Source organism: Lonchura striata, chromosome 3 (assembly GCF_046129695.1).
Source record: "Lonchura striata isolate bLonStr1 chromosome 3, bLonStr1.mat, whole genome shotgun sequence".
NCBI lineage: Eukaryota > Metazoa > Chordata > Aves > Passeriformes > Estrildidae > Lonchura > Lonchura striata.
The window spans coordinates 64,700,288-64,772,376 of NC_134605.1; positions in this window are offsets into that span (position 1 = coordinate 64,700,288).

The following is a 72,089-nucleotide window of genomic DNA, read 5'->3' on the forward strand; positions in this document are numbered from 1 at the left end:
AAAATTTTTTCATAATGTAACATTTTGAAAATAATTTGCAGCAGAATGTATGAACAACAAAAGTTTAGAAAGATTGAAGGAACACCTGAATATTAGTATAGACAACAGGAGTAGTCCAAGTAATGAGAACTGCTGGAAGGTATCTTTGCTTTTGCAAATCATATAGAGCTTAATATTTCTAGGTTTAAATCAATCCATCTAAAAGCACAGGCCAGTGGTGAACAGGATTACAAATTCTCCTATTCTGCCTCCAAGGAGTTGTGATGCCTTCCAAACCAGCTATTTGTGCTAGCTATTGTTGACAGAAGGACATGCAAGACAAACCTCAGCTCAATAAAATCTGTCAATTCCTACACTCACATAAAATTACAGATCTAGAGAACAACCTTTTCCCTGAATTCTCACATAATTATCGATATTTCTACATCTATAACCCCAAAAGGTTATATTGGTATATAAACTGCTAGAGCAAGAAGAGTAGCCAGCTTTCTGAATGCAACCAGGGATAATTCCTCACTGCAGATGTCATGCTTTTTGCTAGTTCAATGTCAGATACAAAAAGTTCTACTTTTTTTGTCATGGTCTCATCTCTACCCTGCATTTAAAAGTGCTGAATTTTTCTTTTATTTCTCCTGAACAGCATTCACCCAGCACAGCAATATAACATGAGATTGGATTAACTACAGCAAACCTGACTCTCTGGAAATAAAAAAGAAAATCCTGCATTAAAAAAAAAAAAAAAAATCACCTAGTCCTAATTGTCTTTTCCAAGGCAGAGACAGCTACACATTCAGCAAAGTTTTCTGGAAGGAAAGCAAAAAGAGACTAATGCATGAAACTTTAAATATTTTTAAATGCTTAAAATTGAATCAAGGGAGTTACTTTCCCCATCTCCCTCCCTGCAAAGAGATTATTAAAAAAAAAAAAAAAAAAAAAGATAGATATTTCTCTCTCTTGACAGATTATATTGAAAATACCATTCTTTTTCCTAATAGAATTTACAAAGCAAGACAAGGAAGAAGATCCATGTCTATTTATGTTTATATAATCAGTAAAAAAAAAACAGTGTAAGTACACATGTAACAAGGATAACTGGAAAAAAATATAATAACTGAGACTTCATTTGAACAAACCACTAACAGAGATATAAGGATCATGAAAAAGGGACAAAATCCAGGCCTTCACAGAAGGTACAGAGATACATACCCCCCCCCCCCCCCCCAAGTATAGTCATTTATGGTCAAGAGCTAGTGTGTTTTATATCATACCAACATATTTTTAAAGCTGCCTAGATTCAGAAGTAATCCAAAATTCCAATTAACAATTGCTGAACTGTAAGTGCCTAGTGAGAAGTGCACAGGCTGGAAACCAACCTATGATGGGGTTTGATCATTTCTATGTTGTAACTAGTCTGTGTTAATGCCTCCAGTGCTGTAACAGGGGTAATGCTGTAGAATGAAACACTTTCTTAATATTCCTGACTCATATAATTTAGCTTTGACTTTACATGCATGACTCTACATACAATTTAGCTTTATCTGATGACTTTTCCACAGTTTAACATTACAGATATGGTGCTCCACTTATTAAGGCACAAAAGAACACCCTGTGAGGAGCCACTAGTCTCAAAGTTTCAAGTAAACATCCTATAAAAGAGGCATGTTTTTCCAGTTTTCTCTGCTCTTCAGTGAGAGCCATTTTCCAGTCCATGCTGGAAAATTGCAATGAAGTAGCAAAATAAAAAAGTTATATAAATTAAAAGCAAAAAGAGTGAGGAAAAAAGGTTGATGAAAAACAATTCTGTCACATACACAGTCTGAGTATAGCTCAGTGTTTTTAGTTTTGTTTAAACAATGGGGTGACTTTCCCAGATTCATAGGGTTGGACTACTACTCAAGAAGTCACTTGTGTAGCTCCCTCCCAAAACTATTTATAGCAAACCTGACACCTTTTTTGCTCTTTAGATTGACTATAAAAGGTCTGCAGTAATAGAGACCACACAGCCACAAAGAGAGTGTAGATCAGTTACACTAGGGAAACAAATTTTCCAGTGATACCAAGTAAGGTCATTACTATTACAATGCATCAGGAGTACAGAAACAAATTTATTCTATTCCTCTTATAGGTCTGTGCCTTTAGTATCCTCTTCAAGTCATGTGGTGTCTCTTTCCCCAAAAATCCTGCTCCTTTGATCTCTGACCATTCTCCCATCTGTTTCACTCCACCTGGCCCACATTATTCCATATCTGAGTACATGTTGTAAGCTACCTAATGCCTTACACTTGCAGAACAGATTTTAAAGGACTATATAGCTCATTCTAAAGCTATATTCCCATATATATATATACATATATATAAACATAGCTTGTCCAAGTCTTGTAATGACAGGATGCTAATTCCTCTTTGGCTTATCATTCACAAATGATCTCTTTGTTACTACCTGATAAGAGGTGTTTACACTATTTTAAGCATCTAATTAAGGTATTTGATCTGGAAATGTTTGGTTCCTCATTTTAGTCCTTTGCATGGTCCCATACACACATCTAAAGTAACCTGAACTAAATAATAAGTATCACTTCTCAGCATTTTCCCTGTGATGTATAAATTTATATTATTGTCTTTTCCAAAGAAATATGATCACAGGTCTGATATATTCAAGTATTACACACAAGTATTTCAGAAGATATTAATTTCAGAGTGGATCTACTTCAGAAATTCAAGTAATGCAATAATAGTCAGAAGATTCCTTCATATACTCAAGGACCATAGCAACAAAGACAAGCAATTAACTGGATGATGAAATTGAACAGAAGGGTCTTACAAGAAGGCTTCTGAATAAAAGGCAAAGATAGGGTTTTTTTGCAATCAGGGGACACAGAATGAAACAATAAAGTAATTCAATTTATGGCTTGATATGTAGTTTACACTTTGCAGTAGTCTATTTTATCATTAGACATGCCAAGAAGCCCTCAACCTGCTGTTACTATCTGCAGTTATCAACTCTATGCTGATTAAGCTGAATTTGAAGAAAAAAAAAATTTTGGCAAGCATCTCTAACTTAATTGTCACAGACTTACAGAGGTTTCCAAATTTCACTACTCTGACAGCAATCACTTGCCCCATATTTTTTCAAAGGGGTCATCCAAAATTGGATCGGGGGCAAAAGCTCTGACCTAGCATATTGTATTTCATTACCTGTCAGTGGGCAAGAGAGAATATCTGAAAAAGGATCTGGAAAAAGCTATATATGCAGAGTGCTAGTGAAAATTACATGGGAAAATATTACATATGGAAAATACTTATGTGTGATTTGTAGGAACTTAACAACTGACTGTTGAGCATGGAGCTCCCTTTCTAAAATGTTTTAAGGTAGTATTCTTAAAGTAAAAACCAAAACTGATAAAAACACCACGCTGAAGTAGCCCTTATACTAGCCATATTAAAAAAAAAAAAAAAAAAAAAACAACCAACAGACAACAGAAAGGATTAAAAATCTAAGGTACTTTGGTATTTTAAGGAGTTTTGACCTCCCTTGAAACATTTATAATACCTTACTTCTCCCTGGTCACCTACTGTCACAAAATATGCAGGGTTAAAAAGGTCTTTGGTTCTACCATGGCAAGTGGGAATTATATTATCCAGTGGGTTGAAAAAATTTAAACAAATTAACAGACACATGTACAGACACAGATACTTGTATTTAAGTATATCCATATATAAAAATTTACAAAAATATAAAGAAGTTTTCTTTTCTTTGAAAACTAGGCAATGTTTCATATTTACCAGTTTCAGAAAGAGAAGCTTTTTACTGTACTGTACTTGGAAAGTGGTTTGGGGTGCAGGGGTACCAGGCTTTCAGGAGTGTATTTTCCAGACTCATGCAATTATTTCAGTTATTATATCTAGTTTTGTAAATTCCAGAGTATATAGCGAGCCTTTTCTTTCTGTCATCCCCATAACAGCATCAAGTGCAAATTACATAAGCTCCAAGTACAGCCTACAATCATATCTGAGGCTATTTTCATTTTCTAAAGTAAGCTAAAAAATTAAATTCAGCATTCTCTTATTTTAACTTCTGTTTATTTAGAATGATTAATTTATTTGCTTTGAAGACTTTAGAAAGCCCATAGGTAACTGAGGACTGTAATAAATACCTCTGTAATTCTCAGATTAGATCCTTTCTGAGGCTGTTGTTATTTCATGGTAACACTCTTCCAGCTTCCCAATAAATATTTTATTAAAAATGTCAGCTGATGCATACTAACTAGAGATATAAGCAAAAAGTCCATAACTTCTAACACATCATTTTTACTGTGCATAGTATTTGTATTTCAGTATATTGTAAACATAAATAAAATTTATGCATTAATAACAAAATTTGGGTTGCACTTGGCACAGATATTGTCTTATTATTATTTCCATCTACTTTTGACAGAAATATGATTATTTTCATTTGTTCTGAAGACACTACCTGATGCTATCAATGTTTACTTTAACAGAATGTTCCATAAATCATTCATAATAAAGATGAGGAAATTACAGAACTTTGAAGTATAAAATGCAAGTTTAGCAATAGTGTGTACTGAATGTTAAGATATCAGTCAAGTACATCTTCAGACCAGCTTGTAGGAAATATGCAAAGGAAATGAAATATTTTCTGGTACAGATGATCTGTGAGTATTGTACCAGCCACTCCAGAGTTTAGAACAGGTTTTTTCACCATCTACTCTATCTAGATCTGTTTCACTGAATCAACCTCTAAAGGAAAAACATGTCAATTAAAATCTAGTGAGGAAAATAAATATATTTCTGTGCTGTTTACACAGTGATATATGCACCTGGTTATTATAGGATGTTATGATTTAAAATAATGCTGTTGAGTGAGAGCAACAAAGAACTTCCAGCAGGCACCATGGAAACTCATAATCAAAAAGCGCTCTTAAACTAGGATAATAAAAATATACTTAAATATACTTTATTCCTTAGTGACACAGGATAAATAACAAAAAGAAAAATGGAAATAATGACTGCAAAACTACAGCACAGTCATTACATGTAGACAACACAGAGGAAATAGCAGTGAGATAGCCAAAGAGTCATATTGACAGCATTAGAAGTCATTTACACTTTCCATGATGACTGAATGTATTTTTGAAATGTCATATAAAAACTTCAAACAAATATATGGGAGTTAATTTTTCATTTCATATAGAATATTTCACAAGCAATATTTAAGTAACTTTGTAAATTATGACAGTATAATATTTCTAGGCCTGTATAATTAAAGGTATATTTCTCTACCTAATTACATCCCTGAAGCTCTTTGCCCCAGATAAAGACAGGGTGGATTTTCTGCTTTGTTCAGGAAAGCCACTGTAAAATATTCTCAGTTTGGGATTTATGGGTAGGGGCTAAGTAGCTAAAAGTGAAGAGAAGTCTAAAAATATTGGTTCATTTAGAAAATACAATAGCTTTTAAAATAGCCTATAACCTATTTACTGTCTTTTTTTAACAGTAACCATGTTAATTAGCTTTCTCTGAGCATATAAATAAAAGCTCCACACAAACACCTCACAAGTTTACTTCCTGTGGTCTGTTGCTGTTTTTATCTGTTCTTGATTGTTATCTAGAAACCCTCGAAATATGAACTGTGTCTTTCAAAACCATATTTTTCTCCTCCTTATATTTTTCTTTATAAATGCAGAAAGAGGGAAAAATATAGATAACAAAGCTGATAAAGCTATTATAAAAATAATTCACTACATATAAGATGCCTTATACTCCTCTTTCAAGAAATATTACTTTTTAGGCTTAAGGGAGCTAAAAATCACATTTCAAATTCTTGAGAGCAAGGGATATCATAGGATTAATCTTGAGCTTAAGATGGTACTAACACATATTTCTAATGGAGGGCAGAGGAGGAAGGGAAGGGAAGGGAAGGGAAGGGAAGGGAAGGGAAGGGAAGGGAAGGGAAGGGAAGGGAAGGGAAGGGAAGGGAAGGGAAGGGAAGGGAAGGGAAGGGAAGGGAAGGGAAGGGAAGGGAAGGGAAGGGAAGGGAAGGGAAGGGAAGGGAAGGGAAGGGAAGGGAAGGGAAGGGAAGGGAAGGGAAGGGAAGGGAAGGGAAGGGAAGGGAAGGGAAGGGAAGGGAAGGGAAGGGAAGGGAAGATCTTGAGCTGGAAAACAATCTAGCTCCAGCTTTCCTGCCATAGGCAGGGACACCTTCCCCTAAAGCAGGCTGCTCAAAGTATCATCTATCCTGGTCTCAAATATTTCCAAGGGTACCTGCTGATTCCCTGTGCAACATTTTCCAGAGCCTCACTACCCCCACAGTGAAAATTTTCTACTTAATATCTAATGTAAACCTGTCCTCTTTCAGTTTTAACCCATTTCCCCTTATCCTGTCTCTACATGACCCTGTCAAATGTCCCACCCCTGCTCTCTTGTGGGCCCATTTTATGTACTGGAAGGCTGCTCTAAGGTCTCCCTGCAGCCTTCTCTTCTCCAGGCTGAACAGCCCCAACTCTCTCAGCCTATTTCTGCAGAAGAGGCGCTCCAGCCCTCTGATCATCTTTGTGACTTTCTCTGGACTGTCTCCAACAGATCCACATCCTTCTTATGCTGTAGTTCCCAGAGCTAGGTGCAGCACTCCAGGTGGGGTATCATGAGTGGAGTAGAGGGGAAGAATCACCTCCCTTGACCTGCTAGCCACACTGCCTTTGATGTAGCCCACCAGGATATGGCAGGTTTTCCAAGGTTCTCTCCTGCCAAATATCTGCTAAAGGTTGTGAAGCTTCTGTCTGAAGCGCTATTGCTACCTATTACAAAATCTAATTTATTATCAAAACAACACTGGAAGACACTACATTTTGATACTTCCTGCCCAAGTAAAGGTAAATCGTGAGTCATTATTAAGGTTGGTGCTGTTTCTAGAGGTTCTTTTCAAATTTTTGAATTTTTTTTAATTTTTTGAATTTTTGAAAAGTTCAGATTGTGAAACTTTCTTTCTAGTCAGAGTTGAAATTAGCTTGGCAAAGTTTTAATAATCTGACAACCATCTTACTATATCTTTAATTTTATTATACATAGTAAGAAACAGTCAATAGGATCAAGGAGGCAAAATACATCCATACAGTATACAATGATACAATATTGCAGCAATTTCAGAATAAATATTTTGATGGTTTATGAACTAGAGAAAAATACAGCTTTGACAACATAGGAGGTCAAACTTTACCCAGGCTTACAACTGCTGCAAAATTCTGACTGAGTCATTGGAAAAAATATGCCAGTATCTCCCATCTCTGCTTTTGAATTTGGATTAATTCAAAAAGCACTGGTCAGCTTCCCTTTCCCTTCATCATCCTACATTTCTGATATTTCAAAGTGGGTTTAGCCAGATATAATCCTTTTGCTCTGATGAGCCAGGAATCAGAAATCCCCAGTCCAGCCCTGCTCAGTGACTAAGAGGTCCTGAATCACTGCTGGGAGGGCTGGCAGCAGCCAGCAGCCACACCAGAAAGCACAAATTGCTGCACTGGAAGAGTAAACTGCCTATTAATATAAATAACATTTGTTTTATTTCTCTTGTTACAGCTGCCACCTTATAAATCTAACTATATTGCACTCCCTTTTTTTCAACTAAATTAAGCCAGACAGGTGCCTCATACACTGTGGGAACCACAGAACAAACTAAGAAAAACAGCAGGAGAAGCTAGTCTTTGAAAAGGTACAATACAAAGAGACAACAAAAACAATTTTTAGAAAAGCATGCTGTAACAGTGAATTCTCTAGAGGAGCTTCCTATCCTGGTTGCACATCAGATGGTAGATTCAGTAACTATAGACTGATATTTTTTTTAGTCTTCATGTGTTTAGGTGACAACTCATGACACCTTTATCGTATAATATATAAGTAAAAAATGAATATTTTGTGGGTGGCAATGGTTGTACACAAGTTTCTCTAGACCTTTAGGATAAATTATTCCTCTCCATCTATCGTACAGCTCTGTCATTGACTTAGCTTTGTTAATAGAACCTTAAATTCTACTGTCCCAGAAATAAAAAATGCATCTAACTACTTCCAGCTCAGCAATAAATTTCAACCCATCTTGTAAACTATTATGAGTTAAGGTAATCTTAAAAACAGCAAGGTACATAGTTCAGAATGGTTCCAGATGCCTGCAACCAATTCCTCACCTGAAATGCAATCTGACAGCCAGTACACAAGAGAAGAGTGAACCTTGAAGGCCTTTCAGAAGATAGAAATCCTTTCAGAGAAGCAGCTTAGGATGTTTATGCCTCACCACCCATATCACAAGGTCCCAATCCTGCTGCCTCTGATTTTTCCCTGCTGCCTCACACCTCCCATTAGCCATCCACATCAGAGCAAAATGAATACAAACATCATTATGGTGATGACCTGCTACACCTACTGTTCAAGTACAAGCAGCTACTCAGAGAATTGAATCCTTTGGGGAAGATGCACTACATGCATCTCAAGCAGTGAAAGGGACCTGGACACAGAATTCCAATGGCTGTTTTCCAAACACAAGTATGTTTAAACCCCTGAGCATCATGAGTGACCTGGAGAAATTTATGAGAGTTCCAGCATATGAATGCACAAATTGAGTTGAAAATTCATAGGACAAGAAAAGCTATTTCAGTTTTGCTTGTATAATGTGTACACAGTTTACAGCTGTGTATCTTATTATTAATGCATTTTTTGCCCATACATAAACAGGTATGCTGACACTCTTAATCTTTACCCAAAGGTTGGCTGGCCTACTAAACATTACACTGCAGTTTTCATTAAAACAACACCTATGCTCCTACTGTGATCCATCCACAGCTTAAACCTACATTTCCTCATAGTCACTCTCTGCCAGGCAGATTCCTTGCCTCTAGAAAGCATATCTGAAGGTAAGAGAGACAGAGGTGCAAAGAAACCATCTTCATTTTAGGTGTTGAGCTGCAGAGTCTAACCCTCAGTGCCACTACATCCAAAGGAGGCAGGCTGGCACCTCTGCTCTGCATGGACTGCAGGGAGTCCTGTGTACAAACCTAACACCAGCACCTTCTTACAGGTTCTGAATTTTGGTAGCATGAATTCTCTTCCCTTTCTCCTCTATTAGGACACCTTTTTAAATTTTTTTTTTAATTTTTAATTTCTCAGAAATGCCTTTCCATATCTGAAAGAATAAAACCTCAACAAACAAGCTCTGCAACACAGCTGGGCCAGTCTAAGACCTGGGGTTTCCTATAAAAATTGTCAGTATTTGACCAACTTGATAAATCTCTCACAAAGCAGGCACCTGAGCACTGTTAGTTTAAAAGTACCCTACCTCATTTAAAATGATCAATTATTCAGGAGTAAGTAGACAGCAGTTGCAGTTTAAAGGTGAACTGCCTTTGCTTAATCTCCAAATTGCCTTTAGAACTTCAGAAAAGATGCAGAGTGGACCCTTGACACTTAGCTAATTACAGGGTTTTTACAGGTTTGTTCCCAGTTATTTTGAAGATAGGAAGGAAAGAAATGAAATAAAATTTTGACTTCCACTCAGCATTCAACAGATCTGCTGTGCTAAATCAGTTAATCCAGAAAAACAATTAGTTAATCATTGACAAACTTGCAACTCCACTGTGGAGACAGGAAGTAAGAGGCAAGCAGGCCTGGAGGAAGCAGGATCTGCTCTGAAAGGATGGACCCAAGAAGATGTCTAAAGAGACAGAACATGAAAAGGGATAAAGGAATTCATTTAAATTAGGTGCAGCAAGGCTCCAGGCAGCAGCAGCAATGATACCAGGACTTTTTCCAGCATCAGGTTATAAATCAATGCCTGGCAGACTACGAGCTAAAAAATATACCTCAAAGAGATGCTATCAACAGAGAACTAGGAGAGCTCCAAGAGAAAGGCAGTGCCTGGCATATAGGTAAATAGCCCTGTTTAAGAGATGGACTATTTATTCATACTCTCCCAACCCAGAGATTTGCAGGGATTTCATCCAGCTGGGAAAAGCTGGGTTTTACCTATTACTTGCATGGCCTGAAGGATGATGGAGCTGGGTTCTACTGAACTGTCTGGGAAATCCTCTTTACAGAGAAAGTCTTAGCTCGAACCAAGAGGGCTTGGGTTCAGAGGAAGATGAATTAAGCCCTTTCCACATATATTTTATCTGCTTCCTGCAGGTCAGCAGGGGGGCAGCCTGCCAGAAAGGTAGGTCACAAGCCACTCTCTCCTATACAGAGAAACCATTTTTCATACAAGCAAAAAAGGAAATAGCATGCTAGCAACCAGGAGCCTCACCTCATGGTCCTCACTCCTATATACAAGAAAAAATGGCTTCCACAAACCATAGTAAGTCATAAAAAATCTCAAATAGTGACTACCTGCTGAGCTTGTTTGAACCAGAATTATCCATTAGCTTGAACATTTCTTCAGCCTCTCTTACTTTACTTCCATGCCAAAGCAGATCTAGGAACTGTCACCATATGTTGATAGTATTCATTTACTTATGCATTACTTCTTTTTACTGAACAGATGCCACTGCAATTTGGAGAACTCAAAGAGTTTTTGCTTTCTTTCTTTTTCTAACATACATTAAACTAAAACTAATAGTCCAGAACTCAACCGCCTGGGTTTGGGTACTGCTCTGTAACAAGAAAAAGCCAGAATCTGAATTTCACATACAGAACTTTCCATGTGTTGAGAATAAATTCCTGTTGTCAACATTTTCTTGCACCCATGAAAGCAAATTGCTAAAAAGCCAGTTTTAATAAAAGATGATTGAAACTCTTGCTGCCTCTTTAACCACATATATGTATTGTGAGTATTTTGGCTCATATATTTGAAAATTATCAGCCCAAAAATTAAATTTTAAAGTGGGGTATTAACTATACAGAGGTATACAATGCAACAAAATTTTGTAAGTATCATTCTCCTTTACAAGGCCCCAGTAAAACCTTACCCTGAATACTGGGCACAGCCCTAATTTCCCAGGGGCAATACAAATTAATTCAAACTGGAACAGATACGGAGAAGGATTTCTAAGGTGATGAGGAAGATGATGTTAGTAAAGAAGACTAAAAGAAGGCTAGATCACACACCCAGAGAAAGGAAGTCTGAAAGTGAATCTTAAAGTTCTCTATGAATACATCAAAAGGTAAACAGAAGGGAGGGAAAAGGAACTGTTCAAACTTAGAGTCAATATCAATGGAAAAGCAAATGGTTATAAAGTGAACATAGAAGTAAAAGCAGAGAGGGAAACGCTTCAATTAAATCAAGATGGAGCTCAGTGGATTTGTTTGGTAATAGCAACAAATTGGATTAAATTAAACAGTCATCTCTGTTCTATATCCCTTTTTTTTCAAGATAGAAGCTGAGAATATTTGTAGACATCTGCACATGAGGTATACAAGGATTAAGATAAGATTCCACTGTGTACAACATTTTTTTCACTCATGAGAGCAGGAATTCACAGTGCCTTCAAAAGAAATCATGATGCAAACTACAAAGCCTAGACAACTATTTCCAGATTAAACTTTGGGTTAATTTCCAGATTAATGAAGCAAATTACATTTTTGAGGGACTATGCAGTTTTAGCTCTTGGAAGGCTTTTTCTGTCTAAAAAATCATGGCCAAACATTTCAAACTGAAAAGACAAATGGTCACTCTTGGATTTAGCCTTGCAAGATGAATGTGTAGCTGGTCAATAATCCCTTCTTTCATTTGATTTCATGTGTTTAATTTTCAATGCTACACTACTGATTTGGTTAAAACATGTTCCAACATCAGTGAATTGCTGATAATCCTCAGGTAACCAGGGGCTATTTTTATATCCAATTAGAAAGCCATATTTAAATAAATTTAAACAAAACAAAAGGATATAATTTCTTAGTGGAATGGTATATCTTTAACTTCAGTTTGAAAATGAGTATAAAGCAAGAAAATACAGTAAAAATATCCTTTCTGAAGTATTAAGAGGGTTGAGCCTGCTCTCAAAAAGGTAGCTTATAAATTTGTACTGTCATAATTTGGAAAAATAAAATGAGAGTAGTGATTTTTTAAATATTCACAGACTTGGGGGGGGGTGGGGAACTGTAAAGTGATCTGTCTGGATCTGAGCACAGGCATGCTTATTCCAAGGCATGAAGCAAATTTTCTTTCAGAGGCCTCAGCAGTAGTATTTAAAATATTTCAGTGTCTGAGTTTGGGCTTTTGCCTTGCTTTTAGGGAAGCACTGATGTTAGTTCTGTAGTTTCATCTTATTTTAAAGGATAAGTGGGGAATAGTGAAAACAAGACACCAGTGATGCAGCAAGATGTACATTAGTGCAATAGGAATACTGGTGGCTGCTACTTCTGCAAAAAGGCTCAGACCACTTAACTAAATTTCAAGAATGGATAGGCTTTCTCTTTTGGGAGATGGGGTCTCTAGAGGGCAAGAGGCAATGGAAATTGTTTAAAAAGTCCAGACCCTGGTTGCCTTAATCTTCCTTTGGAAACATAAGCAAAATACATTCTTTCTGGGAAAAGGGAGAGCCAATTTAGCATTAATGCTAAACCTGATTCCTGCAAACAGCTGGAAATCTCACCATCCAAATCTCTTGATATCAAAGCTTTCCTCAATATGACCTGGTATTCTGAATACAGCTTGGATTTCTTCCTTTGACATCTTTCTGAAACAGTGGGCATTTTATTACCAGTGCAAACTTCCAGTTAGGAGAAGAGAGTTATTTAGTGGAGGGAGATGGGCAGAGAATACATCTCAGATTTGATGTTTTGGGCCAAAGTTCTGTTCTCAAAGTGTCTGCAATTGAGAGCTCTAGGGTTTAGTGTCCTTAGAAGTCCTTTTTGAAGCCCCTGTTACTTATTAACCACTTTTTTGGTATCAGCAACTTGTGTAGAAAGCTGACTTTTGCAGTGTTTTGTTGATTCACACCATTTGTCCCAAAATAGGAAAAAAACTTACTTAGTAATTATATTGTTTGGAACTGTTTTAAGAGTAAATTCCATGGTTACCAACTCTTCCAGGCTTGAAGGAAATTAAGAAACAAAAGATAATAAAAAAGTAAATGGACCTTTATGTTCCAAGTCTTTAAACTCCAAGAATGGTAATACACAGCATTTGGTACCTAATTTCATGCCACAATTTTAGCATAATTTATGCAAGAATACTTGTGTTTATTATAAAGAAATTCTGAACACAAATTGAAAAGTCTGACTTTCAAAAAAGTCCTTGAATTTTCATATTATCTGATCACCTCTAAGGATCACATTCTCAGATAATTCTCCAGCCTTCACTCTATCTCACAATTGGGCTGAAAATCTGATCCCCTCCAGCTCCTGTGTCTAATGCAGCATTTTATAGTATTCTTCATCTAATGTTATTTTCAAATTTATTTTCTGCTTCGCATGCAATTTTAAATCCATTTATTTCCTGTTTTGCTGGGAGTTCTGCAAAGGCAGCACTTTTGTAACATTTTGTGACTCTGAATATGAAAACAGTGTCTTTCCAAATCTTTTGTTGATGTTGCTACATGTATTATAAACAAAATCTGTTCCAGGTGTTTGGCCTGCTGCACTTCTTGTGAAAGAAAATTCTTAAACAGTGATAACACATTTCTCATCAAGAGTTGGGAGATACCACATAAACTTTTCCTTGGTTAAAGGGTTTTGTCTTTCAGTTCTTCAGTTAACCAATTTATTATCTCTAGAGTGATGTGTGCTTCCTACTGTTCAAAATTCATTGTTTTGGGGGATATTTTGACATTATCAGTAGTTCCTTAAATAGCAAAAATTCACATTCCTCAAAGATGGTGGCTTTCTATATTATTTCCCACAGGCTTTTCACAAGATATCTCCCTTGTTTGCATCCCTGTTGAGCTCTGGCTGGTCTCGGGGTAGTGCAGACCAAGCAGTGCCAGTTCTCAGTGCCTGGCCCAGAGGACCCCAAGCCAGGACTGCGAAGCTCAGCACTGTTAAACTTGCAGCTTTCCAACTGAAGATGCTGAGTGAGAGCTCTGCCCCAGAGTGGTCTGGTCAATGGTGCTCTGCCAGGGCCAAAAGATGTGAGGGACCATCCATCACTTTTACAGGTAGATATGGTTCCCAGATCTATACCTTTTTCAATTCACAAAAAATATCCCATACTGCCAGTAAATCAGAGGACTTACAATATAGCTAAACAGAGATTTACCATTCATGTCTCAGCCAACAGGAAATTAACTCATTTTAAAGATTCTCAAACCATTGTGTGACCAGAGAATGGAGCTGAAACAAGTAAACAGGCGTTTTCAACAAGTTAAAAAAATTGTATAGAATGCATTTTCACAAGGGAGGGAGAGAACACAGGAGACAGGGATGAAGTTCCTCAAATGCTGTTTCTTTCTGTGGGGATGTCTACTTATTTTGCTTTCATTAACTATTTCCCCTGTGTTTTTTTAATCTCTCTTCCTGAAATATTTCAATAAAAGTTAAATTAAAATAGGATTTGAGAGAGTGCTATTAAGAATTGGAATTTTCATTGTCCCAGTGTAAGGATTTATTTGTTGTCTTGGCTCTCTTCTCACTTTTGTGGGTTACAGAAACTTTAAACACCCACCCAGTAAGACGTGTTACATTCTTAACTCCTGAGTGTGAAAAATGCAGTTTCACTCAAATAACACATGCCATCCAGCTGGTTCAAACCAGCAAAACAGCAGCCTCATCAGAAACTTACAAAGGGATTAGGAATTTAAGAGCAAGACTATGATCCAGCGAATAAAGGGACAGACAATAAATAATCAATCTAGACACCCTCTCAGTCTCTGCTTCTGATTCATTCTGAGATTTCAGGTGTCTCTTAACCTCTCCATCCCAGACTTCCTCTATCTGTAAGGAAAAAACAAGATGTTCATTGCAAAGTTATGCATAAACACATGTAAAAAGCTCAAATGCACAGTCACCATAGCAGTTACTGATTGAATATAATGCAAATAAAGCCTTGCCATACTGTAACATTGTAACATTTAGATACAGTCATGGATGCTACCAATAAAATCAAAGTTCACAAACTATTTTGAATAAGAAAATGGAAATAATGAAGAAATTTGCATACTGCTGTACTTCTTCCAGCACATAGAGATATAAGATGATAAATTTTCAGATGCAGTATTTCCAAACTGCCTTCTTTAAGCATCTTTCTCACCATGTGTTCTTTACAGTGGAATTGTAAAGCAGATGATATTTAGTGCATAGAACCATACAAATGAAACATCCTACCCTATTAATACCTAGGATACTTAGCTTACATTGCTCTGCAGCTTGCAGGCTTAACGCTATATATCACTCTGGACAGAAACAGCTGTTAAATTAAAATAGAATAAAATAATCTGCCATAGAGATATTTTTTAGAATTTAGAAATAAGACATTAACACATGAAAATAATACAGACAGATTGACAGTGAAGACATTCCCTTTACAGAATGGGGATTCCAACCCACCACTACCTCTCCTGTCAATTTTTTTTAAGTTTGAGAAGGAATTTGAATTTGGGTTACACATATTCCAGATCAGTGCTTGGACCATGAAGCACATGATGCTTTGGAGCCTGGTTAGTCACTGGTTTGAGTAGAAGTTCCAACCAGAATATAATGGTAGGCACTTGTAAATAAAAAACATTCTTAAATAATCAGTACTTTCTGTCCATAAAAATTAAAAACCCTTGCCTATCTCTAACTATTCAATGTGGTTAATCTTCACCGCACCAAAGGAACAATGTATACATTGACAACCTGTCCTGGCTTGTAAGATAAGCATGTATTCTATTTGCCATCTGTTGGAGGTTGGGCAGTTTTCTTATCTCTTCTCCTCTGGGGAGATATCTTCTGTTAATAGACTATTGAGTGACTCACTGCATGACCAGTAAAGTTAAATCCACCCAGAGGGAGGAGCCAAGCATCCCTACCTGCATAAAATCATCACTTTTTGGGACACCAATGCAGCCCTTTGCTGGATTCCCAGAGGAGCAGCTTCTTCTCTGCTGGATCCCCAGAGGAAGACCAGGTCCAACTACACCATCACCAGACCTTCAGTGAAAACTACACCCTTCTACAGATCACCGCTTCAGCAGCATTTCATCTGCCACTCCAGGAGGAGCAGCCACCATTTAACTGGACTACTACCAACACCCTGACTCCTCAGTAGTTTTGTTTGTACTAATTACATTTTTTTTCTTTATTTTTATTTAGTTTTTTCCTAGTAAAGAATTGTTATTCCCATTCCCATATCTTTTCCTGAGAGCCTTTTAATTGTGGTAATTTGGAGAGAGGGGGTTTACCTTTTCCATTTCACAGGAGGCTCTTGACTTCCTTCACAGACTCCTGTCTTTTCAAACTAAGACACCACCTGATACTTGTGTGAATCTTTTCATACATGTGCCTACTTGTAAAAAGAAACTATTCAGCTTATAGTACCACTACTAAGTTCCTGATGCCACAGCCTCAGTGTATTGTCTCGTAATATGACTCTGTTTCCCTTGATTTGCCTTCGATTAGAGCAAGGAAAAATAGTAATTTTGCACCACGGTTTTTTTTGGGTTTTTTTTTTTTATTTTTTTTTTTTTTTGCTATTATGTGGAAAATCAACATTATTTACTAAAATAATTTCACTATGAAACAGCTGGTTTTAACATTGAACTGCTTTCATTTGTAAATGTATTGCACTTTTGAGCTGTCAGAAATTTATCCAAAGGAAATATTATTTTGGATTACAAAGAACAAACACCAAATAAATTGCAAAAAGTGTGTATTTCACCAGCAAAACTGAAAACTCTTATTTTTGAACTCATGAGAAGTTACATTCCCCTACAATTCTTTCAGAGACCCCAAGATCATTTATTCATACAGGTTGTACCATATATTTTTATTTCCATTAGAAGATCTAATTTCTGTCCTTTCCAGATTCTGAGGGTTCTCACCCATATCCCCTTTTACCTTAGAATATTACTTATCTAATCTATAACCATAAATTAAAATATAATCTTCCTGCAGACTGTTCAAAGAACTACCTTAATTCTGTAGACCTATCTTACACAATTCTAAACATAATTGTGTCTATCTGATTGTTAGCTCTCAAAAAGGGGAGATTTTTGGGGTGGCTGAGTTGTGGTCACCTGAAGGGATCTGGCAAGAAAGGTGAAGTGAGACTATTTAGAAGAGTGTGGAGTGACAGGACAAAGGGTAATAGCTTTAAACTGACAGACATTACCTTTAGATTACATATTAGGAGGAAATTCTTTACTGTGAAGGTGGTGAAGCACTAGAGCATGTTGTCCACAGAAGATGTGGGTGTTCCATCCATTGAAGGCCAGGCTGGATGGGGCTCTGAGCAACCTGGTCTAGTGCAAGGTATCTGTGCCCACATCAGGGGGATTGGAACTAGAAGATTTCTCAAATTCTTTCCAACACAAGCCTATGATTCAACAACAATCTAAGATGCTATGATTCTATGGTCTAATAATTGATTTCATATCAAGCTTAACACAGGTGTAAAGAATTCATCAATTTTTTTCTGCAAACCTTCATCACTGCATTATATCTCAACAGCCATGAGAGCTGCCATCCTGCTCTGCCTGCTGGGTATAAACAGAGCATCATCTTCAAAGCAAACCTCTATAGTACTGATATCACCATCATTGTTACATATTGCAGTTTTTCTCTCTATAACTGGTCTATGAAGGAGCAACTCTTCCATCTCTGAGCTCCCACAAAAAAATACTACAGGCTTTCCCTGTGGCCTTTTTTCTGTACTTAGATAGTAATCACACCTGATGATCATTTCTCCTGATTGTCACATCTCTGAATCACTCTCACAGCTCTGCCATCTACTGCATTGTTCATCAGGTATTTACTCCCTCTCTATGGGCTCTTCACAACTTTGTTCTATGCTCACAATTATCTCATATTCAGTTCCAAGAAGTTACCCCCAATCAGCCTACTGGATAGCTTTCATTTTCAAACATACTTTTTCCATTATGCTTTTCCCTCTTAGGAAGAATTTAGCAAATCATCCAAGAAAACCCTGCTCCTAAAGTCTTTCTTTGATGTGTCACTAGGCTGTTGACTCATTAAAACCACAGTCTATCATGCTGAATAATACTCATGTATGGTGATTAATTTTAGCTTTGTTTGACATCCTCAGTATTCTGTAAAGACGATAGAGAGAGACAAAGATAAGCTAGGTTTATATTCACAATAAGTAGGTCAACAAATCCACACCCATCTTTATTTAGTGCTGTATAATCAGTGGCAGAACACACAGGAGGCAGAAATAATAGTCTTCTGCATCCAATTACAAAATTGCACACCAAATTTGACAGAGGATTATTTATAACTCTACAGGAACATTTGGTTGGCTTCTTTTTCAAACCTTGTAAAGCACCACCAGCATCACCAGGCTAAGTTTCAATTATCTGCATTCTCTCAGGACTCCCAGGATGAAAATGGTGTCACATTTGGTTCATCTCACCTTAACACTGTGCATATTCATTCTATCAGAGCAATGTCTTTAAGAAAATATTACAGCATGCAGCAAATTTTAAAGCTATTCAGTAAAAGTAGGTTTGTTTTCTATGTGCTTCCTTTATTTCAGAGACCCATAAGAGTGGCCAAAAGAGGCAGCAAGACTCAGCTCCAGCACATGAATGTGAATAAGGTGAGAAGTCAATTTTGTAATGCCTTCCTTTCCTGTGGGCATTTTATATTCCTTATTGCTCCCTTTTAGTCTATATCAGAGCTAGCCTTCAGCAACAGAGCAATGGGGACAACTATAAAATAAAAGAAATATAAAACAGCTGCAAAAACTCTTTCCTATTCACCTGAAAACCTGATGACAGAAAAGTGGTGTTGCTTCAGCAGGCAGGGCTTCCCAGAGGGTTACAGATAGCTGGCAAAAGCTGTGGATAAGGGAGCTGCCAAAAGAAAGAGAATAGCAGACAATAAATTTCAAAGTATCAACCAGATCATATAGGAATCAACAGAAATCAGAGAATGTATTAAGATAAATCAATCTAACTCAGAGCTGAATGGGTGACACTGCTTCCCTTCCCTCTGAGGATGAACAGGGAAACTGCTTTGCCACCTGTGTGGTAATCTTGAGATGGGAAATTAAAGCAATAAAAAATAAAAATAATTTGGATTTGGTTGATGCAACAAGTTACTTAAAAGGATTATTATAGCACTATTTGACAAAGCTTACAGTATCAGCAGCAAGGTTTATGCACATGTACATCAGTATATTAGATCCATCAATATAATTTCTTTTCCATTATAATTGTCCACATTTTTCAGAAATATCTCAAATTATTTCCATAGTTATTCATTTTAAAAAAATCTATTAAAAAGCAGGGGAAAATGGTATTTTCCCAAATATCTAGTAAAGCAACATATGGTAACAATACAATTAAATTGCTTTTAATCTTTTTTAAACCCTTTTGCAGAAATTTACTTTGGTAAAAGCCAGAAAAATACCACAGGAAAGCATAAAGGCAACAAACTTTTGCTGTAGGAAATGCAAAGACATATTCCTTCCAAATAATAGTAATCCAGAAACCTGCCCTAAAATCCTTCATTACTTTGTCTAGGGAAGTAAATATATTTTAATATTCTCATAGATACACAATGTTTTCATACCTAAATTCACAGCATTCATTTGCCTGCTCAACCTTATCCTAGTTACAGCTAATGTAAACCTTTAACTGACATCAAAACAGTTATCATCTTGAATTTGGAAAGTCAAGAGCAGGTATTGTGAGAAATCCACAATTAATACCTCAAAAGAAGACTAAAGCAAGGCAGTTTAAATAAATTAGAAGCCAAGGAGAAATGGAATGCTGCTGCAGTAGCAGAGATTTCTAATCGCTCATGCCACAGCTCCTACTTGTGCAAACCACAACATGCATCTGCACTTACTTGAAACACAATCAACTCACATAAAGTCCACAAATCCATGACAATAGGTACTTGGGCCCATTTACAGCTGAAGAAAAAAAATTACATTTGTCAGTCCCAGGCAGCAAGAAAATTGCTACCCTGTACAATTCTCAAGTAAAACAAGTCCCATAGCAAGAATAATTTCTTTCCAGTTTCATACTCTACAGGTAGTGTTAAAATATTCCACAAGAAAAGGAAGAAAAAGGGATGATTTCTCCCATAGAAGAGGAAGGATCTCCCACATAACTGAAAAAATATTTAATTATTTTCTACAGGTTTTTTTATGAGAACTGGAGTACATTTAGAAGATTTCCACACCAAAAATTTAGCTCAGCTACCTGAAACAAATATTGATATTGACATTGCATGGTATGAAGATATTAAACAATGCAATTTCCAACAGCACTGGCCACTTCTGTTAGTGTTACTCATGAGAGCAGGAAGAAAACATCTAAAGAACAGATAGTTTTTTGTGGTTCAGATAGGTTTTGTGGGAAAAATATTTTCTTGTTTTGACTTGTCCAAAAGTGCCTGTGTGTTTTGTTGACTGAAGATTTTACTGCCGATGTTCAACTGCCACTGAAGGGTCAGTTCACTTCTTGCTTACATTTTGTCCTCCTGGAAAGCAGTCACTGAAGACAGCTTCATTTATCTTCCACAGAGCCATCCACTGTGTGGGGCTCAGTGTATAGCTCTGAAGTGGAGGTGAGAGCTTCTCCTGAGACAACTGTTCTGGAAAGAAACCTGAAAATGGTGAGGTGAAAAAAACTGCAGAGGAAACTGTGAAAAGCAGTCAAGAAAATATCATTTCAGTAAGATGTGGCACAGTTAACAGAAGTGATGGAGAAGAAATGTATTTTTAATTTTCTAAAAGCATAATGTAGTGTCTGTCCATCTCCAGGAAGCATAAAGGGAGATATACAACTACAGTTCATTTGAGGAAAGTGAGAACCCAAATATATTTGTACCGGAGTTTCTACACTGTAAATAATATATCCTGTATTTTTGATCATGTTTATATGGTAATATATTATAATTTCTAACCCTTAAATTTGATTGGTGTTTTTTCTAAATTGTAAGAAGTTTGTTGAGCATCAGTGGGTGAAAATGTTTGTCACTGTGCCTAGACAACCCACCACATACCAAGCCTATGGCTTGGCCTCTTTTATGCTGATTCCCCATGCTCTTTAGTGGAAAAAAAAGTGCTAGAGAATATCCAGCATGCTGTACTCCATGCATGTGGACAAAACACTTTTATTTAGTCATTTATTAAATTAAAAGAACAAATTATACTAGACTCTGCAATACAATTACATATATACTATAACAGATAGTGCTTCTGTCCCAAAGCTAAGATCTTCTCTTACATAGAAGGTCCTTTTCACCATCTTTAGGTGGAAAAAGCCCTCCTCCTTCTCTCTCTTTATTGAATAATATCCAAATGACCCAAGGTCTGTATGATGACTCAGAGAGCTCCAAGTTATATCTCTGCCTTGAGATTCTTTCCCTCTGCAAGAAAAGACTTAGGACAATCAAGGAGCTGGCCACAATATCTCTATGCAGCTGCACTTCCTTCACATTTTCATTGTCCAGATTTTGGTTTATAACCCAGAATGTGATCATTTTCAGATTTCTGAAGAAAAGGTTCACTGTGTTTGAAGAGTCTCTACCTTGAGGGAAAGACTAGATTTGTTAGATTAGAAGAAATTCTATTTTACAAATAATGGGTCAGCTTTATTTGGACTTGACTGTTAAGACAGGGGAGCTTGAGAGTGAAAAATACTGCAAGTATATTCTATCAAAACAAAATATCAAGATCTAGATTTAAAAAGTTGGAAAAAGAATGGCAAAAAGTAAAAACCAATACAGTTCTTGGGTTATACTTGACCATTGCAAATCCTCCTTAGCTAGACAGGCAGCCTCTTCATCCTAAAGTTATACTTAAGACCTCATTCCTGTCAACAGCTTACTCATAAGGGGAAGTAAGGGGGCAGGGATTTTTTCTTTTCTTATCTCTGGTTACCAAGTGAACAGAACTCAAGAACCTAAGTGAACAGAATGAAGCTGTTTCAGGGGAGACTTAGGCTGGATATTAGAAAAGGTTCTTTACCCAGAGCATAGATGAGCACTTGAAGAGGCTCCCCAGGGAGGTGATCAGATCAGAGCACTAAGCCAGACAGATTTCAAGAATCATTTGGGCATCAGGCACATGATATGACTCTTGGGAACAGTGCTGTGCAGAGCCAGGAGCTGGATTCAGTGACCATTGTGGGTCCCTTCCAGCTCCAGATATTCTGTGATTCTGTGATACCCCATGAGGCAATCTGAGATGTATTTCCATCACTTACTGACATTCTGTCTTTCAAGTGCAACTACACACAGCATAACCTCGTTCAGACCCAAAATAAATGCATATTCAATATTTACTCTTTAAAGTTTTGAAACTGTTCTTGGAAGACTGGATGCTTTCCCCATCTAGCCTTCCATAGGACAAAAGCTTGAACCTATGGACACCAAAACAACTTGCAGTCTAGGTCTGCCCAGGGAAATTATCATCTTTTGCATGATCACAGGGCTGGCAATTTCCCTTTTTTTTCACTGTGTTATGACTAGAAAGTGGACTAAATAACTGGCTAGTTGAAGCAATTCCTTAAAATAAAACTCATTCTTTGCAACAGGAAAAAATTACATAAAAGGTATAAACTGCCAGCTGTTATGCTCCATTGGCTCCTTGGAGAAAGCAAGTGCAATACACAGTAATACAGAGTCTACTCTGCATTGGCAAGGATGTGTAAGACAGCAGTGTGTACTCCACCCTCCGAGGTGTTGTCAGCCTTGTCAGAATTCATCAGCTCAGCTGAGTAGGTTGTTTAGTCTCCACTGTGGAAATTGGGGAACCTTTGAGATCTGCAGAGCTCTCCATTCCCACTATCTGCAGGGGTAAAAAGTCAGGAGTCAGTCCATCCCCACAGTAAAGATGAAGGTTGTTGGTTCCAGATGGAGGCACTTAGGCACAAGTGCCAGACCTAACATTCTTGCACCTATAGCCATTTTGCTGATATAGAAAAGAACCTGCTGCCTATTCAGCTCTTCCTTCTTCCTTGTCTGCCTAAAGCTGGGGAGGCAATGAAGCAGCTGTCCAAAAGCAGACCAGCAGGGACCATGACACATTCCCACTCAGAAGTGCACACTTTCCCTGACCTGTCTTCTAGCGCAGGGCAGGGAGAAAAAATCTCCATGTTGTGCCAGGCTCTTACATCAAAACCATATTTGAATATTTCAAATACAGGCTCCTACTGTTGTCTTTTGACTGTGACTCCTTTCTAGTTGAAGCTCATCTATCAGGCTGTAAAGTCCATATACCATAAGAGTGGGAAGAGTCAGGCTGCTAACTCTGCTTACCCTGGCAAAACTTCACCTGGGCTCCTGGAAGCTGCTGACAATCAGTAAATAGGGCTTATAGTCACTCATTGCTCAGTAACAGAACAGATCATTTAAAGGAGTATATTTTATCAGTGGAAAATACAGCATGGAAAATACAGTGACCAAGGTGTGAAGGAGAAAAAAAGCACCGAAATAGAATTGTGCACAGCATGAACACCCAAATGGTTTGACCTAGACTTGTAATTTTACTTCTGGCACTCATGGATTTTTCAGTGGTTGGCCTTTCAACCCTAAGTCTTTCTTTTATATTGCTATTTTGTATGGGAAAAATGTAGCAACAAAGAACGCCTAGAAAATATCAAAATTCAGAGAGATTGCAATTACAGTCTGCACACACTGATGCAGGATTGCAGATGCCATAAGGATATGCCTTGAGAAGTAATTTCACAAAATATGTACAGTCCCACAATGTGATTCTGTGCCATTTTCCCTGTTGGAGATGGTATCAATCTTGCAGATTAACTGCTACTCCTTCAGCTACATCCTCCAAGGGACTGTGGTTCTCTTCATAAATGATTCAGGCAGCAACAGTATGAAAACTTAACTCCTTGATGAGGAAGGAGCAGCTCCTTGATCTTTTACTTTAGATTAATGCATTTTACTCCCTGTTACTCTGTAGGGCTGGCAGGTAGGAGATGGGTCTCCCAAGTGAGTGGTGGAGCTCATCTCATTGTTTTGATCACTTCCACAGACTGAGAATCAAGCTTTAACATGGACAAAGGACTGACCTCATCAGAAGAAAAACCATAGCAGTCAGTAATAAAACAAAAATAAAGTATATTTGGACAGTTTTGCCTCACCTACCTTTAAAATTTGAGACTACAGAGAAAGCTGGATCTGTTTTTATCCCCTTAGGTGACAAATTCACATCGAATACCTGAGAAAGAGAAACTGAGACATGATGCATAGGACAGCAGGACAGGAAAACTGAAGTGACAAGGAAAAGAGCAGCAGGAAGCCTAAGTCAGTAAAGGACTATAACCAAATAGTGATGGAGAATGACTTGCTGCTAGGCTCTGAAGGAGAACAGAATGATCTGCTGACAGCAGAATGAAAACCTAAGACTTACACCAAAGCTAGGAAAAGGTACAGACTATTGGACTTCCTTGTAAGAATTGACAAGTCTGTCACTCAGACTGTTGCAGACAAGGAAGATGTACAATATCTGCCATAAGCAAAAGGCATGAGATATGTGTCTGTGGCAAGAGCAAATGCTGATAGGAAATGGGGGCAAAGAAAGCACAAAAAAATCTCCCCTAGCTGTCCTTCACATTGGAGCAAGTGATCCTGCCAGAACAGCTCTGCCCACCAGGCTCAAAGCAAGATGATCTGTATGGTAACTATCTCTGTTCCTAATGCAAAGAATGCACGGGATCAACAAGAAAGTGAGGATTGGCAGATGAATTAATGGAATAGGTTATTTTGCATCTGAGGAAGATTTCTGATGTGCAACTCTTGGGAGGAATTAAAGGGAAACAGTCTTTTGACACAGGGATTTCCTTGCTGCTGTCATCCTAAAGATATAATTAGCACAAATGTCATGTTAGGGTTGATGATATATTTTTATATGCTTTTTAGTGTTTGATAGTTTGATAGTAGGCACTCAGAAAACTCCTAACAAGAGCAGAAGTCTTTACTTATTTGACCAGCAGATAAATCCAAGCTCAAAATACAGCAGAGCCCTTTTGACCATCATAGGATCTGAGTCAGAACCCAGGCTGATATAGAGAAAAAAAATTCCTATTCTATGCTTGTGCTTAGCTTGAGATTGTTTAACTATCTTTCTTAGATTGGTGAAATTTTCTAGCTCCAAAGCCTAGGATAAAGTCATTCCGGTTTTGAAAATTTTACTGGTATTACTCTTAAAATTAAATCTTAAGTTGAAGCTTTTTATGAGGAAAGTATATCAGCAAACAGTAAACACATTCCACATTCTTGTGAGTTCCTAGCTATATCTATTAAAAAAAAAAAAAAAAAAAAAGAGAGAGAGAGACATGAAAACTAATGAAATCCTGCATCAGAACTTACTAGAGCAGCTGAACAAAGAATAAATCACAGTATCCAAAAAGCAGCACAATAAAGTGTTATATCAAACAGAAATATGACAAAGAAGAGGATGTGAATACTCATTAAATTGGAAGTGTGAAAAGCCTAATCTGATCTGCTAGTATTATAATCCAGATATGTTACACCTAGCATTTTATATTACAAGTAAAATGCTCATTATGTTTTAAACATTTTAGTGCCTTATATTGACTTTAAGCCTGCAGAATAGACAATTCAACACTTGCCAAGATCATATTTTACAGTTTAATCATCCTTATTCTTAATGATTCACACTTTATTTTCAGCTGGCATATTTCTAGTTTTGTCTTCCAGCTGCTGGTCCTTGTTATGCAGCTCCCTGTTAGACTAAAGAGCTCTGTGATACACAGTAACTTCTTCCCATGAAAACACTTATCCACATTGATCACATTTCATGTAAATCATCTTTTAGATAAAACAAACCATACTGAGCTCTCTCTTTCAATCTGAAATTACCCTCAGCCCTCATACTGTTTCTGTTGATTTCCTCTGTGTTCTCAATTTTTCAGCTTCCTTCTTTAAATACTAGTTCTTCTCATTTTAGCTGTTTACAAGCTAGACCCTTAGTCTAAACAAGTCTCCAAGATCCCTCTAGATTCTACAGAGGACAGAAGGCAGCTCCAGAGAGCAAACATTCCTTCTCTCTCAGACACCTCTCTCAGGATCAGGAAATGATGATTCAGATGTTACTTGTTCTCCACAGACCGCAGCAGGAATTCAGGCCGCCCATCTGTGCTGCACACCCCACTTCCAGAAGGCTGAATTTCAATTCATTCAAACTCTGGTATCAGTTGCTTTCCTCATGTCTGTCCCTCTGTGCTACATAGTAACAGAGAAGTTCATTTTGATTTCTTTCATAGTCCATGACCCCTCTACCCTTGCTAGCAGTGCTCTTCCAGATTGCATTTTCTCATTTTGTGATCTGGTTTTGGACCTACCATGTCCTGGGAAAACAAAGATCACTATGCAAGCTGTGTTAGTATTCCCGTTGTTATCATCATGCAAATAGTTTCACGTCTCAGCTGGAACTTTTGAAACTTCTTGTTTAGGAGTTTTAATTAAAAAACACTAAACTGTACAGATTAATGGCAACTTTGATGCAAGCTGAAAACTTTTAAAGATAGAATAACTCAACATATTCCTTCATAAACAAGACCTAAAAACTCAGATTTCAGCTTTCAAAACAACCATAAATTTTGGAAAACCTAACTTTATTTGGTAATAACACCTTTTAGTGATACAACAGGAGCTTGTCTCAATAGGAAATGGTTGAAAATATCGCAGTTCTGAAATGTATGAGATTATAGAGAGAGAAATAACAGTTATTGAAGAAACACTTTTCCTGAAATCTCTGAATCTCCAAGATCCTAGCATAAATAGGCAACAAGATGTTAGGAAAAAACCTCTGCTGTGATACGAATCAAGGAAAACCTTACCACAAGAGCTTAGAGATGTTCCAAAGGCACTATCTATGAAATAACCAGCTAACCTAGACCTTTCAATTAGTGACCTTACAAACAGCCAACCCTGAGCCACCTTCAATATCTTGCAACCATTCTAAAGCTGCAAATGATCTTTGCTTCAACTGTTTTTATATATTACATTGGAAAGCATAAAGAATTGATTTGAAATCAGGAAAAATGTGCAAAATCTAAGATCTCTATGTATTACATAACATGAATGAAATAAAGCAAAATAAAATCCTCATATTTACCATATGTATAAGACTGTATAAGAAAACTGAAGGATAAAAAAGGAGTGAATTAAAGAAAAAAAGAGAGAAAAATCCAGATTTTAGAAGAGAATTAACAATCTACAGTGAAGCCAAAAAGGCAAAAGAAATGCTGAAGAAAGCTACAAGTTGCATTATCAGGCAGAAGTCATTTCACAGTAATGAGCTATGCTAGTCCTCAGTTACACAGGGCATTTCTTTGAGAAGATACCACACAGGAACATTTAGAGGAGGGGACTGATGTTCATCCTCTGGAACAGCTACTGAGAGACATTCCAGAGACATGGGAGGTGGCACAGGGACAAAATCTCAGCTTGTGCAAAATAGGAGCAAGGAGGAGCTGGGAACAGACAGGCAGGCTACCCTGTGTGCTGCAACCAAAATTTGCTGAGATAGTTGAAGCCAGATAGAGAAACAGTCACTTGCAAAAAGAAAGTAGGCAGGGGAAGAGCTGTATATAAGTTCTGCTTCTTCCTGTTCCACTTTCTCCTAGCCAATTTGCATTTTATGTAATTAAAAAATAGTTATGTTTGTAGCTTTTCAATCAGTTTATATGGGAGTGGGGGAAGCTGTGTTTTAAACCAGCTGGTCTTTGGGCAGACGAGCACTGACCTTCACATAGCAAAATGCAAAAATGAAACAGGTAAGATGCCCAAATAACATGAGTTCCTTCTTGTGAGGAAAAAAAAAGAAAAAACAGCAGCATGCAAATCTGAAAGAACAGCAGGTTTTAAAAGATACATTATTTAATCTGAAATTATAAATGCAAATTTCTTTATCATAAGCAAGTTACTGAGCTCTGCAACAACTCAGTCACACAGTGAATATTCATATTATTTTTGATAAGTCAGCAACCCATTAGCCTCTCATGGTCATCCTCCAGCATTAGAAAAAAGACATCTATTTTCATATGCCTTTTCAGCAAAACAGCAGTCTAAAAGTATTCTTCAATATCCATACTGCAAGATATTTAAGTTCAGTAAGGAATTTCAAATCTTGCAATTTCTTTTCTTTTATTTGAATGGCCAGTTTGAAATGAATCAACAGATTTAAAATTATTTCAAGCATTTCAATTAATATATCACTTGCAAGACAGAAAAACGCTTTCGTAGTGCAAATTAATTATGTTATAATCCATTTTTCCTGTTTTTTAAAGAAAAGTAGTATTTTCAAGTTAAAAACTTAAATTTGCCTAAAATTCAAATACAAAAAAAATTAGAACAAATGAGTATTAGCTAGGTATTTCTTCCTCTCTGGGTCATCAATCAGTGATAGACTTCTTAGGGCACTGCAGTAATTCTGAGTGATGTGGGCAATGTGGAAACGGTCTCCCAAAGAAATCAGAACAATGCAGACTAGGGAATCAGAAGAGAGCAGGGGCTCTCACTAGGGAGCACTAAAGATGGATGAGGTGAATATTCCAAAGGGACAGAGTACAGGTTTACTGTTCTAACATGAAAACAAAGTAAGCTGAAATGTGTTTACTACACTGTGGCAATGCAGCACCTGGCAAGGTGCTTTTCTGGGACAGAGGATCTTGAACCACCTGGCTCAATAAAATGAGAACAAGTCTTTTATTTGGCAAAAATTATGTTAATCCCCTTCAGAAAACGCTTTTTTCTTCCCCTTTTTCATCTCTAAAGCCTTACTGAAAAATGAATTGAGAATGCCAGGCTTAAAACTGTTTAAAGGGTATTGTCCACTACACTAATTTTTATCAAGTTAGTAAAACAAACAAAAAGGTGCTGTATTTCTACTGGAGTTGTAATGAGACACTAAGTGTTATGGGATGCACCACCACATTAAGAGAAACCCTCCAACCCCCTTGCGATGCAGAAGTATTTGTCAAAGGAATCATCAACAAAGCTGTACTTTGGAGCTACGCCTGTGCTTTAGCAGCAATCTCCCTCTTGCCCATAACCACCTTTCTCAAGCTAAGATAATGATGTTCCAGGAGCACTGAATAAAGATTTGCTAACGTTTCTTTTGTCTTCTTTTTAAGTTGCAACCTTTGCTTTCTGCTTTGCATTTCATTGTGGGTTATTATGGCATGGGAGTGAAACTTGTCAGTTGTCAAGCTCCCAGTGTCAGCAGCCTGGAAATGCTCATGCTGCTAACTAGCAATTACTCACACAGCAGTGTGAGATCTGAGCAAGCATGGGCGTCTTTGCAAAGCCTTCAGAACTTCAGTTTCAGCTCCCAGTACGCGCTATTAATGACAAACTACAAATCAGGGAAAGAAATGCTTTTTCAAATGAGGCATTCAGCTTGGGAGATTTCCATTCACTTTGCTACAGCTCCAATCAAGGAACTTGGGAATGTGCTGATTTACATGGGTCCCTGCTGGCATTGCCGAGATGACAGATGGTACTTGGCCAATCAAATCAAATCAAAATGTGGTTCTTTAAAGAAATATGGCACGTTGTTCCAGTGTGCATACATGATCTTTATTTGTAAATGTATCAGAGATTTCCACCACTAATGACTAATTTTCAAGTTACTCAGCTGTAACTCAGATTGTCATCTTTTCCTTCCAAGTTGGGGATATTATTTCTCACAAGTGAGGTGGGGTTCCAAGTGTACTGACAAAAAGCCATACTAGCCTATCTTCTGTTGACAAGAAACTTGCAGGAGATTTGCTACCATGTATAACATTCCTACATTTTCCTCACAAAGTAGTTTTAGATTTTGTAAAATAATCTTGTTATATTGGTCTCATTTTACATCTTTATGTTGTTGTTGTTGTTCAGCTGAACAATAGAAACAATGATTGACAATAGCACTACTATTGCTAATTTTATTGAAAATACTGGAGTTATAACACTGGAGTTATCAAAACACCTTCATGTAGATTTATCTTGTTGTCTTAAGTTACTATGGCAGCAGGCAAAATTACTAGAAGTTAAATAAACTTTCTTTTTAAAGGAACATAAATTATTTTGATTCATGTAACTTTAAAAGTAGATTAATATCTGTTATTTAGCTAAGCCATATTATTTCTCCTTTAGGAGTTGAGTTTTTCCTCCAACTTGTAACTCCTTGTTAGTTACTCTTCATTCAATGCCTTAGAGATTACAGTGACTATCTCCAAGAAGAATTATTTAATAAAGCAAAATTAAATAATTAGGTACCATATAATTTGCAAATATTTTTTCTTCTTCTTTTTTCCTTTGATAGCTGATCATACAGTCAAACATGTTAAATTTTTTCACACATAATTGGGCTTTAGTTAGCCCTCTAAGCATTCAAGGCCAGGTTGGATGGAGCTGTGTGCAACCTGGTCTAGTGGAAGGTGTCCCTGGCCATGGCAGGAGGGCTGGAAATAGATGTTCTTTAGTGTTCCTTGCACCTCAGATCATTCTATGACTGTGAATATAAATACCTAATGTCTTCAAGTACTCAAACATCTACGTTGACTTAATTGCTTATATCAACTACTTAGATTGCTTATTTTAATCTGTGTTTTGTTGTGACCAGTAGGGGATCATGTAACAGAAAACAAACCTTGAAATATTTCTTGGCCTAGCTTCATATCCTAACACACAAATCCTCTCTTCTCTGGAAAAAAAAAATGAGTGAAGACAGATGTTTGTACTTGTCACAAGCAAAGATAGACTTGGAGATGTTATGGAAATTCACAACAATCTCTAAGCAAGATTCAAGTCTAAGCACATCCAGTGTTCAGCCAGGATAAAAGGTTGTCCAGCAATTCACTCTACAATGAACTGCTGCAAAAGTCAACTCAAAGGAGTAAGCTTCACTTGGCAGTGCCAGCTCTTCTTAATGACAATCACGTAAGACTTGGAAAGTCATCTGCACATTCTTGGCTAAGAATCCCCTCCTCAACATTCACAATTTAGGAACATATGGGCTCCCTTGTCAGCTTACACTCATGCCCATCTGTTCAGATGGCATGGAGTCTGCCCACAAGTTGCTCAAGGGTACACGTGGCATGCAATTATGGGTTTAGATGAGCAGCTTGAACAATAGTGAAAACACTTTTTCTGCTACAGGATGTCTCTTATCTGTACCAGCAGTCAAGCATTGGCACCACTTGCCTCCTTGCACTTGAACAAAGACGTTTGAATGTATTTGACAGAAAATAAAATTTTGGAAGCTGTCAGCTGACCATTCTCATTGATCATTGGAAATAGGACTGCCTGGTAACAGAAAGCACAAAAAGGAACTCTTTCTGAAGACACACAGTCTTGGCTAATCATGCAAACTTAAGAGGCTTACAAAGTAGTCCAGAGGAATATACAGAATCTACAGAACTACAAGTAAATATTTCAGTGAAGTTAAAGGCATAGACCGCGGTACCTAGAATATACCTAGAAGCATCATTTCACTTTTACTTTCATCTTGCACTGTCACTGTGAAAACATGAGGACCAGGTGAGAGGAAAAAGATCATCTAACAGCCATCTTCTAGATGATTATATGACCCTCATGGCACAGCAGCATTCATAATGTAGGAACTCACATTTCCTATAAAATTTGGGTGCTGGTTTTAGATTTTGCTCCCTAGAAATACCCCTCAGGCAGATTAATTGACAGGGTTACACTAAGTTTAACCTGGATGTCCCAGGGCATCTAGGAATAAGCTTTATGTCTGCCCAGATATTGAACAAAAATTTAGTTTTCAATATCTTCAATGGCAGCATCCCATTGAAGCACAGTCCTCTTACCTTCAGTGAAAAGAGTTAGCAAGTGAGTAGGTAAAATAGGTGAAGACAGTTGAAGGACTTTTCTTTTATATGGCAATGCAGCATCCTGGCAGATTGACCCAGAAAACTTTTAGAGAACACAGTACCACTTACCTACATCAGCACTGTACGTCTGGAATAGAAACTGTACTTTTGCATCCAAGCAGGGGGTGGTCCTAGCATAAACTGGAGAAACTTTTAAACATTTACTCTAGTGGTTTCTTTTTCATTTACATCACATGAAAGAGCATTCAGCTGCTACTTTTCTGAACCACTTTTTTTTTTTTTTTCTACAAATAGACACAAATTCATGACAAAAGTTTGATGTCCCATAGACTGGCATATTTGAGCATGTGTAGGCATACAGGACAAAGTTTGAGCTGTAGATTAAAAACTCCAAAATTATCCTTGTTCTGAATATTGTTTATCCAACCAACTTTAGGGAATAACTTCTAGCAATTAGTATACTCAAAAAAACAAATGTAAAAAAAAATAGCTTCCACCATTCAGAGACCAGAAAAGGATTAAACTGGTAGCTAATATTGTTTGAAATGTCTAATCAGAAATTCTGTAAAATGCTGTCTTTCAGTTCTATTTCAGTAGAGATTAAATTAGGAAACAGCTGAACCACGTAATGAACACAAATCCACAAATGAAAATAAATCCAAAGAAAAGAATTCTTCAGTAAGCAGTGGAGATTTATACAGGTCTAATACAATTAATTCTACTCAAAAAACATAAAAAATTTCGCTCAAATATTTGTTTCAATTCTTTAGATAATTCACAGTACCACTTCTATTTCCTTTCTATAAACTTTTGAGTAGCAAAGCTTTTTTCCGACAAGTTCAGTGGAAAACAAATAGGAAAGTGTGTTCTACATCATAAATAAAACACAGATTTAAAATCTGCTCATTAAGTAGTACAAATAAAGAATACCTTCAAGGAATTTTTTAATGTATTGTAGATAAAAAGTAACTGTGCACAACATAGTATTTATTAATATTTCTGTTTCTATGTTTTTCCAAGCTAATTTTCCTGTGTGTTCACTGTTTTTTTCCTTAGCAAATAAGGCACTAAGAGACTCTGCCAGAGTACTTGCAACTAGAACTAGAGGTCAGCATGATCTTTTCTTAGCAGCAAACTTGAATAAATTCTATTGATTTATGTTGGTTTGATTCTCAGGTTTAGAAAGTTTTATCATATTAAAGTGTAAGGAGAATGCTTCACTGAAAAGGTGTTCATTTTACCTTGCACCTTTTTCTTTTCAAGTATTCCACTTCAAGAGCAGAAGAAATTATAGCACTTTAAAAGGCACAAAAGACAAAGAGCGGTAAATGTGGCCTTGGATCTAAGGCAGCTGTAGAACAATGACAAATGAATTTGCTAATATCATTTATATTCTGGAAAAGGAAGAGGGGAGAAAATTCACCAAAAAACCCCTTACTTTTCATGAATAGACACAATATCAAATGTAGTGATTCTCCAGCTACTGAGTCTTACCTTCTAGAGTTTATCATTACCAAACCTAATGGACTGTCATAAAATTGACTATGATTCAGTACATACACCATAACAAAAGCCATAATTTAATAAAAAGATACAGGACCATACATAAGGAAAACTGACCCAAATAAAGTCAAACTTCTCCAAACAATAGACAAAACCACAATGACAGATGGTCTACTGAATGCCCAATATTAATAAATTTTCAGTGCACTTTTTCACATAACAATGTTAGGAAAAAAAATATACCAATAGTACTTTCACTTGCTAAAGAAATGCTATTGGGTGAACTACTTGTTTGGACATTTAAGAATGAATGCCACAGATATAGCAGGGACATATTCTGAAATACTTTTTTCCTTCTGCTTGTAAAATTAATTATTTTATGAAAATCTTAGTCTTTCCTCTTGAAAACAATCCAGTAAATCCAGTAAAAAAGAGGATTAGCTCGACTCTGTCCTACCATTAAAAATTGCAGTTTTGAACTAAATCTAAAAGTTTCAGGACCATTCAACAATACTATTGGCTTTTGATTTCCCAATGTCAGGGATCCTATTAAGCAAGGAGAGCTAAAAAATTCAAACACACAGAAAAGGAACTAAATACAGAACTAAAAAGAGAATAGGAGAATTTTAGTAAAATTACAATGACAGAAACTCAACAAAAATATTTTAGTCACTGCTCTGGATCCAAAACTCCGATCATTTTAAGATGTTGGTTCTCCCAGATGCAATCTCTGAGAAAAACAAATGGGCAACAGACACATAATAATCTTTTTAACTGAATTCAGATCAGTAGTGCTTACCCAATCTGAAAAGCAAAACAGACCAATTCCCTCCTCTATTTATACAGAGGAAAAGCAATGCATGAAGAAATGCTATTTTTGGATGGCACTTGCATTGGCTTATATCTAACAGTTCAATCTGAATACGTATGACACAAGAAATGCAGAGATTAATATTGGGATGCAGTACAGGGACTGAGAATTTGGGCATGCAAGTGTGTTTCCTGAGGAAAACTATGACTAAGTTTTGAAATAGACTTTGATTTTGAAAAAAAAAAAGAAAACTCAGGAAGTCAAGTCACTTGGAATTGGACAGCCAAGGCCTATAGATATGCACTAAGGATCAAGTCTACATTCATGGGAACAGAAACTAGAACAAATGACTTTGCAAAATCACAATAAAATAAACTTCCTTCCAATTAGTATATGAGTACAATTCTGTATACCAAGAACTGACACTCACTGTGAGACCACAGTCTTATTTGAATGTCTTTATTTGAAACATGAGAAGGACAAGAAATTTCAAAACAACATTACTGATTGCACAATACCAACCTACAGATGATAATGACTTCTGAGATACCCATCTTGTGAGAGCATCCACCAAAAATACAAAACTTGTCCTCCAGCATTCTTTGGGTAATGGAGTCTGTCCCATCACTAAATAGAAGCCTGAAGTGAGGCGACAGGGCTGGGAACATCAATGCACCCAGAGCCTGTGCAGCAGACACTGAAAAGCTGAAACACTTCAGTAATGGAGGGGCATTCTGGAACCACTGCATAATGAGTCCTGACAGAACAAAAGAAATCTCTCAGTTTCCATACAATTAGATTGCTGCAGACTTGATCAGCAATGTTACTCAGCCTGGAAACTGTGCAATCCACAGAATAACATTTTATAAATACAGTCTTGTGTCAAGGCTTGTTATTAATGTTCTGTTTGGGACTGACTTGATTATTCCAATTATAAGAATTAACTAACATTGGACTTTCAAATAATGTAACTGTGTGGGAAATCCCTTGCAGGGCCACAGTAACTCTCATTTTTAACACATTCAATATATGACACTAGTGTATTTAAAACTGGATTATTTATGCTCAGGTACATTAGAAAAGAAGAGGCATTCTGCAAAAGCAGTGATGATAGACCAGGGAAAGTCTTTCTATGACACACAAAGTTTAAAAGCATTTGTCTTTGAATGCAACAGGGGATGGTGATGCTGTAAGTTGAATGGATATGTGTGTGTGAATGCCCACATCAATAAAAAAGGTTTGTACACTGTTAAATACAGTCCTTGGAGATAAGCTAATTAGCAAACTACAGAGTTTTAAGACTCTCAAGTGAAATCTTTGAACTGTAAGAAAAAGTTATCTACTAATGAAGTCCCCTGTGGGTTACAGTCTAGATTTGGCAGCATACGAACTCCTATAGCTGAATTTCAACTAGGCTGATACACAGAATTTCAGAACAGAAGTTACATTTAAAGCCAGAAAAAAATTGTAGGTACATATATAAAATACCCAGTGACAAATATCTCTTCACAATTATTAGTGTTTAGTCTGTAAGATGAAGAAGAGCAATCAAAATGTCTTCTATCTGAAAGGGAAGTGGCAAGCAAGATACACATCTGTGGATGATTGGTTTCAAGCAATGTCTGAGAAGTCTCTCACCCATACAAAATGTAACGGAATTATTATGAAAGTCATATAAGTATATATTTTAAGTATATTGCACAGAAACAGATGTGGCCTCTCCTTTTTTGGGCTTAATGGTTTCTGTAAAAAGGTTTATTTTTCTGTGTTGTTTAGCATAAAGTATTCAGTTTTACAACTATGCCTGAATTACAATTATGCTTAAATCTTGAATCAGATAAAAAACAAGCAGACTATCCAGTGTGGAGCTCCATATAGATTTAATAATGGTACTAATCTTGACAATAAGAGAAGAATTGTATTTGAATCAGTGTTACTTATTCCTTATTAAGGACACATGATTTATCACACTGAAACCAAGAAGCTGGCCAGATGAGCCTCATTATTTAATAAACCTGATATTTTCATATGTTTTATGATTCTTTCTCTCTCTTTGACTACAAATTCTGGGAATTACACAAAAGTGGTTTTGCAAAACAGTCAAAACAGATCAAGCTCTGAAGTTATCAGTTTCCTAAAACTGTCACAAGTTCGAAACACAGAGACATAGAAAACAGAGATCTGCATTAAAAACAGGAGAAGTTGTTTCTTATTCTCCAGGAATAGCACTGGGGCTTTAAAAACTGCCATCAAAAAGGCCAGGGCAGTCAGGGTAAAGGGAAAAGGTATGAAGAAACCAACCTCCAAAAAGTGGCTCTGATAAACAGAAGCATTATTACATCCAGACATACATATGAGGAGAGAATTACTTTTTTCTTACCTACAGAGTTTTCCAAGCACACATGATTTTCTCTTCCAGGTTGAAGACTGACACCTCTTTGACCTGTGGCTTAGTAGTAGAAGAGGGAAGAAAGCATTCCCAGGCTACCTTGGAGAGAGCACTGCAGAGCTGTAACAGAAAAGTTAACAGAGCAAGGAAAACCTGGATATCACATTCTGTAATTTTATTCATTTCATTAAATTTCATTATTTGTATGGGATCTGCTGCTCCAGCTGGATCCCTGTAAGTCTATGGAATCTGATGGGTTTAATCTGAGAATACTCAAAGAGCTGGCTAATGCCAGTTTGAGGCCTCCCTCAGTGACCTTGGGATGGCCTTGGATGTCTGGAGATGCTCCAGTTGACTGGAATCTGGCAAATGTTGTCCTGATTTTCAAGAAGGATGAAAACTACAGGTCCAAGAATCTTACTTCAGTGCATGGTTAAATTTTGGAGAAAATTTTTCTGGGAGTAATTGAGAAACACCTGAAGGACAACACAGTCACCAGTCACAACCAGTGTGGTGTCGTGAGCCAAAAGTTCTCCTTGTCAAGCTTAATTTCCTTAATTTCGCCATTTGTCCTCTCAGAAACTTGCTTTGGGAGTTAGGGCAAAAGTTCTTAATTCTGTCTCTTCTTCTGGACAAAATGTCCACCATTCAGCTGAATAAACACCTTGTGTGATAGGTGAGCATCACCCCTGTCTTGTGGGTCATATACAAAGGGTTATAGGGAATGGGGTGATGTCAGACTGCTGACCAGTCACTAATAGGGTTCCACAGGGCTCCATCATAGGGCAAATACTTTTCAATGTCTTCATAAATGACTTGGACACAGGACTCAAAGGAATACTAAGTTTGCCCACAACACTAAATTGGGAGGAGCTATTAACTCCCTTGAAGATAGAGACGCCCTGCAGGGAGACTTCGACAAATCAGGGACATGGACAATCACAAAATTCAACAAGGGAAAGTGTGAAATTCAGCAAGGGAAAGTTGAAGCCACATTCTGCACCTGGGATGGGGCAACCCTGGATGTATGGACAGACTTGGGAACAAGAGGCTGGAGATCAGCCCCGTGGAACAGGACCTGGGGGTCCTGGTCAGTGACAAGTAGAACATGAGTCAGCAGTGTCCTGGCAGCGAGGAAGCCCAACCATGCGCTGGGGTGCATCAGGCACAGCATCACCAGCCAAGCAAGGGAGGGGATTGTCCCACTCTGCTCTGCACTGCAAGTGAGAATCCTTTCAACTCAGTATATTCTGTGATTCTATTCCTCATTTAAATCAAGCTTGAAGTTTCTGGTTTAGCCTTGGTTCTGGTAGCAACACACTTTTTTTTCTTTTTGAAGTAAGCTAAACTTACCTTGCTGACATGTCTATTCTTTTATTTTCCAGATGGAACAAGCTTCAAAGGTACACTTCTATTTATTCAACACCCATCTTTCAGCAGTGTTACTGATATTTAGTGACTATAAGGGATTCAGAAAGAACATTCTCACTTGTGTTAAAGTTATCTGGGAGGAGAGGACAGTGGCTGACATTAACATTCCCACAAAACAAAAGTAATATAAAATTTGGGATGTCACAGGGACACTATACATGTCCTCACCCATGGAGAAAAGTGCAAGTTAAAGGTGAACACTTTGAACCTCCTGTTGTTTGATTAATTGTTCTTGTGATGTTTTTGGAGACCATAAAGTTCATTCTTATCCATATTTTCTGTGAGCCAATCATGCTTAATACTTCTTAGAAAGCTCTAGATTATTGATTTATTGATATTCACTAGACACCTGCTTGGACCAGGCACTTTTTCTAGGTGGTTTCTGAATTATTTGCTGCCTATAGTTGTAATTTGTGTTTCCTTCCAGGACATTTGAATAAAACCACTGCTTTGAAGCTGCAAAAATGTTAACCTGTATTCAGCAAATGTATTGTGGCATTGGAGAGCTACCTATGGATCACTTGTTTGTGTTAATGCAATCAAGAAAAAAAAATGGGGAAACTGACTTTTGTGTATGCAAAAAAAGACTGTGAAACTTATCTGCTGTGCTGTGCTAGAGAGAAAAGCTTGGCCCCTAAGTAGATAAACATTATTCCTCATGGATTTCTTTTAAATTATTTCAGCACTGTTACTTCCCGTATAAAGCAATATAAAGAAACAACTGTCAGGTTGCAAATGCCTGAAGGCAGGGAAAGAAGAGGTCAGGCAGGCAGACATCTTTTATGTTCCTTCTCTGCATTAAAAAAAAAAAAAAGTAAGAGCACATTTCTCAGAACAAAGTCAGCTTCACGCAGCATCCTGTCTGCTAGTAGACAGTAACAGATGTGTCAGAAACAAGAGGGCAATAAACATGGTACTCTCAGCTTCCAGAAATCTATGGCTTAAGGTCTCACTAAGACAGTGTTTACATCTTTGAGTTTAATAACTTGTGATGGATTTTTTATTATTATTCCATGAATTTATTCATTACTTTTAACCTGTTTTAGTAAGAGTTTTCTTTGGTCGTTGTAAAGCTGCTGCCATTTTTTTCTTTTACAGGCAAAAAGAAGAGTAAATACAAATTCTCAAGAGCCATAAGTGCATCCTGGATCCATTCAGCTCCATGTTGATGACTTTTATACCATCTCCACTCTTTTTCCATGGGTTGCCTGCCATTCCACAACTGGATACCAAGATGACTGTCAATGGACCTACCCATCGTGATATCAGGATTGATTTTCTGATGAGTAAGAGATATTTTTGAAACAATACTAATTCTTCTAAGTAAGTTTATTTCTCTCTCAAGCTTACTAATAGTGATATGTTGTGGCCTATGAACAGTACCACGAGCAAAGAAATATTAAAAAGAAAATTATCATTGCAAGTCTAATTTTTTAGGAAAGACCATAAAACATATTGATGAGTGGCTGGAAATATACACCTATTGTATTTTCATGCATTTAAACTGTATCTTGCATAGCTTACACTCCTGAAAAAAAGATCAGGTGTTTCAAAAGCAATCATGTGTTAACAAAGCTGTTCATAAAGCCGGCTGAAAACCCTAGGAAAAGGGCACAGGAATCTGACATGCAAGAGTTCCTGAACTAGAAAGGAAGTGAAGTGAGACAGTGAAGGGGACACAAAAGCCTTTCTAGATCACTTATGTGTTCAGGATTTGAGGGCCAAATAAACTGATGAATTAATGTAGAGAACTCAGGCACAGTGTCTCCAGTGATTAGCAAACAAACAACACATGTGTTCCTTCCTGGTCTCTGGCACCTTATACCCATCCCCAAATGGATGTTTTTATGAAGTTCAGTGTCTGTTTTAAAAAACATAAGGGCTTATTTTTTCAAAACATTCACAGATTAGGAATGTCAAAAGCAAACATCTACAGAATGTCCAGGCCTCATTTTATTTTGAACTTTTGCACAGCACTTAATGAGATTACATCTAGACTAAAGAGAACTCTGGACTATGCTGTTGTGTTTTTCATCTCCTGCCAAAGTCTTCTTCAAAATTCACAGCTCACTTGAACCTTTTAACTACTTAATAAACAAAGCTTGTTATTATCACTATTATCTCCTAATTAAAATATATCTCATTTCAGAGTTTTATTGCATAACATAAGGTTTCAGCTGCAAGTGTCTACAGAAGTTATTGTGCAGACTTGAGCTAATTGCACCTCTGAAACCATAGTTCTGCTATAAACTGACAGAAGACAGGCTGCATATAAAAGATATCAATTACTCCTTTTTTTAAAAATGCTAGAGAAAGATCTTATATGTTTTAAGGTCAGATTTACAGAAAACATGCTTCACCCTACAACTTTACATCTATAAAAAAGTATTATTTTTGCTTTTAACACCTTGCGATACCAGAAATGTTTTCCTGTGCAACTGGAGCTAGTTTTTCTTCATTTGAGATTGCTTTATTATTATTTGTGTCAGAGGAATTTGACATCTGTTACAATTTAAAAACAACCCGATTGAAAACTTTTCTAAACTGTATTGCCACAAAATTGATGGGCGCAATGCAAACTTTGTTTTCTGTAGGCATATCTACCCACAATCTGCTTATGCTGGGAGGGCAGAAGAATAAATTTTTGTGGTATGTTGAACATGCTTATAAATTACAGTGGGTGTGTTACGAGAGACAGCGTAACAAAGACAAATTATACCTAGCAATACTCCTCACACATAATATATATGCCTGCCTTTCTGTTGGAATCTCTGGGGAGGAAAGATGTAAGGGAGCCACCAACTAAAGAGTGAGGTGGAAGGTGGGTGGGTACCTGTTAATTGTGTGGGAAGATACAAAAAGAGTGGTAAAAGCAGCAAGCTCTTCCTTATCATCAGTGAAGCACAAACTACCTTGAGAGGAGGGAACCTGGCGGAAGATAGGAACACTTAACCTATGCTTGCTTCATCTAACCACTGATTTTCACTTTTGTGCAACTCACTAAGGCTAAGAGTGTTTCCATCAATGTCACAAGGATAAGTGCACAGCTATGAAATGTTGCAGCATAAGTGTCTCTTTAAAAAAGAAGTGGAGTTGGGTGCCACAGCACAATGTCAATCCAGTGTTCATGGTCACACACTGGAACGACAGGACAGCCCTATGCTAAACCAAAACCACTGTAATTGAGATGGATCTTCACCACGAAGGATGGAGATCATGGCAGCTACATGCCAGAGAGGAGCAGGGAACAGATCTACAAACTTAGTCACAGCAATTCTCAGTAGTAAATGTTTACAATTCCAGGTAGCCCTGCTTCCACTGGTACCTCCTCCCATTGCAACTGAGGTGTCCATGGGCCTTCAGGAGGGAACCAAGCTTTTGATAATGGGACAGAATCCTTTTGTTTTTGAAAGAATGGCAGAATCCCAACACAGTCACAGCTTAGAGAGAGACACCTTCCTCTATGTCAGCCAAGATCACTAAAATAAAATACTTAATCTGAATGAAAATTAACATAATAAAGGAAAAAATGAAAAAGCAGCATCGGGAGACAGAACAGAAGTATGAGCAGTTTATATGCAATGCCCCCCCTACCCACTATTCCTCTGTGGACAAGTCCTTCTCTTCATACAATTTTAGGATTGTCTGAGTTGCAGGCAGCTCTGTCCACTCCACCTGCTCCCCCCTCTGCCCTCTCTAGAAGACCTGAGCATGTCCTCTGACCCTCACTCTCCCCCAGGTGAGGTGCTCAGGCAAGGGCAGCCACCCTCCCACTCCAGACACTCTTCCAAAGCAGCCCCCCAAAGGGTCAGCTGTGCACAGCAGCAAAACCCCAACACTGCCCATCATAAAAAGTGACAGAAGAATGTAACAGAATCAGAAGAGGAGCAACCAGGATCATCTGAGAGGTACCATGAACCAGGAGAAATCTGATGGATGTGTATAAACAATGAGTGCAATAGAGAAAGGTTGTCCATCTACTTTGATAAGAATTAAAGGACAGTGAAAGGCAATACTAAATGATGAATTCACAACAGACAGAGATGGTTCCTCAGATGTGTAGTTCAGCTGTGTTGTGGATACAATAAGGATTACATGGATTCAAAGAGGCACAGACAAAAATTCTTGGCTAAAAAATTACTTAGCAGTAATGAATATAAGGCAATACCTCTGACTCAGGAGCTTCAAAAATCGCTGATCAGTGGTTTCTTGGAGAATATTTGAATAAAATATCATGCTTTAGTGTGTCTTGTGCTTTTCCTTACATTCCACTAGCAGCATAATTGGTGACCATCAGGGACAGGAAACTAAAGTAGCCTGACTAAAGCCTTAGTTTTTTTTTAATTCATTAAAAATGAATTTTTGTTTATCTAACATAAATTGCATTTTAAATTGTTATATAAGAAACCCCAGACCCACTGGGCAATTGCAAATAGGAGGGTATTATATATTCCTGTTCAGAGAGCAGCAGCTTAGTTCTCTCTTAAAATTAAGAATTTACACTTAATATCTTCTTATTTTAAAAATAGAGATCTATTCTTTTCCATCAGAAGCACTCATGGTGGTTCAGAATGAGCCTTCTTGTATTTTGTTAAATAACCATAGAGAAATATGGAGGATGTAAAAAATTCTTGATTCTAAGGTGACTGTCAGAGTGGAAAAAGAGGAAAGCATCATATGACTATTTAATTAATAATATCTATTGAATAATATATAATAACTTAATAATATGAAAGGGGAAGGAAGGAAGCAGGACAATATAGCACTTTGATGGTGTTTGGAAACTTAAACTGAAGACCCTGTACCATGACATTCAGCAAAGAGACAACTTAAGAGACCAAGACTAGAAAAGTAGAGGAAATAAGAAAACATTGGTCTTGAGAATGTCTTAGTCTTTCTGTTAGGAGATTAGAACTGATTGCAACACAAACCTTTATGTGTTTATGAATTTAATTTTCTTTGTAATAAAATGTACAAAGATGAAGAAATCTTTACATCAAAGAAGCAAGGACAACAATATCTGCACACATCAGTATCAACAGTGCCAGCAGAACAACTCTCTTCATACACAGGGGAACTTTTGATCTCAAGAGTCATTTCAAATTTTGACAATATCAGGGTTTTTCTGTTGTGTTTACATCCATCTTTGTTAAAATATAATCCTTATTGGGTTATTCCCTTCCTCTTTTCTTATTGGACTAAAACTATTGCCTTCTTCTTTTCCTTAGACTTTCTATTGATGATGATTTTCTTTCTACACCTCTCTCAGATTATTTCTTAATCAGTAAGGAATGTCTTGACAAAGAGGTTCAGGTTGTTAAATTTCTCCTTCCAATCACTTCAGGAATTTCATTCCTAGATTATAATCTGTTCTATTTGCAAGTTCTTTACAGACCAGAAAAAGGGCCATAATTATTTCTCAGAGGAAGATATATAGCAGCTGGTCCCACTGTTTTCTAAGTGAGAAATTTGAAGATAAAGATGTAGCACCTGAAATACTGAAGTACTTGAACAAATTCTTCTGGAATTTCACAAGCACAATTCATTTTATTCCAAGATCACCTATGTCAATTCACAAGAGGGAGTTTGTTGGGCTTTTTGGATTTTTTTTTTTTGTTATTTTGGGGTTTTTTAGGTTGTTTTTAGGTTGCTTTTATATTATTTAATGATTTGGCATTATAGGGGACCCAAATTTTTTGATATTTAACTAGGAAACATGTCTTTATGATGTTTCTATGAAGGCCACCTATTTGTTTAGCAGTGGGGATGTATTTTTATTTCCTCATGTATACACTTTGAGTCTTTATGATTTCAGATGCTATACTGCCTCTGAAAGTTTTGTTCTTTAAACATGTTCGTGCTGATGATTTGTATATTTATTTTCCAATTTATCTTTTTTATTAGTTTTGGTGGGTTTTTTTTGTTTCCCTTCTGGAGTTTTCTGTAGTTAATTATTAGTATTTATAAAGGCTTAACACTGGAAAATATGCATGATTACTGGATTTTGCAAACAGAAAAGCAAACAGTGCACTCAGATTCCTTGCCTAATTGCTACTAGGAAGGAACCAGACAAAGTTTTCAAGTGCTGCTCACCACTTCCTCACCTTGACAATTGTTGTGCTAGCTTCAGTAAAGAGTGGAAAAATCAAAAATATTAAAAGTTATGGGAGCACTTTGAAAAAAAATGGGCAGGTTTAGCTGCTGTTGCACGTATAAGGGATGCCACTGATGTATTACTACAGCATCCTGCAACACCAGCACTATCTCAGAAGCAACAGCCCATAGCCCCTTCCCTCAACCAATATAAACTTGCAGACTAAAGCCTTTTAGATGCTTCATTATAGGGAACAGTAAACAAAGCTAATTAAAGGAAATGTCTTGTTCACATTACCCAGTCTTTTAGGAACAAAAAGGCCTAAAAATATATGTCACGAATTTTACAGATCTTAATTTTAAAAGTACATGTGGTGTTCCTGTCAAAACATGTCCCTCTACAACTTAAATTATTGTTGTGAGCAGAAAAACATGATGTTAAACTCATATAAAGAAACTAAATGGAAAATTGAGATTTCCTTTTAGCAGTAAATAACATTAGAAAGAGTGTCAAAGAGTGCATTTCAACAATCAGCCACAGGCTAAATATGCAAGAAACAAAGTGCAATGAAACAATCCAGTGGATTGATTCATGAGGTTTGCATACCAGCAAAGGTTGGTCTCAACCCTGACTGGAGTTAGAAGTAAAAACAAAAGTAACTACCTCATCTTTAGCCTTCCTACAATACAAAAAAACAAAACGTTTTGTTCCCATATGGAGAAAGCAGCAAAGATTATAGGCAACTATATTAAGATGACAGCAGGAAACTGAGGTAACAAGATTTCCCTGTGCAAAAGTGACAACGAGAGTTTAAAGCAGAAATTTTCATGGAAACAGGGATGCACAGAGCTGGAAACTACAGGAAAAGGCAATCCCTCTCTCTGTGGCATTGAGACAATGCTTCCACCATTTGCTAACACCTCCAAGAACAAGAGGTACCTTCTGCAGGAGACTGCTCTACCCAGAGGAGCCAAACTGGGTACATCATACATTTTTTTTCCTCACCACTGCCTGGAGGCAGCAGTGTATTTAATCAAATATACACTTTAACCAATACAGTATTTACAATAAAAGCATTTTTAAATCTGCTGAATCACAGTTTTGCTAAGTCTGACTGAAGATGCAAATCCATCTCATACACAAAAACAGAGGTTTTAGTCATGTAGAACAGGAGAAAGTTGTCTCTCCCCAATTGAGTGTTCTGGATTCCATCCTTCCTTTTCCTAATACAGCATCAGAGGACAGGAAATACAGCCTATCTATGATTTTATTATGTAACTACATTAGCAACATATTTTTCATTACTTCTCTGCTTCAATCAAGTATTTTTGTTCTGCGTGGTACTCAGAGAAATCTCTGTTAAAAGCAGTACATAATTAAAGATTCTTGTCTCAGCTATCTTCACAGTCTTCTGATCGTTTCACAAGTTCAATTGACTTTTAATTAATAATTTGATAGGAATTGATAATCATTTGCTTAAATTATAAGCAAACACCATTCATGTGCAAAATTCACTGAACAGCATGAACTAAAGCAGTTACCACCAACACACTGAGCACTCAGAGAGCTGGTTTCTGTTCAGAACCTGCTCTTCAGCAATTTCCCAATGTTTCTAAAGTTTTCTCACAGTGAATTCAACAGAAATTTCAACTGACACAAATCATAGAATTATTTATGTTCAAAGAACTTCTAAGTTCATCAGGTCCAGCTATTAACACTGTTACCATTAAACAGAGTTCCTAAGTGCCACAACTACATCCAACTGTACTGCAAAAAACAAGCAGTCTTGTCCTCTCAAGTTCTTGTTTTTCTTTCTCCCCCAGATCAGATATTAACTCAATCACTCAAATAGTCAAATCTAACCTGTTGGGGTAAATTAAAACCAGAATATTCTGGATTAAATTGCTTGAGAAGCAATGTAATAATCCATAATCTAGGCATGAAAGAAAGTTTGTGTCTCTTCTGACACTTTCAGTGAACAGCAAGAATCCAAAACCCTGGGGAGAAACAGAGAGTTATTTGAAGAAAAAATCTAGGACCGTGGCCAGTGGCAGTCACTTTTGAGGGCACTGATAGTTTCCAGAACCAACTTTGGCTGTACAAGTTTTTTTTCCTAATTTGTTAAAGCCCTAGAAATAGTGAAACCTAAGACTGCTGTGCACAAAGGTCAATATGTAGTGGTTTTCAATATTGTTGTGTTTGGTTGCCAAAGCTTCTCATGCAAATCAGCTACCTCTGGAAAGTGATGCTTTCCTGCAAGAGTGCCTGAAAATTGCCCAATCTATAGACAAAAATAGAGACAATTACAGAATTCAGTAGAGGAATAACTGTGCTTCCAGCAATCAGCATTGTTGCATCAGTTATTGGTTTTTCCCTAGCCAAGGATTTCCTTTACATTTTCTGCTTTATTTCCTAAATCTCTAACAGCAAATGCCCATTTCCTCTGCACTACTTCTCTAATTTTGGTTCTTATATGTAACAGGACTTGCAAAAATTTATGGGAGAAGTAGGAATAGCAGAGCCTGATTACAATTAAGAAATAATTGACAACATTTCAGAAAGTTTGACTCCGTGGTTCTACTTCAATGGACAAATTAGGCATGATGATCCAATCATATCCCATCAGAGTCTAAGTGGCATTCAGATCTTTTTTAAAAGGAAGCTTTTTGGCCCTAATAAGGGCAGCAATGAATGCTTCTTTATATTACTAGAGTTAAACATTTTCACTTCAAGCCAATAAAAAAAGATGCATTTGAGAGCTTTAGGCCTCCTGAAGCACCACATCTCATAGCCCTTTCAGCTACTGGACTTCAACAGGGAGTACTTACCACCTCACAGAAACTGGAAACATCCAGGATGTAAGCAATATTGGTTTGGACTGAAAGAGTTAAATAAGAAATCCATTTCCCAAAGAGATGGAGGAATGTACCTTCATTGTACAGTTTTTTTCACCCTAGGAAGAAAATGTTTGAATGAGACAGAGCTGGAAATAGAAACAAACATTTTTATTTTAAAATGCTTGCAGCACTGTAAAAGAATACTGTATCTAAATCCCTGCTGCCTGTAGCAAGAATCAAGTGAAAAGCCTGCTTGTTCCTGACAATTAAGATTTGTGGTTTTCTTCTGTAACCCTAACAAAGTAACTCCCACAGATGTTTTATGGTGTTTTGCTGTCTCTGGGTCTCAAAGGAAAAGGAAGCTAAACACCTCTTATTCACTTGGTACAACATTTATTACAACTATTCTGCATGTTTAAATTTGTCTAAGTTCCTTAGGAGCATTTTAAAAGGGGAGAGACAAAATTATGAAACAGGACAAAATCCCAAGAAAACAATTTGAAAAGGTGCATTAAATGCACCTGAAATAATTTCTGGGATGTATTGCCTAAAAATTGCCTGACCCTTCCTCCAGGAGGTTCCCGAGACCTTGTATGAGAACAAATACATGCTCCTTTGGTGTCTTTTTATACAATGTCAGTAATATTGCATGATCAGCAGTATCCTAGGATTTTTCTACATATGGAGGGAATGAGAATACCAGGAATCTTCCTTATTTTGCTTCTGAGATTCCTTTGCTAATGTGTTTCTATGAATAGTCTCCCCAGCTTAAAAAGAAAACAGAAAAGGAGTACGGCACCACTGAACAACCCAAGTTGTAAGACTCATACTACTGCAATGTGTTTTAACTATTTTGAGGCATCTTGAAAATGTATAACTCAAGAAAAAGTCAGTTAGAAGAAAAGCAGCATCCTGGGAAACCAGACAGCCAAGAATAGCCAGTTGAACCACTATGTCGTGACACTTTTTGCAAAGAGAATTAGGGAGCAGCAATATGGTTTTTACAAATGTTGGTAATGTATTCAATAATTCGAGTTAGAGTTGTAGAAGACACAAATATCAACCTTTTATGTATTAGGAAAAATATTCAGAACAGAACCTCACCTCTATTTAGCTCTAAGTGATTAAAAGTAGGACCTTAGTATATGCATAAGAATCAATGCATTATTTAAATAGAGTTTTTTTCTATAAAGGTTTTGAAAGTATACTCATACTACATCACCAGCATAAATTTCACTTTCACTACATCTATCTTAAAATGTGACAAAATACTGTTTGTGGGCAAATTAATAATGTATATGGCCAGACCAAAAATATTTATTCATTTATAGTACAAATTACAATCTGTCCAGGTCTCTCTCCTCCATATTGGCTGAGTTCTGTGGATAGCCTTGCAGCATAGTAAAGAAACATGCTCAATTTTTCACTTATGGATAATTAAAAAACTTGTTAATGGATAAAATGAAGTATAACCATTAATGGAAACACTGAGGAAATTCAACATTTTCATTGATACTAAATTCACAAATTTTTCCACCCACAGAATTCCTGCAAAAGACTCTCTCTTTGAGATCAGTGGTCTCTGGGTTTGTGCCAGCATGCAATCAAAATTCTCATTTACTTCTAGCAATTAATTTAAAAATAAAGGTAGGAATTCTAGCATTTAATAATTTTCTTCTGATTACTCATAAGTCTTTATATTATTTACTCTTAATCAGGTTCAGGAATTGGAACGTTTTCTGCACAATTGTCTCGTACTTCAATAAAAAAGAATCAATATGCATTTCCATTCTCTTTCTCCTGTTTGCTGCTCCAATTAGTCTGCCTCATCATCTGTTTTTATTAAGCTTTGCTTCTGAGACTGAATTCACAAGCTTAGCAAATGATAAGGCTGCCTCTTGTTTCAGCTCCTTAATTTCCCTCCTAAATTACCTGGCAGACTGCTGGAGTGCTTAGAGTGGTCCACTGTCTCTTTCTCCTGGGTGATCTTTTGGTGTTCATTCTTGCTTTTCTTCGAGTTAAAAAACTTTCTCACTAATCATCTTGGTTTATTATTTCTATTGATGCCCCAGCTTTTTTCCAATGATTGGCACTTTCAATAAAAAGCAGGGCCTGATTAAAAAGGCTTATACAGAGGTCAGGCACTTACATGTGTTTGGTCCTTGAAGTTTTGCTGGATACATTCAGTGCTGCATCAAGTCACTGGTCTGTCTGCAGAAATGAAAACAATTCCCCCTCCTGATCCCTGTTTATACCTCAACAGTTGGAGCTCACAATTTTGCAATGTTGCAACCATGTTACCCCAGAGGTGAATTTGAATTCCAATATCTGAAACAGACTTTATTCATATCCCACTGTGCCACAGCTGTGCTATTCTTTAGTGTAACATCATAACTGCACAGTCCCAAGGTGTGGAGAACATGTACAAAATATTACAAGTTCAAACACAAAGCTCAGTCATGGATCTCCTACCCAGTCCCTCAGACATCAGCAGGGAAATATTTTCAAGGCAACTGGAGAGTTTGCATGCTCCTCCCATACAGAGCTTTTCAGATTTGCTGATGTCTAACCAATATTTATCCTCTTCTGGGGGTGGAAGGTAGGAGATCACAAAAAACATTACCTGCAGGCTCAAAAACATTACCTGCTCAAGCAAAAAAATCTGCCTGAAAGGCTGAATTTGCAGCCATCTGTGCCTATCATCTGCTCCAGTTACAAACAAATGGAAGGAAGAATCCTTAGAATTTCCTAAATATTAACATGTAGACTAGAAGCAAGTGGGAAAGAGTGAATAACAAAATCCACAAGTTTTCTTAGCTAAGCTGCTCAGCAAGGGAGAAAGAGAAGACATCAGCTCTTACTTTGCAAAGTCAGAGAAGAATTTACCAGATTTATTTTTCTTTTATTATAATGGTTGCTTTGCTTGCTCTTTCTCTTGTTATTCTTTTCAGAGCTAAGGAATTGTTGGGCCAAAGTGCTTTAGTCAGAAATGTGGTATGATGCCTTTATCAATCTACCCTTTCTTTCCTTCATTCTTCTGTTTACCCTTTCAACTTTTCTCCCTGAAATCAAGAAATCTTCCTTCATATAGCAAGCATACTGTGTGTGGCTGTAAATCACCTCTTTTAGAGATGCTTCCTACTCTGTGTCCATTTTCTGTGTAATGGGATTTTCCTGATCCATGTTCATTTTGCATGCAGAGGTTTTTCAAGATGTGACTTTAAAAAATGGTTACTTGGATTATTGTTTCAGAGGTGGCTGAATGGCTGTGGGGCCTACATTTCCCAACCTAAACGGTAACTAATTGCTACATCCAAAATGTTTTGGGGCTATTTTTTTTCGAGAGCAGTGCACAAAAGTACAGCTAATTTGCCTTTTTTTTTTTTTTTTTTAATGTGGTGCGTGAATAAAAATCCCCATAAAAGAAAGGTAGGAAGAGGAGATGAGTTTTCCCAGACTGTAGTTCAACATCTGCTCCAGCCTACAGAAGAGGCAGACATACCCACATCTCTGAACACAAGCATGGTCTCCCCATGCACTGTTCACTACAGCACCAAGAGATTTAACCTATAATTTCAGTAAAACATTTGTAACATTAAGATACCATTTTCCATCCAAGCTTGCTTACTTTACTGGCTCAAACTTCAAATCTGACTGCATATATTCTGCTTTTATATTTTATAAAATATAAAATAATATTCTGCTCTTAAAATTATACAAAAAGGCTTTTTAGGTGCCATCATTTTTTCTTGCCCACAGTGGGGTACCTGCTATTCTTCCATCATATCAGAGCAGAGGCTTTTCCTTTCTTGCAGCTCTTCTCATCATGCTATGCTCAGACTCCTACCTGCCTCTTCAAATGCTCAGACAATTGCCACATCAGGGAATGAAAACCAAATTTCTGACTAATAGGTACTATAATTTCTGCTAATGTGTAATTATCTCATGGCAGGAAGCCTTATTTACTTATTATACTAACAGGTACAAACCCTACAGGAAAGCAAAACCCTGACAAGGGGAAGAGCTGAAATGCTGTCTTCTGCAAAAAAGGATTTGGAGGGCAGGAGAAGGAGCTATTTAGCCTCAGAGTTATTTACCCTCTGGAGTTATTTAGCTTTGGTGATTTCAAGAGACTAGGAGAATATTATTGTTCTTTGATCATGGGCCTATGTAGTCATCCAGGATAAATTGCTTATTTTCCTTATAGCCCTTAATTTCTGATTGTTTGATGTTCCTGTTTCCTTGAAGTCAGTCGAGATACTACCCTCTTGTAGCTACCACCATGAGAACCCTCTCTGGTAAATCTGAAACCCTCATATTACCTAAAAGTAGACCCCAACCTATTTTCAGAATACATCTCTAAATATAGAAAGTGTATTTAGAGTATCCCTATGGCAAGCTGCTTGGAGTTCACTCAGACATACTGCCCAAAAAAGAGGAGGTTTATGTTATCTTTTTAAAATTAGTTTAATGTTTAAAACACCTACCAAGCAAATGGGAGATATAATCCCACAGCAACACTTCCCAGATGAGAAGGATACTGAAGAAAGAGGATTTGAAACAACCATTGAGGGGCCAGGAATACAAGATTCACAGGACCAGACAATGAACAATTTTCAGTGAGTGCAAATCTGCCCTAAGATTTTCAAGTTGAAGAGTACAGCCCAGGTGTCACGGCTGTCTTTCAGAATGCTTCTTGATTTTAACCAGCACATAAGCAATTTAAAATGCATAAACTTTCCTAAGAAAGCAGATGAATAGGTGCTAAACATAGAATTACCCTCATAACTTTTACAGCATTACATAATGAAAGAAGTAGTAAAATTAACAGCTCTAAATGTGCATCCATTCTAAATTCAGAAGATTTTCTCCTTCTAAGAAAGGACAAACAGTATATTTATTCCACTGAGAAAAAATCCTTAATAAAGTAAACCCAGCGCTGAAGACAAAAGGTGGATACTACTGAGCCAAATATTATTTTCTAGAAACTTTCTATAACCAAATTTAAGAAAAGTCTTCTAAAATATAAGAGTAATAAAACATGAAAACTAAAATTTTTTTATAAATTCTTAGGCATGCATTTCAGCTACTACAAATACTCACTAGAATTATTAATTTTCTAATATTTCAAGTAGAATGAAAGAATAAAGGAATGCAAATGTCTTTTGAGTTCCCTGGTTTTATTTTTGTATCTTCAATTTGATAAATAAATTAATAGACATTTGGTGCATAAGTTATTATTTACTGAGTCAGCAAAGAAAATATAAATGTCTGCAAAGAGCAATGCAAATTGTTACTACAACAGTGACAGAAAACATAATATTAAAGGGACTCAATGTGATCAACCTGAGACAGCCCTCTGGGGAACCGAATTAGGCTCATGAACATTCAGAGCTGAAACATTAGGAAAACATCTGAGACTGCTTGACATGAGCAGCAGCAGCAAAGCTGTGCCCCCCCCGAGGTATGCTGGACCTCTCACTTATGCCATGTACTCTTTTCTGTGAACCAAAATTCTACTCACAACACTGAAGCTTCTCACAAAAAAAAAAAAAAAAAAAAAAAGAAACAAAAACCTAAAACAAATACATGTGGCACGCAGATCTCATTAAAGAAAAGAGTTTTGCTTCACACTTGGAAAAACAAAAAAAAAGCATTTACCTACTATGGACAAGATAGAAAGCATCTTTGTTATTTCTGCCAGCTGAGTTCTAAACATGCATCTTTTAAATTGCTAGGGAATACACACTTTGAATTGCTAAGGACATAATTTTTAGACACTAGTGATAGTAAGCTCCTAGTTAGAAGCCAGGATAACTAATTTAGAAGGCATAGAAATATATCACTAACAGATAAAATAAACAGGCCACAAGACCTGTAAGAAAAATACACACAAATTTTTCAAACCTAAGAAATGTGTTAGAAAGACATGCAATTCTCACATTTCATAATACCCAGGTCATACTGAAGATAAATAATGAAATCTAAAACAGGACATTTTTGAAATAATTTACATAGTACTCCCATGATAAGTGAAGATCAAGTAGAATAATTAATCATCCCTTCTGAGCCAAAAGAGATAGGACCAGCCACAAAGACATGCAGGAATAATGAAGAACAAAGCCTAGCTGGTTTTACTGGGAAATTACTTGGAGAAAATGTTGCCTTTAGTCATAGAAACACATGAATAATAATGAGAAATAAACCACGATAAATAATCACTCTCAATAGCACAAAGGAAGTCCTAGCTATTGCTAAATGTAAGAGGGGGATTCACATAGTGTAGGTTTGTTTGGACAGGCTCACCTCCTCTTGAGGCAGCTGATAAGCCCAAAGAGCAGTAGAATGGCAGCGGCTAAGGGAGACCTAGGGGCAGAGGGACAGAGGGAGGGACAGAGCTCATCAGCCCCTGGACCTGATCAGCCCCTCATCCCATTTCAATTACAAGCAAAGTTTTCAAGGCACTGGAAAAGGAAGTTGTCCATGTTTTCTTAATGTGAACAGGTGAGGGTATTTTGGAGGACCTGGGGATGGCTAGGAGTCACAAGCCAAGAGGGATGGAGCACAGGGGTCTCCACCTCTGCTGGCAACTTGCTATGGTAGATCATTTCACCAAGATCTGAGAGCAACTGATTAACTGATTTTTTTTTCATGCCAAATTCCAGTAGAAAACAATAAAATTTCTCAACCATCCAGAGTGTGTATGTGGAGCTGAAAGCCCTGTACAAGATAAGAATGTCTCAAGAAACAGGCTAAGGCACATCCCTTGTGTGCTAAAACGATCCTAAGGCCTAATACTTGTGTAACATTGGGTTCCTCAGAGGAAGAGGTGCTAAGTAAACATAAGATATATTCACACAGACAAGAAGTTCACTGCCAATGCACACTGAAGGACAACATTGTGACGATGGAATAGCATAAAGTAAATTATTAGAAAAGCAAAAGACTAGCCACAGATACAGGAGACATAAGACATTACAGAAGATTAATCCAGATTCAGAATCAAGTATTCTGATTAACCTGCAAAGCCCGTCACAAAACCCTGTACACTATGTCTTCTTACACATTCTTTGTAATTCTTTTGGATTGCTTCTGTGTAAAAAGTCTTCCCTAATATCCTTTAAAGCAAAGGATATACCAAAAAAAAAAAAAAAAAAAAAAAAAAAAAAAAAAAAGAGGGAAAAAATCTCATAAAAGCCATCTGTCCATTTAAAAAAAAAAACCCTCAGTAGCTAAAATCTGAATAAGAGTAACAGAATTAAATGCTTCTCTTCTGTTCCAGCTTTAACTAAAGAGCTACATCTTCAAGTAATGGCTCTTGTCCATACTACCAATGCCATTACCCCATCTTCCCATGACATAAAATGTCCTGTTTGTGTCCTCTAGAGGCCCCAAGTTATTTTGCAGAATCTGCTAGTGTTCTTCATCCATTTTCTTGGAAGTTTTCTCATAGCCTAGAGTGCCCCTGGATTCTGATATTTTCTGGTTTTTAGTTTTGATCACAGACATAGAGAGTGTTCATCTGCAAGACTAAGTTAAAGGATCTCAGGCTGACCCTTTAAAAGCAACTTTAGCTGAAAATCTGAAATTAATTGTGTTGGTCTACAGAAAGACAGGGAGGTGGAGGGGCAGGGGAGTGTGCAGGTGCCTAGCCATGGTGTTCTACTACTATTTTTCTTAAATAATTTATTCCTACCCCTTGACACTAACAGAAATGCTGTCTTCTATTCTTGTTTTCAGATGAAATTTGAAAAGGAAAAAAACACATTTCAAAATGTTTGCTGTAGTGAGTTCTCACCAACATAAATAGCAGAGGTTTTTGAACTTGTACAGCCCTTGAAAGAGCATATATTCTCTATTTCTAGCCACTGAAAATTCCTACATGGAAAACAGAAAAGGCACAAAGGATTCCTGTATCCAGGAGACATTCATTTGTCAGAGAACCATTATGATAGATAAATGAAGCTTTGGCTCTTTTTCTGGCAAATATATCGGTATAGCAGCACAGATATCAATAGACAAAAAGTGTATTAAATTGTAAAATAATCCAGAAAGAGGAGAAGCATTAACAACTTTCTATTTTTGGTGCTTTAATTGCTCCATCATTTAGTTTATTGAGCCATCAAATTAATTTAATTGAAGGTAACAAATATAATATACTCTTCCAAGAATCAATTTGAACTGCCAAATATATCTAAAATTAACCTCCCCCAGTTCTATTTTATCTAATTTTTCAGTAATTATTTAGAACAATATATTTTATACTAGATAATGCTTATGAATAGCTTTTGTGTTTATTTTAAAATTACAAGAACAGAACTGTTCCTCTAACTGTCAAATTTTGATCATATCTGGATACTAATTCCTGTCAACAGGAGATGCATTTGCAAAAAAACTAAAGCTAGTATTTTTTCACCCATTATTATAAAGCTGATCATGCCAGTCCTCAATTAACAAAAGCAAAGACAAAGGTGATATTAAATGAAATTTGGGTTTATGGATAGCCCCATATAAAACTATTAGGGATCTTTAATTTTTTCTATAAGAATAGTCCCTAATTACATATTTTCATGAGCACATATAATGTGATCATGCCTCAGTTAGTCAAGAGCTTTGGCCAGGCCTCTAGCTATTACAGCAAATTTATCATTAGCACTTTATTATCTGTAATGGAAAGATATTACCTCTCTTGCAACCTGGAACTGTTATGCAATGTTTTGATCACCACTTGCAAGCAGGTAGCCAAAATCTTCAGGTACAGCCCTCTCCTAATAGAAGAGGTAGGAACAGATTTGCAAATGGAAGCCTTCGGTCTAAGGGATAAGAACAGCTCTGTTTTTTTAAAGATACTCAAGAGATTGTTAAATATCTAAATCATACATTAATGTGTCTTAGAATTTTCTGATGGCACCATTTAAAAGTGACCCAGGAATCTTTGTCGTTGAACAGTTTATATATATATATATATATTTGTTTCGGTTTTGTCTTTTTTTTACAAAATGAGAGTACTCTCATTACTCAGCAGTTATCTATGAAGGCGATACATATTTCCAAAATGACCGATAAGGGGCTAAAGTCTTTCACAGGTACAGGACATGCATAAAGATTATAAAGGACAAACTAAATAAAAGTTCTTCTATACCTTTGTAATGATATCTCACTTCTTACCAATGGACCTTCTTTAGTGTGATGAATGTTATTGAAATTGCTATTTCAAACAGAAATAGCACAAGCTAAAGATAAAACCACTGATGCCTCTTATGTTTCTAGCACCCTTAGGTGCTCAAATAGCTACCTATCATTCATCTTTGTTTTGGTGAATTCAGAATGTACAGGAGAAATTTCTTCTCGAAGCTGACTGTAGAAAAAATACTTCTAAAGAAGCTGTGAGAACTGCAAGTTCTGTAATGGCAACCCTGCTCAAACTTTTGCATCTAGTGTGTTTGTGACTTATCAGAAGTTTGTTCATTAGAATTGTGTGTTTATTTCCAGCTCCATATATAGGTATGTTTTTTTTCCTATGTTTCTTCTGTTCTAACTGGGCAAATAGATGGCATATCTTCAGGATGAATATTTTCAAGTTAAATCCATCAGCAGAGTACCCTTGCAGCAAAAGCTGGCTGCGTAGCAAGTTGCAAGAACGAGCAGGTCCATGCAAGTGACTCTTCCCTTTTACTCAGTATATGTGAGACCATTCCTGGGCTGTTGTGAGCTCTTTGGAGCTCACCAATATAAGACAGACATCAGTACACTGGAACAAGTCCAAGAGCCACCAAAGTGATCAGGGAGCTGGAACACAAGAGAGCCAAGGAGAAGGTGAGAAAGATGGGCTTGTTCAGCATTGAGAGGAGACAGCTTCATGGGGATCTTACTGCTGTCTACTGTTACCTAATGGGAAAATGTAGACCAAATAAACTCAGACTCTTCTGAAAGGTACACAGCAACAGCATGAGAGGCAACAAAGAAGCCGAAACAAAGAAATTCCCACTAGATAGCAGAATAATTCTATTCTTTACCACTAACAAGGGTGTTTAAACACCAGAACATGCTACTTAGAGAAATTAAGGAATCTCCATCCCTGGAAATATTAAGTACTTTTTGGGACACAATCTTGAGCAACCTGATTTGGCTGGCCCTGTTTTCTACAGGGATTTGACAAGACAGTCCACAGAGTTCCCTTCCAACCTAGTCTATAGATCTGTGGATCTATAAAGTGAAAAAAGCTGCATTATGTGTGTGTACATCAAAGACTTGATCACATTGCCACAGCTGTGTAAAGGTGTTTAAATTCCTTCTGAACTGGACCTGGCACACACCTTGTCATTTAGACAGAGAACTGTCTGTTCCTGTCTGTATGGACATACATACATATCTCTCCATTCTTTATTAAGAGATAAAAATCATCACTTCTGCTTTCAAACATTACATGCTTTGAAATAGACATCGTCCTTTTTCCAGTCAACTGGATTTGTACTCCTAAGAAGTGCCTCCATAACTCCCCTTAATTCCCCTTACTGCAGGGCAGGGCAGGCTCTTAGTGCACACCTCTGCCCTTCACATGGTATCTGCACATGCTTCACTCTCCCATTACTGTGTGTTTTAGAACCAGCTCGATCTCTCCTTCAGAAGAGGAATAGTCTTTCTTAGCTCAGATGAATACTACCTATAACTTCAGCTGCCTGACACCAAGCTGAAGTTCCTCTCCAGTCAGCAAAGAGAAAACAGCCCCTTTGGAGGGTGATTCATCCTCGCTTTTCTTGGAAACAAAGCTGGTAAATTTCTGAACATATGCAAATCTCTGATATGTACTGTTAAGACGCTATTCATGTCTTTAGCTGTCTTCATTTGTGAAGCTTTGAGTGAGGCATAGAGCAGAAAAACCCAGAGACTTCTGAAAAAATTTACAGTTTTTTAGTTAGTGTGACCTACAGAAGAAGGCACTAAGGGCAAGAAAAAAGGGAGCTTTATACACCCAATTTCCTGTATAAAAGGTAAAGCGAAAAAAATATAAATTAATTTTATCTCTGAAACAAGTTACAACTTTTATAGATGAGAGCACCTTACCCAAGTGAGCCCTTACAAAAGGTACAGGATTTATGTAATACTCCAATTACAAAGTCTCTTTAATTATACCCAGGAACTTAATTCAGAAATGAACTCATTCTCTTTTCTTCTTTTCCAAAACCTGCACCAGCAACAGTAGCTTTTACAAATGTGGCACAATTTCCCATCTTACAGATGGGTCTGCACAGCAGCATGAAGAACCGGATATTTTTTCATACAGTAGTGAACCTCTCCTGGCTAAAGAAACCCACAGAGCTGTTGAGACAGTCACAAGTCCCAAAAGTTGTAAATGGAGTCTTGTATGGCTGCAAGGCACAGCAACCAAACTGCAAACTAAAAGTCAAACCTCTCCAATTGAAGAATGCCAACAGGAAATTTTACATCATATTTTTTCCTTTGCTATCTCACAGGTCTTCTGTTCTTCCTTCTGGCATCATCTCCGAAGATTCGTGTCAATTAATTTCACATCCGTACTAGAAGTGTGCCAGCAGCCTGCAGCTCCTGCGGAGCCCTCGCTGCGCAGCGAGGAGCCCAGGGATGCGGGAGGTGCTCCAGCAGCAGCGAGGAGCCCAGGGATGCGGGAGGTGCTCCAGCAGCAGCGAGGAGCCCAGGGATGCGGGAGGTGCTCCAGCAGCAGCGAGGAGCCCAGGGATACGGGAGGTGCTCCAGCAGCAGCGAGGAGCCCAGGGATGCGGGAGGTGCTCCAGCAGCAGCGAGGAGCCCAGGGATACGGGAGGTGCTCCAGCAGCGCTCCGGGCAGCTGGCAGGTGTCGGAGCATACGGCAGGCAGGCAGGCAGGGCTGGGCGGAGGAACGCTCCTGTCAATGTCAGCCGAGTCTCCAGGGTGCCTGGCATAACAAAAGAGACGTGTTAGAAACTCTCCTGGCTAGACAACTGTAAAGCAGTTTCCTCACAGGATGACAAGAACCCAGCCTCCTTTAGAGACAGAGGACAAAGGGACAATACATATCTAATTCTTCTCCTGTGAGAAAGGGAGAAGATAAACTCATTTCCTCACACACTTCTCAACACACCTGTAAATAAAAGCACCTTTAGCACTTTTCATCAGACATCATTTATGTGTCAAAACTGTTTAGGGCATGACTTTAAATCCTCTCCTTTAGAGAGCAAACAAGCAAGAAATAGCTGCCTTTGATTTATTAAAGATGAGCTACCAGTACCGTAAAAGGCAGAATGGCAATGCACACGCACATCTAAGAGAAGGGAGGGATGGATACCGCCCTCACAATTATATACAAAGTTCAGTCCACAGCTTTTGTTGTTTATTAGCCTGTCAACATTCATACAGTCAAAGTACATCTACACTGATATTTTTTGAGAAGTTTACCTGTGTGCTATTTGCTCAAGATTGCACCAATTTAGACACAGAATGCTTCCTTGCCCAGAGAAAGCATTATGACTCGGGAATAAAATTTTGGGGATAAATAACATAGGAAAAGGAACACATCAAAAAAAAAACAAAACAAAACACCTGTTTTTTAGTAAATGAAAGACAGGGTGAGATTAACTAGAATTCAATAATAGAAAGCAAGGGAAGATTAAAATAGTGAGGATAAAAACCCCAGTGTCTGGTACTGCATTTTTTCTAAATTACAACCAGCTCAAAATTCAACTCTGGATCTCTGGAAGTCCCAGAGCTGTGTCATATCTGCACAGGAGTTGATGGAGGTATTGCCTTCAAATTACTGAATGTAGTCATCAGCTGACAGCAGAAACAACCACCACATATCCCAACCATTCCTCTACAGAAGCCATTAGCAGATATGACACCAGTGTCAGAGAGACATGGCACACTGCAGCTGTTGAGCAGCAAATGCCTACAAGCATGCCCCTGCTTCCCTTTTTAGTTGTTATGTGTCAATGTCTTAACCCTGAGAGCTGATGCTGGGCTTGTGCTGCAAGGCAAGGCTGTGCTTGTCACTGTCTCAGACACAGAAATTCTGTCCACAGCAAGAGGTGTTGGAGTCCCATTGCTCTCCACCAGCTCCTACTTCCCATAATTAGCTAACATCCAGAATTATCCTACTGGGAAAAGCAGTTTACTTCAAAAGAAGAAGAGATAACTGTGGATGGTGACATGTAAACAACACAGACAACAGACAGTCAGACCTAACTCCTGGCATAAAGAGATGCTTAGAACACTATTGTTTCAAATTTGTTGAAAACTAACCGAAGAAGAGAAAAAGAACTTGGGGCAAAATTGGGTTTTATGCTGTTTATGTCTCAAAACAAAGCTGTTCTTTCCTTTCGTACAGCTCTCAGAGGCTCTCAGTTATTAACTCAACCAAAATGAAATAACCTTTAGAAGCCAAGTGCAAAGCAGCTCACTGTGGAAGACAGTTGGAGAGCTTTGTTGTCACTGCTGGTTTGTTCCTGTTTTCCATGTGGCACATTATGAAATGCATATTATTAGTGCCTGGGGTCCCCTGTGTCCTATTCTGCCCTGCTGCCTGTAAGAGCCATGTGCTCTCACTATCGAGGCTGTGCAGAAGCAAGGTTTTGCTCATTTGGTGACTGCCAGTCTCATGCACTTCCCCGTGTGGGGGGAACATGTCAGTGATAGCAGCAGGCATAAAATGCCTTTCAAAGCAAGAGTCTGAGGGGAAACAATCGAGTGTGAGGAAGACAGTCTGACTCTGTGGAACACGGCCCTCAGCAGATCTCTCCAGCTGCCCATGCTTGCCGTAGGCAGGGTGACTGGCAGACACAGTGACAACCTGCCCTTCTGCATCAACATTTCATGCAGTTCAAGCTTCAGCCTAACCCTCACAGAGCCTAGGGACAATTCTGGCAGAGCCAGACTCTGACACAGCTCTGAGTAGTTTTCCCTTCCAAAAAAAGCACCACCACCAGGCTGCCCCTGTGTTTTGTGCCAAATGGCACCATGCTGCAAAAACACAGACAGCAACCTTTCCAAAAGTACAGCAGTCCCCAGAACCCTGAGCCTTCTATCACAGTGGTTTATGTCTGCTCTTCCCTCAAGTAGGCAAAAGGACCAATGTCCTTTGAAATCTGACAACCATCTGTATGGCTCCAGTACATTTCTTGTCTTAATAGAGTTTTTGAGGTGTCTGGCAGCGTTTGCCGCAGATTCTGGGCCAGCCAGACCTGCCTCCCATGTTACTGCTCACAGTCCAGCACTCAGATTTACACCTCATCCAGTTGTTCAGCAGGCAGGAAAATGAGCTAACGTGGCACACAGCACAGCAGAGCACCAAAGGGCAGCAGGAAAAAATCACAACACACGTTTCTCCCCTGTGGGCAGTCTGAGCCCACTGATGTGAACTCTGGTAACAGGGAACATTCTGCCCTCAAGGCTAGTAAAGGAGTAGTCCTTGGCTCAAATGAGATAACTAGCTGTAGCAGTAGAAAGTCTGCTGGAACAAGGCAATCCATTTAGCTCATGGAAGTGTCAGATTGGTAAAGCAAAACCTTGGAACAAAGGAAACAGAGCCATTTCTGTCTCTCCTAGATGGTTTTCTGTGAAGCTCTATGGAAATCTGAAAACTGCTACCTGCCAGTAGCAAATTGGCTCTTCTTGCAGGCACTAAATGTGTCACATAAGGTGGCTCAAGCCCAAGCCATGGAAACTTGCTCTGTCAGCACATCTGCATTTGTGTTTTGGCAGGAAAATGCAGGTTCTGGGGGTGATTAGCAATAATGGTGCTCAGCTTTCGGCCATTTGAACTGAACACAGACATTCAGCCTATATTAACAGCATAACTCAAGCTCAATATGAACAAAATAATATTTGCCAAAACTACCCCCTACTATCTCCTTTTTCTGCAACAGAGTATAATGCATCCTGCCTGTCATAAAAGCAGGCAAGACCACTACCTATCCAGGTATCCTACTGGTTCATCATCTCTAATAATGTTTGAATGTGACTCTCCAATGCTCATCTATGTGTCAATATCAAATTTTCTGCATAACATACGAAATATCTCATTTTACACTGCCAAAAATATAACCTCTTCTGCCTCAAATGCTGCTTCTATTGTCAAAATCTTGTAATTGAAAGGAGATGGGCTAGCCCCAGCTGACACCCTAGGGAAAAAAGCTGAATTAACAGAATGAGAGAGCACAGGGGTGACCCAGCCCTTTGCCTCCACCAGAGCTTCTGCAGTGCAATGTCAGCTCTGCTGCTCAGCTTGGAGCCCTCTGAGTTCACAGCACAAAACTCACCCAACACAGTGAGGAGGTCACTGCTCCATGTGTTCCAACAGGCAGCTTTCAGGCTGGTCTCTGTCTCATATTTTCCTCAGGTGGGCTCTCTGCTATGAATTGTATTGAATGCCTCGAGTGCATGAAAGATAGTGAAACTGGAAATGTAGGGGGAGCAAAAGTTGTGCAACTATTACAGAAGAAAGTTTTCTAAAATGAGAAAAAGAGGATATAGACAAACAAAGTTTCACTACTGAACATTTAACACTAAACAATGATACAATTGCACAGATACTGTTCAAGGAAGGTCCAGAAAAAGACTGAAGTCAGAGCTATGATCAAAATCTTCCTATTAAAAGCCTATGTGCAGTTGCTAAATAGATTAGAGAATAACTGGTTATGCAAAAGCAAACATCCCACACTGAACTGTGAAACAGTCAGATAAATAAGGCTGCTTACAAAAATAGGAGAAAATTTAGAAAAGAGTAAAAAGAATGTCATGGTAAATTTCTTTACATAAGTTCAAATTACTTTTTCTTTCACCCCCTCTTCAAAGCCGTCATTATTTTATATCTCTGAGTTTCTCTCTAACTCATCCAATACTCTCAAGGGGAATTTGGGCAGAACTTGAAGACTACATTTTCTAGAATAAAAAGCTTAATTCAAAATTTTGCCATACCTTGTATCAATAATCCAAATAATACCAAGGATGCAACTTGTGCTGGAATTATAGGTTTCTAATGTTTGACAATTTTCCCTCCTGTTGATCTTCCAAATAATTTTCTTTTGAAATATTAATCTCAAAACTGCTATGCTTTCCTGATGAGTATTTAACTTCTATTTGAGATAGATAAAGCTGAGCATTTTCTATGCAGTTGCTCTTTGCGATCTGTTATGTCTCAGTTTTTCTATTCAAGTCACTCCCTCACCACAGAAGGTAGCTAATGAGTGGCATTACAGTTTATAGCTCAGGGACACAACTGAGAGCCATTCCTACAGTTTTGCTACTTGAGTTAAATAACTCAAGTAGCTCTCCAATAATCATCATTCCAGTAAAGCTTTTTGTAGGCAGGAAAAACTGACCTGTCTGTGCCAACTCCTTGGGTTTGTTTTCATCTTCTTAGGAATTGTCCCCAGTTTCTGTTTGCATTTCCCCACTTGTGAACAGCATGTACCTTGTACAGCACTGGGGACCTTGTATGACATTCTCAGAAAGTGGATTATGAGAGATGACAGCAGGTAGACCATGAATGGTTACTGAGGAAATAGTAGACTGCATTTTAGAAATGCTTTGCTCCTCTGCTGGTCTCAGACAGAATTTCATCGTCCTTACCTTCAACACTGATGTGTGCTAACCTTAGGGGGAATATTTTTAGTATTTCATTGTAATATACAAATGGGGTCCACAAACCTAAAGGTATCCATAAAACTCCTCCCTGTCTAAGGGCAGCTATCAGCAGTCACACAACTCACCCTGTGCAAGTTGATGGCCACTAAAGAAGAGCAGTCATAATAAATGCAATCTTGTGATGGAACTGGGCTCTGAGAAGGAAGCAAAAACTTAATGGTCCAGAAATAAAGCTCTTATAGCATTGAATACAAGCCATAGGGTTACACAGAGTCACAGAAGTCTATCTAGCAGAGTTGGAAAAGGCTTTGTCACAGTTTCCCATAACACTCCGAGGCCTTACCAATCTGGCACTTCCATGAGGGAAACACAGGTGAGTGCTGACCTCACCTGAACAAAACCTATGAGCAAAGTCAACTGTCCAAATGCATCATTTCTGTGGCCAAACCAGCTCATTACAATTTCTCAAAATGGAAGTGGTTACAAAATAAAAGCTATTTTCAGCAACATCTCATCCAAAATTTTACACTTATTATATATTACTAACTGTAAATAAAAAATTTAGTTCTTTCAGTAGGTGACAGAATACATAATTGCTAGTGGTAGAACTCACCTAACAGCTCTTGTTGCTGTTGGTCTTCAGTTCAGTTAGACCAGGATGGCAGAGACCTAAGCGTGCCAAACTAAAGCCTTGTTTCTACACAAATTCTGCCATGTTGACTTTTTGAACTCCTTTGAAAATGTGACCCTGAAATACAAGTAAAAATCCTAGATCTAAAACTTTTAAAACACGTTATCTTACAAGGCTCAAATTTTGCAGTAAACATTAAGTATACAACAGTTTTACAATAGAAATTACATAATAATTCCCTACCAGTCCAGACATAAACTAAAAAGTGACACATGGACTAAGACTATGTTGAGAACAAAGTCATTTCTACCAGTGCTACAATTTGACTGAATTGACTCATCAGGCTCTAAAATTATGGACACCATTATAAGTCTTTCTGTGCATCTTTGCACTAAGCTCTAAGCAATGCTCTTTTCATAGCTAATGTGACCTTTTTTTTACACGCTGTGGCCAAAAAAAATTATGTTATTAAAAATTCTCTGATATAAATTTGAGTCTCAGAATAGATTTGATTGGAGTACACAGGGATTTTTTTTAAGATCAAAACATTAACTCTAAGAACAAACATGTCAAAAACAGGCAAACATTCCTAAACATTTTTAAAGATATAATTGCCATAACCTCCACTCTTCCACTGAATCATAATCAGAAAAAAAAACCCAGATTGCTGCTGCTATCTAATTGCTGTATTTTGTATCCTGCTGGCTTCAGTAGGTTTTCAATACATTTGTTTGTTAATAGTTTAAGAAATGAAGGAATTCTTTTTTATGTCATCATCCAGGAAAAAAAACTGCATGAGTTCTTTGAAAAGAAATGTATATGTGAGGAAATAAGGTATCAAGCAGAACAGAACACTTGAAAAGAGCAGAGAAATGTTGCATTAGTATTCTTTATTAATTAGTATAAAAGAAAAAAAAACTAGAATGGATTAATGAAAATGTACTAAGCTATAAATACTAGGCATCAGCACACATTTCACTTGGGGAATCGACCATTTTCCTTTGTTTACAATTCTACTTTCTCATTTACCTGAAATAATGTTAGTACTAAACCACCAATCCAAGCTGTTAACAGCTGCCAGAAGGTTGTATAGAATCAATGCCTTATTTTATTCTTTTTTTGTTTTTTTCTAAAAATTCAAACTATTTCTGAATTAGCTAAAGAATAAAAAACAGTTTATTTCTATGGCTTTCTCTGCTGAGATTTCTTTTTCTCAAGTAAGATTCAAAATAATGGCTTGTAGATACTCTAGCAGTGCTTTATTTTTTAATGCATCGTATCACACTGCAATATATGGGGAATCACTCAAATTAAATTTACTCCTGAGAGATGCAATAACTTTCAATCAAACCACAGGTACTCAGTGTCCTTCAGAAGCAGGTCTATAATGCAGGATGAACAAATGAGAGAGAGCATAATCAGCTGTACAAGAACAAATTACTCTTGCTGGATGCAAATAGCAACAGGCTTAGAAAATATATTTTGATTAGCAGAATAACTCACAGGTTATGTGTGATCCCAGTAAAAGACATTTCTGAGAATGCAGTTCTCAGGTAAAATTATGTCTGCTTTCCATAAGCAGATTCAAATGGCCCACATTCAGAAATGCCTGAGTAGCATCTTAATGTTATTATACAGGCACCAACAATAATAAATAACTAGGAAATAATCCTTGGCAAAACGTGTAGCTGTCCTATTTAGCAGTTTCCAAGCTGCTTCTGACTAGCTGCCTCTCACCCACTATGCCAAGATACAGGTAAAACTGGTAAGTAGGAAAAGTTAAGAGTTGTGAAAGGTCAGCATACAGAATCCCTCTCAGGAAAGAAACCCTTTGTGTCCCCACACCCATGGGCTAAAGGTTTTTGCACCAAGCATTCAAATCACCTTTCAGATGTTCAGGATCCTTCCGAGAGCAGGATGACTGACCCCAAGTTTCTCTTCAATAGAAGAACCCTGGCTACCAAAAGCTTCTGATGGCACTGACTTTGAGTCCAACCCACCTAAATTGCATTTTTAACTCTTAAATTGAAAGGGCCTGTTAGTATTAAGATGCTCACCATTTATGAGTTTGTGTCAACTGATCACACATACAAGACAAATTAAAGCAACTGCAAATGTTTCAGCTACAGGAGCTGTGTAGAAATAACACACTTTGAAGTAGCTATTTTCTAAAGCTGAGACAAGGTAATTGAGAGGACTCTGCTTTAAGAAAGTGAAGGTATTTTCAGAAAACTTTTCATCCCAAGTTAATACCTAATTGCTTATAAAAACACATGCTCCATGATCTCACACTAGATACTTCATACTCAGACTGTGGCTTTGGACAGTGTTTTAACTGCTTGTGAAAATTTTCATTTTTACAGGGTCTGGACCATTGAAAACTTTCACAATTGTCCTCTGAAAAGAAAAAAAAAAAAAACCTGTATCTGCTTAAAGAAATCATCATATCCTCATATAAATCACAACATCTGCCAAATGGAGAATTTCAGGGCAATAGACAAGGTATCCACAATCTATTGGGGCCCATTGCTTTAGTCCTGCTTTGTCACACTATTGCTCCTTTGGCTGATCCAAGTGTTTTTGTCTTAAGCCTAGTGCCGGGTGGGGTAAACAGTTTCCTAAATTCTTTTTTGTTATCTATTGGTACTCAATTTATATCATCTGTGCTTGGTTGGAAAAAACAGTTCTGACCTGTTTTCTCCACCAGTTAAATTTTTATTGACTTGCATTACATACTTGACTGCCACTTTTCTAAACTCCACTAACTTTTTTGGTCCTTTTAGCCTTAAAATCAATTTTCTTTTCCCTGAAAAAGGAAAAAAAAAAGCATACACTTCATATAACAACAAGTTTATAGATTTAAACGTGAGTCAGAAAAATAGGAAATTAAGAATTAGACTACATGTGACCTAAAATTTCTACTCAGAATTTACATGCTTACTCTTTAGAAGGGCTGTAATCCATATTCCTGCTACAAGCACTAGGATCCTTGCAGAAATTTGTATATAAGAGTAATTCTGTATGCAAGACTATGCCATAGAATTTGCTGAAAATATGTAGTCATGTGTAAAGTTAAAAGACCTACCAAGGAATATAATTTACTTATGCACAAAACTGGTAGCTGCCTAGGAAGATAATGCTACACATTCCAGTCCACGTAATGACAACTTGCTCATCTAGCACATATTGTGTCCTTCAGTACAGTATAGCTGGGTTACTTTTTGACAAAAAAAAAAAAAAAATAGTGAACAATAATTAGTCAGCACAAAATGAGCAAGTGCTCCCAGAAAACACTCATTTCTATTTCTTGGAGTTTGGTGCTTGATTATATCTGGGTGGATTTTGGCAGGGGTAGAGCTGATGTTCCCCATAGTAGGTGGTACACAGCTGTGTTTTGGATTTGTGCTGTAAGCAGTGTTGATAGTACAGGAATGTTTTTGCTATGGCTGAGCAGGGCTTGCCCAGAGCTGGGGCATTTCCTGCTCCTCACCCCACCAGCGAGGGGACTGGTGGTGCACAAGGAGCTGGGAGGGGACACAGCTGGGACGGCTGACCCCAACTGACCACAGGGATATCCTGTTCCATATGACACTGTGCTCAGCATATGAACCCAGGGAAAGAAGGAGGAAAGAGGCAAGCCTTTGAAGTGATGGTGTTTGTCTTCCTAAGCCACCATTTTATGTGACAGAGCCCTGCTTTCCTGGGAATGGCTGAACACCTGCAGTGGAGTATTAATTCCTGATCTTGGTCTACCCATTAAACTGCTTTTATCTCAACCCACAAGTTTCCTCTCTTTTTCTCTTCCCATTCTCTTCCCCATCCCACTGGGAGGAGGGAGAGTGAGCGGTTGTTTGGAGCTGAGTTGCCAGGTGGTGTTGGCCAGAAAAATATCATAAAACAGTTGTTGCCTCAACACAGACTTAGGTTTTTATCAAACCAGTTTCTCTAAAAACAAACATAACTCACCCACCTCCCTACAGTAAATCCTGGAGAATTCAACAGGATGCACAGAAAACAAGTTTCTGGAAAATACAAATGGTCTCTTATTCTCCTGAGGGCCTAATTGAGGATGAATGGACCTATCCTGCATATTAAGGGAATCTACAGTACAAATAATGAGCAATAAAGAGGAACAGGGGATAAAAAAGATACCTATATACGTTTCTCATGAAGAAAACAGCGTGAGAATAACTTCTCATAACACTTTCAGGGATATAACTTTTTCCTTAGTATCTATATTGTATATAGAGATAAATACATATATATTGTCTCTCCAAAAATATCATATTAAATTCTGCATATGGAGTCCAAGGCAATTCACTTTTTTATACCTCAATTCATGGTACTAATCTCTGCATTTAATGACCAAAACTCACAGAGCTAAAAATAGCTCCTTTCATTGTTTATTGGCTCCATTTAAGTAAAAACCGAGCACCCTCAGTTTCCATTGCAGACAAAAGGTCTGATTATTCAGCACCTACAGAAGGGAGACATGGCGCCTGATTTTTCCTGAATGTGTGTGTGTAAGCAGTATGCACCATGCACGTAAAACACATCTCTTCCTGACTTTAAGAAAAATTGCAAATATTCAGCATGAAGATATCTGATCATTCTTACACATTATTTGCTGTAAGGAATCAGGATTTTGCCTGCAAGCTTATCAGCTCAAATAGTTTTTGTAAATGCCTGTGCTGATCTAAGAATGAACCCTTCTATGACTGAATTTTTTCTTTATAAGTTATTTTGCCAACAGTTAAATAACGTGTTATTTACGTCCCAAGAGAATCCAATTTAACTGAGTGTCATTTTAAAGTTATAGTGATAAGAAAAATCCAGTAGCTTTAGATTTGGTGAAAGTAGACATTATAAAAACTAGAAGTGACTCTAAAGTGATTAAATTAAAGTGATATTACTGTGCAGTGATCTAACTTCATTTTAAATTCTAGAACAGCCTATCAATTTGCAAGATGCATACCTTTAGCAATTTTGGTATACAGGCATAAAAAATTCTACAGTTTGCCAGGTTTTTCAAGTGAATATGAGAAACATCTGTAATGCACTGGTTTTGTAGCCTTGGCAAATAGTTGCTGGTGGTAAGATGTGCAACATATGCCTGTTCAACAATTCATTTTTCAGTTTCATGTTTTTAGAAATGCTGTAAATTTTACTGACTAGCCACAGACCAAATCCTGCCTCAAGAGCAATAGGTACACACAGTCAGGCAACAGGAATCTGCCAGAGGCAAAAATAATGAGTCAGCTTTTCTGCAGCCAATCCATAATTCTGGATTCCAAGTCTTAGGTTAGGCTACATTATGCTGTATTTTTCCTGATTTAAGCTACTATGATAATATTTGCCCACATGCAATAGTTACAGTATATTCATCACTCAGCCTATCATTGAACAGTTTTCTCAGTGAATTCTTCTGCTGAATAATATCCTTCTCTCCTAGTAATATTTTGCTGCTCATACTCTAAGCATATCCAATTGCTGGGCATAGAGAAATTGCTCCTCATTAACTATTTCTTTCCCACTTTTTAAAGAAATATCAGAACCAAACCACAATTAAAGCCGACTAGAAAAGAATTTCTGCAAAAGTCACAAGAAGTCTTGGAAACTCTATCCAACTGTAAAAAAGTAAAACAGGATTTACTCCACTGGACAGCATTCCTGCCAGCACTATGCATGTTACAGTCACATGTCAACAGCTAGAGTAGTAAAAGTTTTATTTTAACTATATTAATAGATAACTGCAGCAAAATATATTGAAGACTGATTTTTTTTATGGAGCATCAGTGGGAGATGGCAAAATAGTGCAGACTGATACAAGAAAAATCTCACAAAATAGTGATCATACTAGTTAGTGGGAACTTGTTTGGAAAATGCAAAAACAGTCAGCATATATCAATGCTCATTTAAAATACTTCAGTTCAGAGGACTCAAAGAGATTTGTACATTCATGATAAGAAGATTTGCAGTCATGATCTCTGAAAACATCTATTGGCACTTTCAGAAAGAGACACACACAGAAGGCAACGCTAGAAGTCACTTTCAAGCTCAACAGCCCTCTAGCAAGGATGCAAGGCAAAGATATATCAGAACTTCCTACAGAGTATTGCACTCTGCTGCACAGACCTAGCTTGTGTAACATTTGATAAATCATCTTTGAGATATAGTTCTCCTCCCCTTGGGAATGCAAGATATTAGTAAACCAAAAGGTTTTCAGAAGGATAATGCTGTAAAGTTAATTTCATCTCTTATCTATCAGGAAGCAGAACCCACAGATATCTTTCCTAGAGGTGTGCCCAGAGGACAGCTGGCAGTCTAGGTGAGGTTCTTTTCTTGTTTGCAACTCATACATTGACCAGTATTCTTTCCCTTAGGGAGAATTTCACACTCCTTATGAGCATCCTAGATGAAGAGAGAGGCCTCATTCCCAGAAGAGTTCTCTGTGGAGTCACATATCTTAGACAGGGCCAGTCTGCTCAGACAAGACACCAGTACAATCTCCAGCAAAGGGAAAGTTCCTGCACTGCCTGCATATCAAACTTCATGGCTGGCAGCACAGTGTGATTAAGAGGTAAGTCAGAAAGAGACAAGTGAATACTCATAAGGCTGCAACACAACTTCTGCTGAAGAAAACCTTTCACCTTCCCCACCTTGCTTGATATCTCAGATCTGAATCATGTTGTCATGACAGATCATATGCCTTGCTCAAGATGTTCTTTCCTTATGTTGTATCTTTCATGCAACAGGGTTGGATGTGACCATAATTATGCACCAGACCCACTGTTTCACACATTTAGGGCTGGCTGTGAATACTTTGTGACTTCTTGTGAATATGTCATTTTTATTTCCTCTAGAAAAGCCTTTTAACTATAAACACAGTTCGCAAATATGTACTACATGCACAGGCATACTACAGAAAGAAAAAGAGAGCATGAGAGCTAACAACATTTAGAATGAAAATATATTATAGAAATGTGAACTGCCACTTAAGCAACATTATCTTAATTCCTTTAATAGCTAAGAAAATCTGACAACTGTCTTAAGATCCAAGTCTCTCACCTTGGTTATTATGTCCACTTGGCCTTCCCTCTTCCCAGTTTACAAGGGAGATGTTGGTGCCCTAGCCATCGTGACACAAGCCCCTGCTGGATGCTCTTTTAAAATAAGTTAAAAGTTTAAAATAAGTTCTGGGACTCCCACCAGCCCCATCTTCATGTCCCTCCTCACTCCTCACCAGCTCTTGCCCTTACCTCTTGACTGTGTAGCAGAGCAAGACATTGCCTGCCCATATTGAGATGAAGAACAGAAAGGAAATGCAAACCACCAGTGGTCATCCCTCTGTGAATATCCCCATGTGTATGGCCTGCAGCCCCTCAGAGGTTTCATCTGGGTGTTCCTAGGGGCAAGGCATCACAAGGAAGAAGTAGAAATAATTCTGGGTGCAAACCATAAGTCTAAGAAAAAAGACTATAAAAAAGAAAGCAAAAGGAATTAGAATATTAATGAAATTTAAAACAAATTTCTGGTACACCAATGAGTCACTGTTATGCTATTGTAATTCATGATGATGGAATCATTGTTGTCCCCAAGTATAAAAGATCTACTGCAAAAATTTAAAAGTAAGATTCCCTCTTTAAGCAAAATTGAATTCTGTAGTCTAAAGATGTGGTCATACAGATAGATGAGAGTAAAGATTAGAAGGTCATAATATGAAGTAAGAACAACAAAGATCCAAGATGAACTATCCATGACAAAGAGGTTATGGAATTCAGAAGGTGCCGAGAGAGGAGGATCAGCAAAAGATTTATTTCATTTGGTCTTCCAACTGGAGGCAGCCCTTGCATTTC